This window comes from Mesitornis unicolor, unplaced genomic scaffold, assembly GCF_000695765.1.
Source record: "Mesitornis unicolor isolate BGI_N332 unplaced genomic scaffold, ASM69576v1 scaffold1683, whole genome shotgun sequence".
NCBI classification, from domain to species: domain Eukaryota; kingdom Metazoa; phylum Chordata; class Aves; order Mesitornithiformes; family Mesitornithidae; genus Mesitornis; species Mesitornis unicolor.
In genome coordinates this window covers 23,114-95,202 of record NW_010172348.1, presented here as the reverse complement: position 1 = coordinate 95,202, position 72,089 = coordinate 23,114, and the positions used below count along the sequence as shown (strand labels likewise).

Here is a 72,089-nt window from a genome sequence, read left to right as displayed (position 1 = left end):
CAATTTGTTTGTGTTGAGCCTGTACTTATACAGCATTGCTTGTATATTTCCATTTTAAATTTAGCTCAATTAGATAATCTGATAGTTTCTTTCCTTAATTATTTTTTACTCAACACATAAGATAAAACAATGACATGCAATATGTTATATAGCATTCTACCAGTTTATCAGTATCATTTTTTTGTACAAAATGTATGACTTTTTGATAGAGTAATTTCATCAGAATATGTTTGATTTTTCTTTAACAGTACACAAAGTAGAGGAACTAGAGCCATGTACTCTAACTTTTACTAACATCACTCATTTATTTGTGTATGATGTCTTCCCAATAAATCAAGCAGGAACTCATACAATTTTTTGTTGGTTGGAAGTTGTCAGTTGAGTTTTATTCTCATCTAGCTACTATCCTGTTGTGTAATTACATGGAATTTGTTTTGCTCTTTATGAATTTAACCATTTCCAAAGTTGATAAAATACCTTGACACCTCCCACCAGACCAGGTTGCTCAAAGCCCCATCCAACCTGGCCTTGAACAATACCAGGGAGGGGACATCCACAGCTTCTCTGGGCAACCTGTGCCAGTGTCTCACCATCTCCACAGTAACAAATTTCTTCCTAGTATCTAACCTAAATCTACCCTCTTCCAGTTTAAAGCCGTTACCCCTCATCCTATCACTACACTCCCTGATAAAGAGTCCCTCTCCATATTTCCTTTAGGCCCCCATTAAGTACTGGAAGGCTGTCTATGTTAATTTTAAACTAGTAGATTTTAAATTGCTTCTGTCTTCTTAAATGCTGCAGTATACAAAAGATGCTATCACAGACAAAGATGAGATAAAGAATTGCAAGGAGATACTACCACTTCTGGAGATATTATCAGTATTTGGCACATCATCTTCTGGAAGTACTACAGGATCAGAAAGTCCCAGTTCATCAAGTTACCAAAGTACGTACTTAGATCTAGGCAAATGTTCAAGCTCCTACACCGTCTGTTGAACTAAAGCACATATTCAACACTAAGCACATGTCTGAGTACTCTCCTATAGAGGGACAAAGCACTGAAGTTAATTTCTAGACCAAAATTCATATTAGAAAAGAAATGGCTCGTGGTTCTGAACATTTAACACTACTTTTCTGTTCCTTTATTTTTTGTATTACCTTAAAATACTGACTGATCATGCTGTGTCAGTATACCAGGCACCCATAAAGTTCTTTCTCATCTTTCTGACACAATTTGGCTGCTGCCTTCCAGCTGTTATCAAAAAGTTCCTTGTATTTACTCAACCTTCAAAGTACTGCCTGTGGACATATAACAGTCCTAGGCATTCCTTTTTGCTTATGTACACTGATTTCCTTGGAGGTTCCTCTTCTTTTTTGTCAGTTGCTAGCTCAAAAGAGGTTTCATATCATGTAGGTCAAAGTTTACTTAATAGAATTTTTGGCTCTCATTTAATCTACTGTACTAGATATGTGAATGTTTCTTTCCATGTGCCACAAGCAGATACAAAATCTAGTCACACTGTTCTGTAGTCTCCTGAAAGCAGGCCAGGGTGCAGAATTCCAATAGTTAAAACAGCTGGCTTCTGTACTAACAGCACTTCCCTTCAAATAATGCAAAGTCAGTGGAGTAATTCAGTGGGGCTTGTTTACGCTTGATTTCTTTGTCGCCCCTGCTTTCCCTTCTAAACATCTCACCGGTGCTGCCATTGGTTCTGCTCTACTGATTACTTCAATGTGAGAAGCACTGGTGTAGGTGAACTGTGGAAGTATCAATTGTCAAGGCCTCTAGGCATTCTCTGGAGAATTACAATCTACTGCTGTAGCATTAACATTTTAAATTACATGAGAAGTAGCCCAGGATAAACACAAAGCTAATTCACTCAGTTCAAGAAGGACAGGTAACTGCTTGAAAGAGTCCAGCACAGAGTCACAATGATGATTGAGGTAGTGGAGCATTTCCCTTATGAAGAGCAACCGAGGGAGCTGGGTCTCTTTAGCTTGGAGAAGAGGAGACTGAGGGGTGACCTCATTAATGTTTATACATTTGTAAAGAGCGAGTGTCAGGAGGAAGGAGCAAGGCTCTTCTCTCTGATGTCAAATGAGAGGACAAGAGGCAATGGGAGCAAGCTGGAGCATAGGAGGTTCAACCTGAACATAAGGAAAAGCTTTTTTACTGTAAGGGTGACAGCACTGGAACAGGCTGCCCAGAGAGGTTGTGGAGTCTCCTTCTCTGGAGACATTCAAAACCCGCCTGGACGCATTTCTGTGTGACCTAGTCTAGGTGATCCTGCTCTGGCAGGGGGGTTGGACTGGGTGATCTTTCGAGGTCCCTTCCAACTCCTAACATTCTGTGATTCTCTGATTACTGCTTAGAGGACTCTAGGAAGAACTGGGGTAACATGTCCTGGAGTTTTTACTTGACTTTTTGTATTTGCTGTAGTGTCTTTTTTAGCCCAGCAGTAGAACCTGTGCATGGCAATTAGACTGTAATTCTGAAAAACATAAATCTGAAAAACAGTGAACTTATTCGTAACCTACTATTAGAGTCAATCTTCAGCTATAACCATAGCTTTTAAGGTAAAGTGAAAAGCTATTGACCTATCAATGTGCTATAATTTTGTATTGAGAAACTCAAAATGTTTATATCAAAACATGAGAGTAAAATGATTTGTACAATTTTTAAGTGTTGATAGCAGTTTTGGAGTGCTTCTGTGAGGGATCCTCCAGAGAAGTGTGATAATAAACTCTTTTTTTTTCTCATTTACTACTATGTCCAGTTTTTTCTCATTTACTACTATACCATCATCTGGATGTATGAGTATCATCTACTATGAGGCACTGTGTTGATCAGACAGAATTTTTCTGTGGCATGAAAAACCGGGTTGAGAATCTGTGATGCTGTATTACAATGTGGTAACTCAACAAGCACAGCCTGTACGCTAGATCCAAACTGGGAGCTTGTGATTGCAGTATTTTTTAGTTGCATGTACTGCATGTCTTACGGTGGCAGAGAAAACTAGAGATGTTGAGTTTGAGATTCATCTTACTCACCTTTACTATCTGAAAATTAGGGATCTAATTTAAGATAGTCGAGTCAATAATGAGGTGTGTCTAGAGAGTGACTTATTCCTGTTCTGAGTGATTTGCTTGAAATGAAATAAATCCTTCTTGTCTGAAAGGGCCCGTGTTCTTTCATTGACTACAGATAAAGCTACTTGATCTAGTCTTTGAGTATATGCACTTCTTCTAGGTATCTGAACTCAAAGAAAATGAACTCCATTGAAAGTGATTTGTCCTAAATCACAAAATGTATGTCACTGGTAGAGTGACAAAGCCATTCTCTTTAATTTCTATTTTAAGAATTAAATATAATGACACATATTGTTCTAAAAAGCATACCAGCCAGTTTACTGTGTAATTACATATCTCCATACCTTTTTGACTATGTTCTGTATATCAGGCTAGTATTCTTGTCTATTTTTGAATTACAAATGCATGCATATGCAAAACAAGAGATCGTTGATATCACTTTTCGGCTCCTTGTGATCTTAGACAAATGGTTTAATGTTATATTGGTAATACTTCTTGAGGGTACTCTGGGATTTCTAATCTGTATTTGGAAAATTATGAGTCAATGTTCAATCAGTAGGAAATGCCTGTATTTTGACACTTCTATGAACCGTTAAAACAAACAAACAAACAAGCAAACAACAAATCTTTGAACTGTTGTAAATTCCCTTAACAGAAATACCTCAAGGTTTAAATGCTGCAAAGTTGGCAATCTGATTTTCATGTAAATAAATTGCATGTATTTTGAAGCTACAATATTTAATATTTAGCTTCCATTTTCCTTCAATGTTTTGTTAGTGCCAAAAAATAATTATGCTTAGACTGATTTTTGTTTGTATTCATCAAAATGAGCATATATTAGCATTTATAAATGTTCAATGAATGGATTCTCTAGCTCTGAAGACTAATTTAATATGCATGAGGACAGAGGATAAGCTTTATCAGCATGCACAAGTAAAATCTTTATGAAAGCATATGCATTTGTTAATATTGAGATATTGCACTAGAGCTACTTCTTTGTGGAATACTGGACTGCATTAATTACTGAGTAATGCAAGAAGATGTTTGCTCATTGCTCTGAAATTCTAGGCAAGTAAGACTGGGAAAACATAGGCACTCAGTACTGATCTATAAGAGAAACCTATCATGACTTCACAGAGTGTTTTGCTTGAATAATTAAGATTTATAAGATGCACCTTATAAAAAAAAATGAAAACTCTTTGATGTTTCAAATGGAGAGTAAAATAACTATGTCACTTCTTTAAAGTCAGTTATCTGACAAATGTAGATTTATTACAAAAGGTGACTTAATTTGTTTGTCTGTGTTTATTCCGTCTGCCACACAGCTGAAGAAGGTATTTTTTCCTCTAGAAACATGCTTTAAAAAGCACTTTTTACTTCATTGTGTATTTAATTGGAAAAAAAAACTTTTCCCCTAAACTTATTTCCAAAGTACAGTGCTTGTAACAATTTCCTCTCATATATAGCCACACTGTGCTCTGTCCTTTTTATGGAATGGCCACTTTGTAGGCCATTAAGTAAACCAAGCATGTGATAGAGTCATTATGCTTTACACAGTAGTTCCTAAGCCAGTTGCAACGTGTGAAGAGAAAGACCTATAGTTTTGTGAGTATTGCACTGGGATAAGAAATGGAAATTTCACAGTTTAGCATTCTTCTGAGGAAAGAAAATAGCAGAAAGAGTGGGAAACAATATAATGTATTATTTTACACCAATTCAGTGCTCTAGAGGGTGAAAACCTTGCCAACCTAGCACAATTTACAAGCCTACGTCAGATTCGAGGGCTGGAAAGTGCCACATGCTGCCAAAAATATATATGCTTTGGCTAGAGAAATGCTTTTCTGAAAAGAAATTTACTATTGCAGGAATAGCCAGGTTTATCAGGGTTTAGGACAAGATAATTAGAAACCAGTAGGTCTTTGTTACATTTGAATATTGTCCCCTACAGTGCATCCAGGAGAATAATGATAATACACTCATCCATAATAATTCTCTCCTCTTCTTGTATATGCTCTGACAGTAAATGATTACTGCTTACCCTTGTGTGTGGTGGAAGGATGATAAATCATGATAGGACCTTTCACACCTGTCCTATCCCGCAGCCAATGTAAAACGCCCTTTTATTTGAATTATCAAATGGATAATTATGCAAACCCCATAACTGGGTAAAATCCTAGAATCATTGAAGACGCTGGGAAATCTTTTAGTGCAGTCAGGATTTTGTTCTGATAAATCAGGTGCCAGAAGCTACTCATATATAACCTGTTCTTAGGTCTATTAAAATCAATGAAAAGACTTCCCTTTCCCTTACAGAATCACAGATTCCAAATGCTTTGGATTGGAAGGGACCTTTAGAGGTCATCTACTCCACCCCTCCTTGCAGTGAGCAGGGACATCCTCAATCAGATCAGGTTGCTCAAAGCCTCATCCAACCTGACCTTGAATGTTTCCAGGGATGGGGCCTCTACCAACTCTTTGGGCAACCTGTGCAAGTGTTTCACCACCCTCATTGTAAAAAATTTCTTCCTTATATCCAGTCTAAATCTATGCCCCCTTAGTTTAAAACCATTACTCTGTCACAATAGACCTCGCTAAAAAGATTGTCCCCCCCTTTAAGTACTGAAAAGACGCAATAAGGTCTCCCTGAAACAGTAGTCTTTGCATCAGGCTGATAATGAACAATCACTTGCTTCTTTTTTTTTTTCCCAACCTTACAGTTCAGTGAGTAAATATGATCTCAGTGTCATCTAGAGAGACTTGCAGGTAATGGGTGTGATGTGATTCCTCGAAGGAGGTTAATATAAAAGAATACTGATGTACAATGTGAAGCAGAATGCTACGTAGTTAATGCCACTGACCACATAACAAGCAGTACATTGCACTGTGTCATCAAGATTTTTGTCACTATAGATGCTCTTTTTCAGCTGTATTCTGAGAAATGCAAGCAAGCAAACAAATGACAAACATGGTACTCCTGTTCCTGCATTTTGGAATCATAACCTGGTTTGAGGCAGAAGGTGTGAATGGCTGTTGGATTAAGTAACTCCCGCCTAACTCCTTTCACACTACCCAGGAGTGCCTGAACCTATTGGCACATGTTACAATTTTTATTTCTATTTATATAGCAGTAACACTCAGAGGTGGGTAGGCAGTTGAGCACAGGCCACTATCATCTGACCTACTTAAAGAGGCAGACAATTTTCTTTTCCTTATTAGAAGAAAGTGTAACAATAGAAAACAGGAGGGAGAAAGGAGATAATAATAAAGGCCTGGCTGACTTCTCACTTACACTGTTTTTGTGTTTTCTTACTGCAGTTAGCTTCAGTGGATTTACTCAGATGTGCTCTAAGCTGCAGAGCTATAAGGTCTGTTTAGTAAGATCGGATATCATTGTCAAAAGCTTTGTCAGCAAGGAGCGTCCAACCTTGGTACTGTGGTGTACAAGATTCAGCTTTGTACCTGTGGACTATTGTCTGAATCTCATGTAGACTTTCAGTTATTGAACATTTCTATACAAGTCATAATGACATTAATTACTTCAAAAATTACTTTAAGCATGGTAAGATGACTTAATACTTTTGATAAAAGTCCAGCATGTAGTTTTGGCCAACATCTTACATGTGAATTATTTTCCAGCAAACTTATTTTTGTTTTTCTGATACTTTTGGAGTATTAGGATACTTTTACTTGTGAAGACTGACTTACAAGATTCCTGATTAGCAAGGATAAATTAACCACTACATTCAGAAAGGGCATTAAGACAGAAAGATTAAGAGACAGATTCTTTTTTTCTTCACTGATGTTAAACAGTACTTTATCCCAAATTAAGAGAGCTATTTGCAGAGAAAAATAGTCCTTAATTTGAGTAATATTTATGGAAATGACCTACCAATTGTTTGCACACGCCAAGGCTGTGACAGTGCCAGGAACTGACCTTACATCAATGTAAGTGTCAGGCCAATGCTTTAACCATGTACCTGTCTTCCTTTAACCTTAATTTTGAGTCAGTAGGGCATGTAAAAATCTAATCTTGAAATGAAACATTCCTTTCAGATCATGATACTCCTGTTAAACTTGTCTAATGAGATAAAAGAAAATGTGAAATTTTCCAGTGGATGAAGCACATATTCATTAGGGAGTGAGGATGAAGTCATTGGGATGAGAAAGGGACAGTGAGTTGTGTCCGGAAACAAAACCTAAACTAAACCTAGCTAAAATATACTGTTATGCTTGATTCACCTTTCACTCACAGTGGTTTTCTACCAGCTGTAGCTTCATTCTTTAGTGATTTAACACTGCAGTAGAAGCTTGCAGAATCAGTTCTAGTGACAGGAGCATAAAGAAAAAGTCACAGCTGAGTAATAAATTAAACTGCTCTTGTTCTCCTTGACCATCCAGCTCACCTTGTTATTACTGAAGGAGTGCAGAGGGATTATAAGGGAACACTGGTATACTGTAGGGAGAAGTGGGTTCTAGTATAACAGCTTGAATACCAAAACTACGGTTTCTGCAGGATTGTTGAAAACAGAAGTGCTCATAGGCAGTAAAGTTGGTTTATGAAGCAAATAGGAAGTAATCCTTCTTTTACAGGGCTGACAATACCCTCTCCAGTTGCAGTTTTTAAAAGGGAATGTGGTTTCTGAGTAGATTTTTCTTAAACTCTCACTTGCTAAGTTTCAATGGCCTTTTCAGAGAAGTTCAAAGGTTTTAAAAGTTTATTTCCATTTAAACTGAAGTTTTTCTAAGTAACCAGAATTATTCCTTTCTTTTACTATTTCCTTTCCAACTTGTTTAGACTTGATTAATGATTGAAACCTCCACATCAGTTAAAGATGTTTTTCCATGCCTTCTCTTATTTGGCAATCTTGCTGTCCTTTTGTTTTGCTAGGTTTTTCTGTGGGTCGTACAGGAATTTTATAAACTTTAAAAGGGCTGTGACAATGTTGACATTGATCTGGCTTTTAAACTCCACGTGCTCACTGACTTCTTTTGAGACACAACTTTTTGCATCCACAATCATATAAGTAAGGGAATCCAGCTTGGCAGAAAAGAAATAGGATTAATAAGTATGTTTACAATGGCGCAGGCCTTTTCATTTATCTTATTTGTGTAATAATGTGTAAGCTTAATGTTGACTCCGTAAATGCTAACTCTGTTGGATGCGTTTCAGTCTACTAAATAATTCTTCCTAACGCTGGGCCAGTGTTTTTGCATGTCATGACATCAGGCTGAGCTTATCCCTGCTCAGGAGCTATGATGGTAATTTAAAAAAAAAAGAAAAAAAAAATGTATTGTGGAAAAATGAAAAAAATAGTTGTCTTATGCATGCTTGGCCAGTGGAGGGCTTACACAGTATCAAAAAATGAGAAAGTAGAACCAAGTAATTCTTATGAAGTGCATTTCTAAAGAATCTCATTTATTCCTGTCTTAGTTATTAGAAATCACAGCCATTTTTATTTCTCAAGCCTTCACCACCTATCATTCAATTTTTATTTCTTTAAATGCTAATAAATCACAAAGCCTGGAGAACTTTGAAGAAAGCTTTTGATCATCTGAAAGCATAGATTCTGAGTTGTGTCTGAAGATATTTCTTGGACATAGGCCTTTTCAAATGTTTTTGTTGTGAGCCTTTAGATATTTAGTTCTGTAGTTACAAGTTACTTAGCTGAATTTGAAATTAATAATCCAGTATTCAAATATGACATTGAGTCAACTGTAAAATGGAAAAATATGTTCAGGCATGTTCTGTTGGAACCCAGAGTTTGACTTAATAAAATCATTAATATTTTCAAATAACTGTCCTTAATTAGTTAATTGTAGTTAATCCTAGAATTAAATCTGATATTGATATACATAAACCAGATCAAAAAGAATAGAAAACTATATTTCCACACAAAAAACCCCATACCAAAACACCACAATCTTCAAAATGTTTTCTTCTTTGCTGCTTCTATCTAATTTCATACAAATGATGGATTAGGCAGATGTCCAGGGGAGGTTAAATAATTTTAAAATATTGTATTGGGGTTTTTTTTACAACATATTCAAAGTAACTTTGTCATTAACCACTCAAATGGCATTTAAAAGTACAATAATTTATACAGTTTCCTCCAACCTTGTCTCCTAGAAGTGCTATTGCATAATGTGATACTGCTTGCAATGTCCTGCACTTTTAGTATTTATACACTTTGAGTGTGGATGTAGATGCCAGCAGTGCAATATTTCTTTCTTTTAGTCCTTCTGTACCAAAACTTTTAAGATTTCTTTCCAGTGAGGGTGATTTTTGAATAAAATATGACTATTGCTCTCACTGAACCTTTGGTCAAAATGTATACCAAATGAAATTTTTTTGTGGTATGGGAAAGTTGGATTAATTCTTTTCCCCTTGTTTTTCATTTTACGTTCCTTTGAACTTCTCTTTGCTAGCCAGAAAAGGAGGTGCCAAAATAACCCAAGGAGGCTGCGCAGCCTGTCCGGAAGTGAGCAGTTCAGTAAGTTTAGTGAGAGTGGCCATTCACGTAAGATTTCCAGAGTAAGGGCCTTAGCCAGTACAGCACTTCTATTTTGCAGAACTCATTTTCCCTGTTTCTGAAATTCAGAACAAGTTCACATCCAGGATAAAATCCTAAATGGAAGTAAAATGAAGTCACTTCTACAATTCTATTTGTCTAAAATGGGTTTGAGTTTTCTCTTCTTTGCTTCTAAATGACTGTCTAAACTGCATCTCTTGTGATTTTGCTTAATTGTTTGCAGTCTCTCCTCATCTGTCAGTTGTTATGTCTCTCACGCATTACTTCTTGCAGTCTTATAATATCACTTTGTAACTTTTCTAATGAATTTCCTAAACTCATTCCAGCATTCTAGGTATTCTTTGTTTATCCCTCTAGCAGTTAGACAGCAGGGCATTAAATAAGTTGTTATCAGTTTGAACTTCATAATGGTTTTGACTTTCCATCCAGCATCATAAAACCACTAAGCAATCAACTGTGATCACTCTAAAAATTAAAAACACAAAAATAAACTATTGCATATTGTTTTCTCTATACAACTTCAAAACGATATTGGTTTTAGACCAAATAAATTTTACATATATCTCATATCATTATCCTTGCTATTTTTTCATTGTCTTAGTGATACAAAGCATGAAAAATGCAGGAAATAGGTGCATATTATGGACCTGTGTGGGGCTGAATCTCTGTATTTCTCTCTTTACATGTCTGTCTCTACTTGCATGACTGTAATCTTTTGCTAGCAGCTACTATGCAGCATCTTCACAGAATACTACATGTACCATGGAGGCATATGTTGCCTCTCCAATGGCTTCTTGTGTCTTCAACTGTATATATAATGTGACTATCACATGAATTACATGCTTATATATAGTGATATATATATAGATTTTTTTTCTCTATCATACAAGATAGAGAGATGGAACTGTTGTAATGAAGCCATAACACTAGCAAATAGATCCAAACGCTGGATTTTCCTGAGTATTATTTATATCGTAGAGCAAGCTGGCTATTCTTCCAGAAGATCTGAGTGATCAGCATGTAATAGGTGAAATTTACACTAGTATACAAGGTTTACAGAAAGGCTTCCTGTCCTTTAAATGCTTTTTATCAATTGTTCTTAAGGTCAAGGTCTACTGAAAAATTTATACACAGTATTTATCTGACAGGGACTGCAGTTTATTTCTGCATCATTCTGAAGGTTTTGGATTCCTTTTTCAATTAAGACCAGTTTTATGGCTGGTCACACATTAGCTCTGAAATCACATTGCCTGTAACATCCCTTAAGACTAGCTGTAAGTATATATACCTCTTTTCCTTCAGTGCTGAGATCCAGAAGGTTTTATAGTTGTTGTATCTTCTGGCCGGTGTGTGTAGCTGGGACGCCTGGAGACTGACAGGAGCTTTGTAGTCATTGTTTTGCTGCATTATTTGTGTGCACAATATGGGCGGTAGGCTCGCTTTCTTTTTTACACTAGAGGGCTCCTTCCCCCTTGGTTAGGAGGGTGGCAGCACCTACAAGTCAGAGCAGTGGGAACACGTTGCTGCGTGAGGGTAGACCTGAGCTCTCGGACGTAACAGGCCCGATGTGTCTTGGCTTCACAGAAATCCCTTCAGCCTATCATGATAGTGTCACCTCATGAGAGGTATCAGAGGGGCCTGTGATAATTTTCCCTCCTTCTTACCAATAATGCAGGAAGAACAAAACCATGGTGGAACTCGTTCTGAACAAAGAGAAGTTAAAGCTCCCTGTTCAGTTTGTACATAGACATGAGGATGGTAGATGCCCTAAGTGAGACCACTGGCAATCAGGAAATTTTATCTTGAATGTTTCCTAAAACTATGGTTACTAGGTAAGATTTTTGGAGACTATTGAAAATCATATCAACTTGTATTTCTGTTGTTGGAGTGGCTGAGCTAATTTAACTTCCGTAGTGGGACCAGTATTTTGACAGGTTGAAGAAAATTCTTATGCTACCTCTGCATATTGCAGTAGTTTTTCCTGTCAGTATTTGGACCTTGCACTACAGTGGCTCAAATAACACACAGGAACTAGAAAGTGAGAAGAAAGCTTAACTGTCGGAGGAAGGCACCCCCATGTGATAAACTCCTCTTGACCTTTTATAAACCAGAATTTCAGATAGTTTTGACCGGTACAGTTCTGGAATTTGAAAAAAAAAATTAGTAGTGAAGATGTGCAAATCAGGGAGTAAAACACTTCTCAAATATTTGTCCTGTACTCTGTCCTTTGACCTAGTTTCTGCTTTATTAATAGTTTTCTTAATTGTCTACACAGAAATTTCATAGTATTAATCAGTCTAGTCTTTCTTAATTTCTAGTTTAAATGTTGTGGTAGAAAAACAGCAAATTTACAGACAAAATAGGTGTGTGCTGTAGTTTGCAGGTTCGTTAACATTTTACGTTTCTAAAATAACTGAACCATATTCAGTGCGACAGGTTATGTAGTAAACACCGTTGTCCGTTCAAGTAGCAATATCAGAAATTTTTCCCCAAACACTGAGTTATGTTGATATTTCAGAATATTGCTACTGATCCCACAGCTTAAGCACTTAAGCCCTACCCTGCTCTTTGTCAGCTTCATGCTTGGGAAATGTCACTGGAGTGACAGCTGGTGGAGTGGAGGCAAAGAGCAGAGAGGAAGCATTGAAAAATGATTGGAAAATGTTGCTGTATTGTAGGGAGAAAAGATACTAGAAATATAGAAAACAATATCTGGCTTTCAAAATCCACAACACTTGCCAGCCTATGTAAAAGACTGTTTGGTATTAGTGGTAATTAAACTTAGATCCATGAGGAGCAGCATATTTATCAGAACTCTTTGCTGTTCTTCAATAATGCAGCAACAAGGAAGATTATCTTTTTCCCTACTCCAGGATGACGTCATTGTACTGATAAGTAGGACTTAGGAAAGGTTTATGTTCTTAGCACTAGAATTAAAAAGTATAATACTCCTTTGAATATAGTAATTTCTAGCTCTACTAATTTTCAATGTTTATCTTGCAAGATCGTTAGGAAATTCAGAAATAATTTCTCTGGTTTGAGAGAAAAGGAGTGGGGTGATCTAAGGATAAATAAGTTCTGTGCTGTAGTGTTCCTCTATGACTATATCACATCTGGCAAGTGTCTATTGTACAAGGTCTTTCAAAGTGATATTGCTGTAAAATTGCTAAGAAATGCAGTCTTTAACAATTCAAACATATTGTTAACATTGTAGTGTTGAAGCTGGTAGTAATTACTGAGTACTGTTTGTTTCCTAATAGAACAGACGTTTTTAATTTATTATTTCACATTGTAAATTTTCACATTAGACACCATACTGGCTCAAGATAAAATATCAGTGATAGGACACTTGTTCTTTCTTTTTATTCAGAAGAAACCAGACATTATTGCACCATGTTCTGTATCTTGTTCAGATTCTTTTTGACTCATTTCCTTACAGAAATTGCTGAAACCTCTCCAGAGTTCTTCATGGACCATTCATTCATTATTGTCTCAGTGCTCTGGCACAGTTATATAAAATCATATTTAGTAGATGTAGAAGAAGAAAGATTAAGAGTTAGCTCTTCTGGATGGGCTATATGGCATCTGCTATAGCTCAAGCTGGAATCAGTGAGGGGCAGCCCAATCCCTAAAGATCAATTCATCCTGTCTTATTGCACAAAGTGCATAGAAGTGTTTGAAAATTAAATACTTCTGCAAAAGCAAACCAAATATGCTGTAACACTATAATCAACTGAGTAGCAGAACACAAAGTTTGGTAATAATACATGTACACTATGATTGTTTGGCACCATAATATTGCCATTGACACTAATGGTTGGAGCAGGTAACAACACGTAAACTTCAGATTGCCTGACACATTCTAATATTAATCTCTGCCTTAATGTTTTTGTAACTTAAACAAATGTTAGCTGCCTATGTTTCAGGTTTTGTGCATTATGCATCCTAGATAAGTTTCTGAGGTTTTTTGTTTTCTTCTTGTAAAGGAACAAGAGAGAGAAAGGTACAACTAAAACTATTGAGTAATTTCCAGCAAGATTAGAAGCCGCATGGTTTTATCCCTATTAAAATGTAATCCCCTCTTCTCTGAAGCGTATTGGTGTTTTATTAAATAACCTTTCAGCTTCCACAGCGTGAAGGTGGAATTCAGGGTGCAGGCAAAAAGGAAATTACTTTGGTTCAGATATGTGCACTTGTGTCCCACGTGTGGAAATTCACCTAAAATTAGCAATTTTCCAAGGTTCTGAGGTATTTGTCCCTAAAGGTAAGTATAGGTATTTATCAGTCCAGCGTAAGTATTTACCTATTGAGTTCTCTGAAGAATTGGCCTGCCACAAGTGTTTTTTATTTTTATACCTCCCTCATGATAATTTCAAAGAGTTGCCAGAGGGCAGGTTTCCTCCTGCTCTTTAGGATGGCTGCTATCACTTGTTACTCCTACCATAACTGAACCTGCTGGCTGATACTGACATTTTCCTATCTGAACACTACAGTGAGGTTTCTTTTAGAAACATTATTTTCTTGGATACTACTGAGATTGAAGTTAGGCAAGAAGTGGCTACTTTGTGGTTAGGTGAACTGGTGTGGGTATTTCTATAGAGATGTTTCACAGTCTGTGCTAGGACTGCAAGATTGACACTGATACAGCTATCTACTGACAAGGAACTCCTAGTACACGCTGCAGTCACTGCCCAACCCCAATCTGGTAAGAAAAATTGGACGCAGTTGCATGTGCTGTGCGTTTGTGAGAGAAGAACTGTCCTTGAAACCTGGTTCAAACATGATTCACCCTCAAAGGAATCAAAGTCCTAGTTCAGGTAAGTTAGCTGCCAAATACAGAACTTTATTAGCAACTTTTAAAGGCTCCTCTGTCTTAAATTATATTTTCTTTTGATTCCTCATTTTTACTTCTTTCCAGCTGAATTTTTTCTGCCTTGCTTGTAATATCTTTCTCTTACTTAATTCTCGCCTTTTATTTTCTTCTGCATGCAATTCTGATGTACAATGAGTTTTTTAAAACAAATATGCTACAGTGTTGACTCCTTTAAATTAATGATGGATATTTCAAAGCTCAGACTAAGGGATTTTCTTTCTATTGTTCCTGCCTTAAGAATACTGGAAACTTTTGAACAGAGTTTAAATTTGAAAAAGTCAAATTTTTCTCAACTGATTTTTCCCAAACCAAAATTACTTAGCAGTTCTGAAAAATAATACCTTCACAGTTCATTAACACAGTATTGACCCAGAACTGCCAGATATTCTACCTACAGGGAAGTCACTGATTTCAGGGAAGTTAACCTCATGGGAATATTGATAGAAACAGGGCTAGGAAAATAGCATGCAGGCAAGGGTGCTCTTCGCTGAGGTGACTCTTTTGATTTATTGCCTCATCTCTGTGTTAACATTGGCAGAACGTTGTGGAGGATGAAAAGAAATTGCTTACTAGGCTTTACTGCTTTATTGAGAGGATGCAAGGAAAGTGGTGTGAAAAGTGGAATGTGTGGGGAATTAGAGTGAGAGCACAGTATTTGTTGCTGGCAGATGTTTTCTAGGCTTCACCATTTTACTGGGGTGTTACAATTGAGTTGTTATGACACATTCAGGAAGAAAAACAGAAAACACAAGCTCAAGGCTTGGAGAAAATTAAATGATGATGACTCAGAACTTACACCCCAAAGTAAAATGAAGATTGAAAGACTGCACCAATTTGTTTAGGAGAGGAATCTGAAGCACACATGAAGAAATGAGCTTTCAATCTATGGAAGGTTTGCACTGATCTTCAGATGAAAAGGGTAATATTAGAAAGCTAGTGTCAAGGTGAAAGGCAAGGATGATTACAGATAAACTGTAAGCCGATCTTATGTTTTTGCTGCCATTCTCTTTTCAAAATATTCTTTCTGTTCAGTGCGTAGCCAGCCTCACATCTGCTTCTGCTGAAATCCAAGGAAAAGTGTTTCAGCGCCTTGAAGTGTTATTGTTTGACTCGTTTGGCCAGGATAATGAGTCTCAAGTAACCTATGAACTCTGTGCCATATACTTGCAGTAAGCAGAGGGCCTGCTGGGGTGATCCACTTAACTTGCCGTTAAGTTTTATGTAACTGTTACAGTATTGTTTAAAAATGGTTTGAGGGATTCTCTGCAGTAATATGGCATACATTAACTTCTAGCCTGAAAGTAGTAGCCAATTTTTATCCCTTATGTAAACAGATCTATTTTTATTGTATTTACTGAACTGTCTTCCTAAGTCTGAGAGACTATTACCTATAATTTATCATCCTTACTGCAATGTGGCATTTTGCTTAAAACTTTAACCCTTCCAGTGGTTGAGTTATATATGGATGAGCTTCTAAAAAGTAGTATTTGAATGGATCTGAATGGTTACTTGAATCAGGGGATTTCAAAAGCATTTAAAAGGTGAATAAACATCATTGCCTCATTTTCACACATGGTGAAAGTAACACAAACACAGATAAAATTCAAGGTTATATAAGCTAGTTAGTTCCAGAGCTAGAAATAGTTATAGCCCACACAGCTGCTTTATTACCTATCCATGACCTATCAACAGAAGCACTTGGTCTGTCCTCTGAAATATAAAAAGTGTGAGAGAAGTTACACCAATTAGTTGTAAGTCTTATTGTTCGGAAGTCTTATTTCTGCATTCATGGTTTGCACTGAAAGGGACTGTGTTAGCCATAAATGTGTACTGCTGGACTCACACATTTCAACATCTCACCATTTCTTTTTATGGGTGCAAAATGTATACATCAATTTTCTCCACATATGAGAAATTGTTTAGCAACAACAGAAAAAAATCCAGTTACTGTGGGTTTGATGCTGAAAGTAATCTGTGTCCAGAATTCTTGTGATATTTAAGTAGCAGTTGTAATTGCCAAGTGTTGGAAGAGCAGATAGTGGTCTTGTTATTTGTTAGCAGAGAAATTCAGGTCCTTTTATCTTTGCCAAAGAAGCTGTAATTTAGTCTGCCCCAGATGATGACGTTGTATGAGGCATAGCACTCTTGTGAAAGCACAGCTTCAAAACTCATTGAATAGTATGTAGCCTACGGGTATAGTAAGCCTTGATTTCACATTTTTATGTCATAAGGACAGAGTTAGTAGTCTCTTCAGTGGATTATCAAGAGTGCAATGGCTACATTACACCACTGCTGGTGACTGTGATCACAGAAAGGGACAATCAGTCCAACATAGTGCTGCTGGCTTACAGCTCCAATATACTCATATCCTAAAAGTACAGGTAAGAGATAACACCAGATACTCTCTACCACGTGTCACTTGAGGCAAAGAGTACATGTCATTCCCTTTACTAGTACCTGGCAGTTACTGCATGCTGTTTATCATCAGCCATTTGGCAACAAGGACTGTTCCTGGTCAGTGCTTTGCTGCTGCCCTGCACAGCAGCTGCTCTGGAATTTCTGCAGCTCGCAAGGATGAGGCAATTTCTGTTGCTCCAGTGAGAGCAGAAAGAAGCTAATGATTGTTTGGAAGGGTGCTTAGGTTTGAAGAAAAGGAGAGGAGGATTACATTCCCAGTTTCTATTACATGCTGTTCTCTATTGCTTATTGTCATCAATCCTAACCTATACTAAGTTAACTTGGACTGAGAGACCATTTACTCAGCAATTTAGGAGTATTATGCTTTCTATTGACTGCATACATTTAGGTGCATTGTGGCCCATTTGTAATGTATAAGCTCGAGTTTACTGTCCTCCTTTAAAATGATCAGGATTATTAGCTCTCTTACCAGACTATATCACTATGAGTTGTGCTGGTGATGAAACCTGTTCTTACTGTGTCTCTTGTCTGGATCCAAGGTTCCAGTGTTAACATTGGCTTAATAAGCTTTAAATTTTCCCCTTGTAAAAAAAAAATGAAGAGCTCATATTTCAAAATAAACCTCCTGAATTGCACTTTATTTAACATCTGACACAGCTGAGATTTTAAGGCGCTGAATGCACATATAAATGCATTTTAAAAAGTGACATTGCCATGGTTATGAGTTACACAACAACATGATGTCAGCCCTCTGATTGGTGTCATGGTATTTAGCAATGCCACTTGGACAGGAAAGTTCACACACAGAAGCTTGTCCAGCAGTTCTAAGAATTTTATATCTTTTGAAGTATTCAATGTATTTCTTTATGTGTTGAAGCACTGGCCTTCCAAACTCTTGTTTTTATTTTCCAGCAATCTCAGTGAACTTGGGGTCATTGGATTTCTTGTGTTCTCACTAGCTGCACTGAAAACAAGAAGCCATCAGCTGAATTACTGTAGTTTAACTGTGTCTAAAACAGCATTATGACTCTGCTTTCAACATGGCACGAGGATATGAAGCAAACCAAAGAGGTAGAGGTGATTCAAAGAAAAGGTGAATTTTCTGTACTGGCTCAAAATAAGGAACAATGGGGCTTTCAGATTTCAACTGCCTACTCCAACCACAAGTTTTCTATTATTATAGTTGTTTCAGCAAGAAAACAATCTACTGTTGATATAAGTTACGTCTTAGTTTTCCTAGACATCTCTCCATCTCCTGAGACTATGGGAAAACAGCAAAATGAAAGCTTTATCAAAACATTATCAATCTATACTGGCAATATGGCAATGATAGACTGTAAGTTCCTCTGTCTGAAAAAAGGAAAATTAAGGACAGGATGGACTCGACCAGCAAAGTCATGTTTATCTGCTTTGGATGTTCAGAACAGTTTTCCAAGTGTTGCATACAATACAGTGATGCAAAGTGGCGAAAACAGGAAAAAAAAACCCAAATTGACATCTAAAGTGGCTTTTTATTTAGTAGATTACTGTCTGCTGCCAACAAAGCTTGGTATGTGAAAAACATCATGTTTTTATAGTGACTGCTGAGAAATGTACTGGTCATCTCTGCTAACAGTCACATCATAAAATTACTTGAATGAATTCTTGTCCAGTTGGTAGATTCAATACACTACCTATGAATGGATAAACCTAATTTACATTGTCATTACTGAAGGCAGGAAATTACTTATTCCAGCTGAAGGTTTAGCATGCAACTCCAAGAGGTGTTTACACAACCACAGTGCTTCATGAACTTTTTGTTAACAGATACAGGGCTTTTCTGTACCACCTTTCATGATCTCCTTCATTAGCTGAAAAGGGAAATAAATGTTTTTATGTTCTTTCTTAATAATTTTAAATTTTCTCATCTAAACTCAGATCTATAGACCAAGAGATTTCAATGATTTGAAATTGTAAGTGATTCTGCACTGAATTATGCTTATCACCAGCAACTCAGCAACAAAAGCTACTCCTGGTCAGTGCTTTGCTGCTGCCCTCCACAGCAGCTGCTCTGGAATTTCTGCAGCTCGCAAGGATGAGGTAATTTCTGTTGCTCCAATGAAAGCAGAAAGAAGCTAATGATTGTTTGGAAAGATACTTAGATTTGAACAGAAAGAGCAGAAGATTACATTGCTTTTTTTCCCAGGTCTCTTAGCAAAAGTGCTTTGTTAGCTCAGGTATGATAGGGTATATGTTGAAGCTGCTTTTGAGCAAGTGACACACTTGCAGCTGCGTGATTTAATATCTACGTTTGCCTTTTATTTGCTTCAGTTTCCCTGTGTAAAGAGAAGCTGCTACTTCACTGTACCTCTAGGTTAAATTCACTGACATTTGTGTTCGATTTTGAACATACAAAGTACTAGTAGAAATGTTAAAGTTACCTTTCAAAAAAAATCCTTGCCATCTCCAGTTGGATATGCAATTACCAGGGTAAAAAAAACTTACAAATGCTCAGAAAAACAGATCATTTCCTGGGAAATTGTAGGTTATAATGTATTTGTCTGAGTGCTGTAATCAAATACTTCTATGATGAGCATTCTAGAGGACTTTATGAGGAAGATGTTAATTCTTACTGTCTGCAGCTTTTGGATCTTGGAAGTCAATAGGGCATGAGACCACCCATTACATAGTGAAGACAGAGTAAATATTTGAATTACTTCTTTCCCTTCTCCCAAGAAGCGTGCATCCTGCATAACTGCAGATAGAATTGTTTGTTAAAGCCTTTAGTCACTTAGTGATGGACTGTCTCATAATGTAAAACTCATTGGCCTGTGACTAGAATTAAGGTTAGTATTCCCTGGTTTTAAGGGATTCTTAAGAGCACAGCTGAAGTGGTTCTTTCATTAAGCTCTTCTGTTTGAGTTGCAGCACGTTTAAAAAATGTTTTTAATTCACACATTTCTGCTTTGCTTGTGGCTACACAAACTAATACTTTTAAGAAAAACCCTGCAGATTCTCTTACTTCTTATATTACAATATGTTAAGAATGATTGCAGTAAATTTAGGTGCTGTCAGATGTTGAAACGGAGACTAGGTCTAACTCACAAGTACCTGAAACTCCAGAATAAGATATCCTAAAGAAGTTTAAGATATTTTTACTTGTATTTTTCTGGTCAGAAGACAAAGTAAACAATAAAATTTGCATTGTCTCCAACTTCCTGAAATGATTATAATTTTTCTCATGTTCAATCTTTACCCCATACTGTTTGTCGTCCATGTTTAAACTTTGGCATCTTGCAAATGAGGTTAGTAGAAAGGTAGCATTTCTAGTACTTATTAACCACTGTCTGTTCCAGAGTGCCTCTTAGAATATTTATTCAAATTCAGCCTTCATTATTTTTAGCTCGCTTAGGAAATTATTAGCTTTCATCTGATGCCTCACATATTTATGCTAGAAATAAGATTTCATACTAAGCGTATTAGTATGTTTAACGTCAGAGAGGAAGCCAAGTCATTATGCCAATTCTTATTTTAAAGAGCTTTTAATAGTGATGGCTTTTTCACAAGTAGCCAATAAGGTCCATAAGCAAAATTTAGACAAGTAGCTAAGGACCCTGACTCATATTTCCAAAGAACTGAAAACACAGGCATACGTCTAGAAGGATTCTAAAAATCCCAAACTGCCTAGGACCACCTATCATTAATTTTAGTGGAAATTAGATACATGACTGCTTTTGAAAAGATCTCTTTAGTGCCCATCTGCCACAACAGTGCCTAAAAATAATTGAAAATCTGCCTCATATGCCTTTAGGATCCTCCAAGGTCTCACTGAGTTTTCATGAAACTCATATGAATTTTTGAAAATAGATTAACACCTTTAAAAGGTTAGTGTTCAGTCTTTTAGGTGTAGCTATCTACCTGCCACAAAATCAAGATCAATTTAGGCACTTCAGCAAACACTTATGTATGAAGAATTGATATTTTTAATAGTTTGTACCATGAATGGTAGATGAACTTTAAAACTACACTACAAACCTTTCAGTTTGGTTTCAATGAATGTTAAAAACGAGGAGTTTTTTGATGTGCATGTACCCTTTTCAAATCAGGCACAAGTAGTATCTATTGATTACTCAAAAGAGCTTCTATTTGCTGTATTTATAATACAGAAGGAAAAATATCAGAAGTTCAGCTGGTAGTTCTTAGGAAAAACAGATGACTAGTTAGAAACCAGTGGGAATCCAGTCAAAGGAAAATATTTGTGGTGCAATGATATTTATGGCCAAAAGACCTAGGAAAATCAATGATCAATGTTTTCTTTAGTGAGCATAGAGAATTCCTCAAATTAACTCATACTATCCTCAGTACACTAAGCCAAAGCCAATTGAAGTTAACAGATAACTTGAGTAAGTATCCATGGATTATGAAGTGAAGAAATTCCTGGACAGGGCCAGCCTGGATTATTAACAACACTCTTTTCCCCTTCTTTGGTATCATCTTTGCCCTCTTTATTGTACTATGTATCAGGTTTTCCTCGACAATGTCTCTCTTTTTCTATGCCATATGAAAGTACAGACATACACTTTTAAAAATATTATATCCTATAACAATCCAACAAGGGCACTCCCACCTGTTTCATAACTCAAAGATAATAATTTTGCATTCAAAGTCTGTGGCAGGTTGTTTGATTCTTGATGCAGGGTTCAAGCCTGATTTATTAAAAAATTTTGCTCTTTTTTTGCAGACCTGAACTTCATTTGTTTCTTATCAGAGTATAAATTTTTATTTGAAACAAGCAGCAGACAATCAGAATGTCACCATTTAGGATTCTGCTCATTTTATTAGTCTTCATCTTAGTGATAATAGGAAATATTTGTCTTTTAGTGCATCGACTCCTACTGCTTTCAAAAACTAAAATAAGATGATTACGTAAAAAATACTGTAGTAGTTGACTTAATGCCATTAGAACTGCAGTTGGAGAACTTCACTCCATTGTTTGCAAAAAGAAAGATAAGGGTCAAATTCTACAAAAACACCTTCCTATTATTTTTTTGAATGACCATATTATATTGCACTTCACTTTTTGAAATTATTGTATCTTGTATTAAATCTGTTCTCTCCAATTCCTGAAACAGTGGTGGAACTCTACAAGTGTATGAAAAGAATGTATCTATGTCATACAAGATCATCCTTCATGACTTTTAAATGCACAAGTCAATACATAACCTTGAAGTGAGAGAATATTGTGGAAACATTACAGGAGTGTAAAAAGTTGCATCACTATTTATGCATGGGTAAGTGCACCTTGTCTCACTATGCAGGAATAAAACATGAAAGGGTGTTACTTATTATGGTGTATAAAAGTATATTCTATCTATTATATCAAGAAAGAAAAGATAGATAGGCTTTTCCCTTCTACTTTTACTGTTTCAGAGTGGAGTGCTTTCTCCAAGAGGATTCACACTCAGTCAGACTAAGGTCTGGGAGTTCTTAAAGGCCAAAGGTGCAACTCTAATTTGCATTACCTGCATAAGGCACATTCGGGGTCTTGCTTAACCATATTCTACCATGGCAGCTAAAATAAGCTTGGATTTGCTTTGATCTGATATGTGGTGCATATGAGTGCATCCTTATCTCCACACTGAAGTTCACTGTGAGGTTTTAAGTAAATTCTTCCCACTCTCTTAATGCAGGGTCCTTACTCATTTGACCTAACTAATCTAAGGATACAATTGTCATAACTCCCTTATTTAATTTAGTGGAGATGGATAATATATCGTACAGGATATTCAGAACTTAATGAGAACTCCGAAAGTTTATTTCTCCTCTTACTGACTGTAAAATGAGCTTGTGTAGGCTCCTAACTCAGATACCTCATTTAAGTGCCCAAAAGTATATGGAATTGATCTAGACCGATGTCTCCTTGTGTATATTGCATCAAGCTCTGTTAATCTTTGTCATTCAGAAGGTTCAGTCTGCATATGGATAAATCAAAATGATGCTTTTCATATATTCTTTATCTAGAAAGAGCTGAATTTAAAAGTCCTTTGTCTGAAAAAGAGGTGAAAGGAACAATACTGTCAACATCATAAAATACAAATGAGAGATTTTCTAATACATCTATCCTCCTCTATATGAATCATGGAGGTATAATAACATCACCTATTCTTCCTACACCTCTATCCTCCCTTGAAAACCAGAAAAAAAATAAATCCAAAAACATCAGTAAGGAATACTTTGATAATACTGAATTACAAAATGTAAGCAGGACCATAATGCAAATTATTTCAGTAGTACCTCTGTTTTCATTCAATGCCCACTGATCTAGGGTAAAATGCCAGAAACTATTAGAAAAAAATACAAGCGTTCTAAAAGCAAATATATATGGTGTTTTTGCATTTAACCTTAGCTACATATTTGAGGAATAAACATGGCTTTTATTCAGGACATGTATTTGCCAATAATACATCTGATTAAACAAGGAAAATTAGACATACTGTCAGTAGCTTGCTCCCAAATTACACAAGAAGAAATTAGATACATTTTCAGTAGCTTGCTCTCAAATCTCTTCAGTCTATGAGTCACCAGATTCTTCCTGCCAAACTAAATATGTCTGTGAAAGGCTGGAAACTTTAATGGAAAGAAACATAAAACTTGAAATACGTAGGAAAAACTAAGTTTTTTCATGGAAGACCTGTTGACTAGTAATTCAGGAATTCAGGGGATGTAGAAACAAATTATTACATCTTACTTGTCTACGGAAGTTTCAAGGTATGAAATATATTTAATTTAAACCTGCTATGTTAACCTTAATTAGGTATCCTTACTAGCTTTAATGTAACCTAAAGTAATCAATGAAGACTTACAAAAAGAAGTTCCAAAAATTTCATTGTAATAGCAGACATTCTTATCCAGTTATTTTGATGGGGCTAAGTTAAAAGTGTAGTTAATTCAAGTCTGAAAAAAATCCCTCTGTTGTAAATTGGATTTATTATATATAGTACCACACAGCCATCAAAGATAATTAGGAATGTACTCATCTTTTCAGATCCACAACAATAATGACATCTTCTCTACCATTTTCCCCACAACACCTACACTTTTTCTACCTTTACACGACCATACTTTAAAAAATATTCTTTTAGTACAGGCTTGTGAAATACAGAGTTTGTGAGTGTAGTATAAGCTTTTATCTTTTGCCTTCATAGCATACGGCTGTTATTTAACATTCTTTTGAAGTCAAAAAGATTTTCAGCAGTATTTACTCTTCTTAGAAGTTGCTGTTTATAGGAGCTGAGGGTGTTACTTAGGTGCTTACTTGTTTGGAGATAGCAATAGTTAATAAGTATTGCTAGAATATTTGTTTTCAGAAAGAAAGCAGTTTTGTTCACTGAGCTGGATTGAGTCAGAATGGCCTGAGCCAACCCTTCTTTCTTCTGCTTACTCAGCCTTGTGTAATTTTCTGCCAAATACACAAAGACATAAACACTATAAACAAATAGTTCTGTATAAAAATATATATAATTTCAGGTTTGGGCCATAATTTCTTAATGGAAGTGCTTTAACAGGACACTCCCTATTTCTACACTTTCATGTTCACAAAAGGAAGTAGAGGGGTCTGCTGTCTGGAGACATTCTCTTACTCCAAAACAGTTGTATTACGTAGATGGGAAAACTGGGATCACAGCTGAATTTCAACAGTAAGATAGGAAATACATAAATATGCCATAGATCCAGTAAAAAAAAAAACAACAAACCAAACAATGAGGTTTTTTATAAAAGGGAAATAATTCAGTTTTCACTAGTAAAAGATTGAGGTAAGCAAACAGCTTCCACTATGTCTTGTAAGAACAAGAACATCAAAAACAGATTAAATTAGGGTGTGCATGGGATTCAAACAGAAAATACAGCAAATATCTCAGGCTTGTGTCTGATTTTGCAGGAATTTACGTTTACTGAGAAAGTCAAAGCAATTTTCTAAGGAATTCTGAAATGAATTAACGAGGAATTGGTACTGAAGAGGCAATCATAAATTTAACCTAAAAGTCACTCAGGTAAAATTGGCAAGATAAGCCCACCTGTATAATTTGTCTAATACTTAAAGGAGTCTGAAAAGTAGATAGTCTTTGACTTGACTTGCTTTCATACAGTAATAAAAGCAATTTCTCCTATTATGAATTTTATGTGTTAACCAGTGCCTAAGGTACAGCCTTTTGGTTTAAACAGGCATTTAGTATTTAAGTGGATTCAATTTTTTAAAATGTTATTTACAGTGACAATACAAAATTTTCTATAAGTTGGAGTGACACAGTGGTCAGTATATGGTATGGGCCTCCAAAGGCTATGGATGTGTTAACATTCCTGTTCTCAGAACCTTATTCACTGATGGAAACCATAAATATGCCTGTCATTACTTAACAATTAGCCTCAGTATTTGAGCTATATCTTGCATAGTGGTTTTGCATTAAATGCACCACAAAGAAAGTATGAATTAATGCCTTTTTCTTCTTTTTGACATGGAAGTTCCTATGGTTATTACCAAAGATAAATTTAGCATAAATTATTCAATAAGTATACATTTGTGGTATGACTTAACTGTTGGTTAGCCCTTTCATTTGTTGTTGTATTTTTGAATAATTAAGCTCGAATCATAGGGAAATATTGACATTTGGGTATGATTTCATAAACAAGTTCAGATCCATCTTTTTTAGCAACGCTTTGAAATGAAAATAGCTTTAAATCTCTATTTGATTTTCATGATGCGAGAGTTCTGAAACATGCATAAGAGCTAAAGTGCTGAATAAGCTCTAGAGAAATAGCTGTATGAACTTCCTTCTTTGAATGAGCACACTATATAGATTGTCCTAGATGCTCAAGTAGTTAATGCAAAAGGTTTTAATTAAGAGACTATTTGGTCCTGCTAAACTGAATAGTTTAGTCTGTGACTCTTGCTGCTGTTGATCAAATATTGCAAATGCATTATTAATACCAGAACAAATGAAGAGATCTGTAAGCAAAGGTTTTGGTCAGTTGCATACAACATATGCCAGAATTGAAGTCAGGAAAAGGTTTTTCTTGGTATTTAAAATTCAGTGGAAAAGTAAGAGGGGCAGCTATGCCAAGAATTAATGCTGATCTTGCCAAGTGCTTCTTTGAGTGACTTTATCCAGCATGAGACTAAACAATATATTAAATACACATATAGCAGTTAGGGAATCAAATGTCAAATAACAGCTTTCTGCTATTTGAGACCAAATTTGAAACTTGGACTAGTGCATAGCTACAGGCAAACATCATAAAAAGCATTAGCATCTCTAACATCTGACAACTAATAAGGACACATGTAAATTGAACTTCTGGAGAAACCGTATTTGGGTTTGGCACTTTTAGCAGAGATGTTGCTTGCTGAAATTTTGATCAATGGTTTGCTTCCAGTCACCTCATTAAAATTATCATTACTATTACAGTCCCTATTAATGAAAAGGTTGAAAAATTATGAAATCTTTGGCAACTTGAGAAGTAGCTGTAGAGGATACCTATTTGCAGAGTCTAAATTTAGTGTTTTAGAGGCTAAATCCTCCTAGACTCACTGTGTGATCCATGGAGAAAGCAAGCAGAATCTCTCCCTTTCTGTTATTAAAGATGTAACTTAAGAAGATTAACCTCACTAAACTAAGGTTAGTCTTTACGAACACTCCCTAGCCTTTCTTAATGAGGTAAGGACAAAATTATTTCAAAGACTGGCTTATTTTCAGAGAACCTCCTTAATGATTACTACCATGGGCAACAAAGCACACACTAGACATGTATCGGTCATTTGACTATACAGTGTTACCATTCCAGAAGCCATAGCTGTCTTTTTTCCAACAGCAGTATATCAATAATTATGCCTATAGTCTTGGTTCCCTGAGCACTGGCCCTGCAGATCTGGCTAAAGCTAGGTCTGTAAGAAGCTAGTGGGGATAAAGATTCATAGAATCACAGAAAGGTTTGGGCTGGAAGGGACATTAAACATAATCTAGATCCAATGGCTCTGTGATGGACAAGGACACCTCCCACCAGACCAGGTTGCTCAAAGCCCCATCCTGGCCTTGAACACTTCCAGGGAGGCGTCATCCACAACTTCCCTGGGCAAAACATTCCAGTGTCTCACTACTCTCAGAGTAAAGAATTTCTTCCTCATATCTAACCTAAATCTAGCCTCTTTCAGTTTAAAACCATTACCCCTTGTCCTATCACTACAGACCCCTTAAAAAGTCCTTCTCCAAGATTTCTTGTAGGCCCCCTTCAGGTACTGGAAAGCTGCTCTAAGGTCCCTCCAGAGTCTTCTCTTCTCCACGCTGAACAACGTCAACTCTTCAGAGTTGGAGGGGTGCTCCAGCTCTCTGATCATCTTCATGGCCCTTCTCTGGACTCACTCCAACTCATATCCTTCTTACGTTGTGGGTCCCAGAGCTGAAAGAAGTACTCCAGGAATACACTCAAATCTTCCATGGATACAGGATTTGGACATGAATGGGGCATGCAGCCAGACCAACAAACTTAAAAACACTCTCAGATCTTGCTCTGTGAACGTAGCCAAGATGACCAGCATTTTTTTGTAAAGCTTTGTAAGACTGTCACTGACACCACAGGCTGTGTGTGTCCACTGCAGCTTTTCAGCATGCCTCTCTTGCGCTTGTAATATTTTTCCATCAGGGACACAGAGAGGAGCTAATGACTCATAGCTCCTACAGGTATGGAGTACTTAAAGAACTGAGTGCCATGCCATCTCTTGTAATTAAGTTGATAGGTTTGACAGGCCTAGAGACTTTAATAACATCTTAAAAGCAGTCTTCCTGAAGTAAACAAGAAGCTGTTAACTAAAGAGAAATGGAAGAAGCAAAACATAATGGCCTGTTGCTGTGCCCCTTATCTTCTTCTTTGTAAGGCAGCAATTCCTCCATATATATCTTATTTCTACAAAGTAATGAGATCTGATAAGAGCTCTGATCACCCAAAATTATGTTCACTGTCTTATCCTGTTTTTCTGATGATTATTAAACAAATAGTCTTATGTTATGCACAGCTGAGGATATTCCCAAGGACAACACACAATTCTAATTATCTTAGTGGAAAAAAATGTAGTAAAAAAATCTGTAATGATTATCCATAAAGAAGTTGACACCAGCATTAGGCTGGATACCAGAAAAGCCTGTCTTTTATGTGATTTTCTCTTTTACATATGGAAGCATGTGCTAGATCATTCTCTGTTCTCTGAAGAATATCAGAGGAACTCCATTATGTCAGGTATCTAAATTCAGCTCCTATGCAAGTGATGCTTCAGAAGATTCACCATAAGGTCAAAGCAGTTTTTTTTTTAACAGTAAAAACGGTGTCTTTTCTAATTAATCAAATTTATTGCTATGGTTTCAAATAAGTATTGCCATCTAACTTGGGTTTTAGAAGTCAGAATAGTCGAGAGTGTCCAAGGAAGCAAGAAGGCATGATTGTCCATCAAATTCAACTTGTATGAAAAAAAAAAGTAATCTTTCTATTTTCAACTAATGAACAAAGTAAATTCCTGTGAGAAGACTAGACTATTTCAAGTAAAACATCCCCCTTCCTGGGCTCTCACTTCTGTAAGTTTCCTGTAAGTTGTCCTTTCAGTTTTTCTGACATTCTCTGCCCTCAGCATTGTTTTGTAACAACAGTGGCATGGTAGACCTTTCCAGGCATTAGAATTCAAATGAACATAGCAGCCACCTCACTTTGCTTCATAACTGTTGTATCCAAAGTTTTTGAGACTAGATAAACACTAATTGAGAAGATCTGTGTCTAAGTGTAGCCACTTTTGCAGCTGTGACCAGGCTTTTTGTTGGCTTCTCCTAACTTCAGCTAGCACACAGGAACTTGAGTTACAGAAGTTCTGCTAGAGAGGTGTTGCTAGATAAAAGGTGGCAACAAACAGCTCTTCACTGGTGAATCATGGGAGAGAAAAAGCTGTCCAAGAAGCAGCCAGTACTGGCTGAGGTTTCATGTGACTAAGAGAAAAAGCAAATGTTCTATTTTTGATTTGTGTAGTGTTGTCCCCTGAAAAAACCTCTATGAAATGCTCCTTGCCAGTCTACCTCATGAAGAAATGGAGTGGTAGAAACCACATTTGACTTCCTTTTGAAGTCAATACTTTTCTTTGTGTGTGATAAGGAGCTGAGGCATCTCTTAAGAAGCTGTAAAGAATTTTGTATTACAGCTAGGGAGTTGGGCAAAGTATATAAAGGAAATTTTTCTCTACCAGTCCTAGCCATAAACATAGCCTTGTGGCTGAGGTGTACAGAGTTTCAGCAGAAAGTAACTCAATTATTTCTATCTTCATTTCCACCCACAGCTCCCAAGGAATAATCAGAAGCTTTGACCTTGAATCTGAACCAGAAGTTCCATCTAAGCCAAAAGGTATTCTTTATATTTGGAGTCTCTAGTGAAATACAAAATGATGGAAGAAAAACCTTCCCTCACAGCTATTTCCTGTGCAAGTATAAGGCAAACATTACCATTGATTATATTTTATATGAAGAGTATGAGAATAGAAGGTTTAAAATGCAATTTAAATTTACATCCTCTTCACAATAAAAGAAAAAAGTTCACTGGATTTTTCTTTCTGCAAATGATGTGGCATTCTTAGAAAGTCCCAAGAAATGTAGCAACATTTTTAACTTCCAATATTATGCTGCATTATGTAGTACACTTGATATGAAGATATCAAGTTGTTTTACTAGTGTTACTGGGCTTACTTTTCTATAGTTCCATATTTTAGATTAAACACTGACAGATAAGAGGGAGAAGGCTAAAACAAATTAAATATCTGTCTCGTGAATCAGAAGTAGTCAGGTAGAGGACACACATTACTCAGCATCCAAGGGCCACGTATCAACTTCATAAAATTCCTGTTGGCTGTTGCAATTGCAGTCTGTTGATTACAACAATGCAAGACTTTCATAAAAGATGGTGGTCATTCATCAACAAAACTTTTCACAACCTTCCACACAAAAGAAGGCAGACTTTTATGGTGTCAATTGTTACATTATTTCAAGTGAAAACTCAGACTGTAAGAAAACAGTGAAGAAAATTAGAAAGTCTTTACTGACAGCAGATAAAACTCAAGATTGCAGGGGTAAAGTTCTTTAAAACTTTGGAAACCCATCTTGTTATTTTAAAGCAAGGATGATCTAGCTTAGGGAATGTAGGGATTTGAAACAGATTGTACAACCTTAGAATAACTGAGATTGAAAACAAAAAGAGTTATTGCTGATGATTAGCATTTCACATGTCCTCTTACCTTGAGTAACATGAAGAGAACACATAATAGTGAGTCTGATTGTTTGACAGCAACAGCCACTCCTGTGGTAAGCAAGTGTGACAATTCTCTGAACAAGCTGCAGACACTTTGCAGGGAGAGGAATGGCTGGGAAAATGCTCAAGATACATGCACAGTAAAAAAAAAAGCTATGCTATTCTAAGGAAGTGGTATACTGTCTCATTGTTCTCTGGTGAAGAAACAGGATGGGGAGAAGAAAGTCTTCCTTTACATTCCTTCCAGCCACAAAGAGAAGGGATTTGTAGGGCACCCAAATAGCTCTGTAAGTGTAACTCAGCTGCTGATAAATCTAAGAGATTTTGGTGTTCCCAATGAGCATATAGAGAGTCGGTAGAAAAATGTAATTTCCTTTATGAGAGATTCCAGTATTTTTAATATTGTGTTTAGCACCAAAATACCAAGGTAAACACCATCCTGGAATAGATGCTCATTGACAATAGCTAAAATGTTAAATACAGAAAAGGGTTCTTTAGTGAATTTATTTGCTTATATGAAACTAAAGCTCCCAGTTTCCAAGGTAGACTTTAATAAAAAGTGCAAAGATGATAGTGAAAATGTCTGCAACTTGTATGTTGAGGAAATCAGGATTTTCTGTAAATCACAGAATAGAATCTGGATTTCTGTAATTCTATTTTTATTGCAAGCAAGACGAAAAACATTGAAAGCAATAACTCCATGAATAGAAATTAATAGGAATGGAGTGAGTAAGATCAGAAAAACAGAAATGATGGCTTAGAAGGCAAGAATTATTAGGATAGAATGAAGATTATAAAAGTAAAGAAAGAGACGTCACAAAGAATATAAAAGTACATAGAAAAACACCCCTTCAGTTAATTTCTTGTCTTTATAGCCTAACCACCTCATATTTTCTTTTCTTGGTTAGATTCTTGTTTGAAAAGGTAACTGAGGCCTTAAGGAGCAGTAGCTTCAGACAAGAACATATTATTATTACTAAAAGTAAACACTAGCAGCAGAGGCTCTAAAAGCACAAATTCTTGCATGTTTTGAATAAATGTATTAATTAATGAATTCAGAATTAATATACTCCTAGATGAAAAATTCATTAACTTTATGTTATTTGAGTAGCAAATAGTTGAAAATTAGAAATAGATTTCTATTATTTACAAGTTGTATATTTCTTGGTCTCGACAGCACTTGTAAGAAGATACTGAGATAAAATAGTTACTTATCTAATGACTTCAGCTTTGCACAATCTAGAACACAGCAAAGGGAATATCTTGTGATACTCATTTCTAAAGTGTAGGTCTTGCTCCAAAAAGTTATTTGAGTACTAATACATCGACACTTAATTTTATCTTTTGTCTTTACTGGTGTTAATCTTACCATTGGTTATCTCACCATGCATGAGTTTTCCTTCACCTGTATTTTTACTGACAAAGCCTGTGGATAGCTGGATGTGGTAACTTTCTGCTTGATGCCCTTCAGCTTTTATTTTTTTCAAACCAGATGTTGAAGCTTAGTGTGTTTTTAATATGATACAATGTGTACTTGAACTCTTTACAAGTAGTCTGACATAACAGGTACATGCAGTTCTGCCTCATTAATATCTTGGGTCTATTATGTACTCTCATTCATTTAATTTCAGTGTCAGGTCAACAGAAAGCAGTAATATACAGGTGAAATAGCAGCAGCTGGAAAGTGATTTAAAACAATAACATGTTTGAAAAGGAAAATTTATCAGAAATTTGGAGATGCTGAACACAGGCACAGCTTTATCCTTTCCTGAGACTTCATGGGCACTGAAGATTTTGGCATCTCCAAGACAGAGGATACTAGTCATACTCAGCAGCCTGGTTTGATCATTTCTAAGCTTGCTTAGAGCAGTTGCAAAATCCAATGGATTATATGGAAAAGTTTAGCAGTTGAATGAAAGAAAGGGTTAACTTACTGAAGTAAAAGCCTCTGTCTCCACACACGAACTGAAGAGCATCAACCAGCTCAGCACCACAGAGTGTTTCTGGGCCAGCAGCAGCCGAACTGGTTAAGGTAAGCAAACACAGGCCAAGGTAGAAGAAATGAATGGAGGACACAGTGTGCATCTTCACCTGCCAAGGAAGCAAAAGCAGTGTCAAAATTTCCAATGAAAACTTTCCTAATGAAAATGACTCCTGCACCCTTGTGAGTTGAGAATGCATAAGTACTATAATTTGTTAGACAATAAATGCCGTATCAGGAAATGCCTCACCGTAATTTTGCAACTGTCTACATATTCCAGTCCTTGTATTTTGTAAACTGATTACTTCCTCATGTGAATATTTTTGGTTTACATTCACATGTAGTTAGAGAACCTTGTAGTAACTATGATTTATGGTTGCTCCTGCAAAAGGAGGATATGGAAGAGTGCAATAGACAGACAAAAGGAAGTCCAGAGTAATAAGAGTAAGAAAGACTAGACAGCCTTGAATTGTTTTGTCTGAAACCAGGCTAAGAGGAAATATGACAGTTGCCTGCCAATGTACTGTGGGAGATGGAGGTGGCATATGACAAAGAGCTATTTAAATTAAAGAGCAGCACTGGTACAAGTATAAGTGGCTGCAAACTGAATGGAAGGAAATTTGGCCCAGTAGGAAACGGGTTCATAATTAGTGCTTCATGGTTTTCCAGTGACCTTAAAATGGGAAATACCAGGACAAAACACAAGAAGTTTCAAGGCAGAGCTTGTGAAAATTACAGAAAAGTTGATGTAGGATCTTCCATAGTAGGGGACAACATTCAATGACTCTTACAGTCTTCTGTTACTAGCAAGTTAACATTTGGAAGCATTCAAGAAATTAAGAGGAGCAGTAGTCAGAATGTTAAGGATTTGTATTCTTACAAGGAGCTATACTTTCATTGACCTCCGTTATGTCCTCTTAGTCAGGTTTGACTATAAGGAATACACAGAGGTGGTAATACTTTTTTCATTTACGTTTGGTTACAGACTATCTTTTTCCTGGACTGATTGGATTTCCTGGATTGAAGAAAGGCCAATCCTCAGTGGGTGTAAATTTGTACCATTACATTTATCCACTTCCTTTTATATTAATTTATATCAACCAAAGATCTTAGCCAACATGTCAAGAATACAGCATTATTTTTTAAATAGTAGGAAAAGCTATTTATATTTAGTAGCAGGACAGTGAAGAATGTTCTTAATGCATATGCTGAACTCATTTACATCACTTGCCAAAAATGCTAGTTTCCAAAGGTGTAAATGTGCATTTAATTTCACTCTCTTTCAAGGTTAACATTAGTATTGCAGTCAGGTAAGAAGTTACAAATCTTTTTTGCACATGCAGTTAACCGTGGTTTAAAACTACTTTGTGTTAGTGGACTAGTGCGAAATAATTCAAGTAAAATGATTAATCTTCCCTAAAGTTTCTTTCAGGGTTTCAGGGACCATTTAATCTTACTTTCTCACTGGACTTTTGAAAAATCGATGGAATTGTCTATTGTCTGCTCATATGGGATCTGATCCAGTGGGGTATTGAGCCTTCTGTACTCAATAATCTTTAAGAATTCTTGTTTTCTTGGCAAGTGATCTTAGCACCTTGCTGGATGAGTTCCCTATTTCAACTTAATTCCAAGCTGAATAAGAGATGAATCTATAAATAAGTCAAAATTTATCCCCCTTTTTTTCCTGATATTTCCACTGTGAAAATAATGAACAAATCTAAATCCCATGATATATCATAAAAAGAAAGAATAATTATTTTCCCATTCACAAAGTCTTTAGCCAACTTTGTCATGCAAAAAACAACAAGCTTTAATGCATGGACATGACTTCAATGGCAGATGGAAGAAGATCAGGTTATAAATGAATGATAACAACATGAGGCATTATTTCCTGTAATTATTTCATATCTTAACAGCATAATTTTTTTTCTCTTGCCATATTTTTGATTTCCTAAGATAAATGTGATGCACCTGCAGTTTAAGATGGTTTCCAGTTCTGAGGAGGTAAAGCAGGAAGCTGTTCAGCACACCGCCTCAGAAGGCTGAAAGACATTACAAATACAAGAACATTATGTATTTAACAATTTGTTCTTGTATAACATTTGGGCCAGAAAAAAACATAAATCTTAGACATTTAACAATTTTGTATTTTTCAAGACTTTTCAGCTGGGTTGCATTTTCAGATAAATATCAGCACTGAACTACAACAAAACAGATTATCTACTGTTTTTCCTTTAGTGGGAGCCAAAAAGGCTGCACAGTACAAACCACAGAGAATTTCTAACTTTATCTCCAAATTTAAAAACATTCAAGAACTTTCAGACAAGTAAAAACTTTGGGGAAAGGAAAACAGACTCACATGTTTCCAGGGCTCAATCAATTATTTGTTAAATTAAGTGCTGTTTCATCAAAACTAATTCCAAAACAGAGTTTAGAACTTCAACGTTACTCCATTTTAATTAAAAGTAACAGTAGTTGATTCAATATGTTGATAAAATCAAAGTCCCGTTTATGTCTGAGGGGAATAGTCTTAGGAAAATACAAAGTTGTAATCCAATATTGCCTCAGGTTCTTTACAAACAGACAGGGTGCTTGCAGTGTCCCAAATTTGACTAGAAAGTTGAGAGTTTAAAAGAAAACGTATTAGCATGTGGGTGGGGTTTATTGAAGCATCTGATTACGTTTGGAAATTGAATACAGGTTCAGGATGAGCCTGGTTAAGCACTTCTTTTAGTTGCATAGAATGACTGACCATATTTTCACAGCTGGAATTTCCTCTTTTTTCAGTAAAATAACCAACTTTTGCTGCATTCCTCTTTTAATAGTCCAGAAGAGTGGCACCACAGAGGAATGTCATACATGAACACTCTACATTTCTTTTGCTTCTTAGTTCTTCTGTGTAAGTCCTCTTCATCTAACACACTGTCAGTTGCCACAAGTTGTGCATATGAATTCTTCACATGCTTGGTCATTTTAATAATATATATGAACATCTAAAATAATTATAAATATCTTGAAGGGGACAACATTTTTATGGATAGTATATGCTATAGTAAAAAACCCAAAAGTTATATTCAAAATTACATTTTGCTACACAGAGGTTGGACTTGATAACCAAGCCATACTAGAAGTATGTAGTTAGTATATAATAACAGTATTCACTAGTAATTATTATATAAATAAAGCATATATACTCTAGAATGGATCAAGGTTTAAATACTGTTAACTTTGATTAAAGCATCTGGGCTACCTCCTAAACTAAATCAATATGTTCCCTAGATTCCAGGGAAGCTTGGCAGGATACATCAGCTAAGGAACTGGCAGATTACTTCTATGTCTCTTAGTGCTTTGCTCAATACTTTAAAAAAATCATCTTCATCTTTCAATAATATTGGAAGGCATGCCCTTTTATACATTGAGAGAATGGTTTCATTCATTGCAATTACAGACCTGTTCTTTTGAATCACATTAAGGAATCAGATGTTTGCTTTAAGTGTAGTTTTTTTAAAAAAAACAGGCCCTAAACAATTAAAAGAGGATAAATCTGTCAACTGCATAAGTGTCCTTGCAAAATATTAAAGAAAAAAAGTTCTTGAAGGATATAAATTTGCTCATAATGGAAAGCTGAACTAGGGCCAATTGACAGAAACAGAGGTCAATGCACCTTCTGAAGCCAAATTTACTTAAAGACAGTTTATATTAATGTGTAGAAATTGCAGGGTCATAACATGAAGCTTCACATGCAAACTTTCCTGAAACAGCCCTCCCTACAAGGGAAAACTTGGAGATGAACATGTAGGGGAATTTCCATTTTCTTTATGTACAATTGCTTAAGCTATACAAATATGCAAGGTCAGCAAGAGTTGCAGCTGGTTTCTAATGTAGAAAACAAACTGAACTTTACATTTACTTTATATTTATGAAAGCAAAAATCAAGTAAATGCTACAGTGCTGCCAGAAAATTGCTGCAGTGACAACATGCCTTAAAAGTTTCCCTGTGAAAACACGAACATTTTATCTGTAATAGTGTATAATAAAACTGCAGAAACTTAACATGTGAATAATACCTTTTTGTGATAAATCCCTGCACCTGCAGAAAATAGCTAAAAGTTCATCTTTTCAGAAGCATTAATTAACAATACAGACAATGGTGTAATTGGACACTTTAATAATGACATAACTGAAATATTGTAAAGTTCTCTGAAGTGAAATTTAAGACATGTATCTGCAATAGTTTACCCTTACATTTATCTATGTAATTGCAACTATTACATACAGCCATTTTCCAGATCACATAAAATTGCATGTTCAGCAATTTATAAATAATTCTCAGTTCTAAAATACTATTATTGAAAAGTGCATAATAGTCTTCAAGCCAGAAACAGACAATACACAGTAAAATAAAACTAAAAAATGATTTGAAATAGTAATAAAGATTTACCTTCAAGAAATCACAAAAGCAGCACTTAACTAATTGTGTTGAAAGACTGTTGATTTTTTCCATTGCTTCTTAAAAGTGCAAAGTCTGGAAATGAATTTGTTAGCAGTAATGATGAGAAAAAAGAAATCCAGAGAGATGTGAGATGTTGAGAGCAATGTCACATTTCAATATTGAGGACTTTATTCCATTGCGCAGGCTCTATCTGCTCTGATTTTAGCAGTGACAGTGAGATTTAGCAAACAGAAGAGGGATTTAGAGAAAATCCTCACATTTATCTACATTACACAGACACTGTAGACAGGAAACAGCTGGGGGAGCATTTGCCTTCTCTCTCTCTCCCTCTTCTGGCAAAGTTACCGAGTAAGGACTTTTTTGGGCATGGTGACAAATAACATCATACCTTTGCATTTTAAAACTAGAGCACAGAAGCATATTTTTTTCCCTTTAAAAGAATGTGAGTTAGTGACTGAGGGGTTAGCAGACAAAAAAGCTTGTGCTGCCATGAAAAATAAGAAAATATATTCTGGTTAATTTTCAGATAGCTATGTGTGTATTAGTATTTGTTTGTGTGTGTGTCTGCATTTCAAATATATAAAAACTTATATACTTAAAGGTTTTGATTGTATATAGGCATACCTTTGTGTATATGCACACATTTTAGATATGCATACAGGCACAGGTATTTTATTTATATAGTATAGAAAGACAGGCAGTCGGTTATCTACTTTTTTCTTAACGGATCTTTACGTTATTAAACTTGGCACGCCTATCTGCTGAGCAACAATTAAAACCTCCAAATCTCTGTGCTATTAACCCTAAAGTAGCTGTTTGTAATTTGCTAAAAAGAACATAATTGTTGAGCACTACTTGTAAATAGAGTAAAATATCTTTGTGATCTTTTAGCCACCACACAGGATAAGTAATTTCATTTCCTAGAATTTACAGCACTATGAATATAGTAACACAAGTAGCCCAGTTTCAAGGACTTCCTTGACATTTATCCTAAATGTACTGCTGTAATTATAAGGTGGTTTTCCCCCTTTTTTGTAGTGATCTTCATAATTTCTCTTGATAACAATTTAAATGACACAGGGAAGGAGAGAATTTAACTTTGTTCATTCTGCAATACCTAACTTTTGCCTTTTTATTTTTCCTCAATTATGAGTATATTATAAATAACACCAGCTGGCCAGCAACATGCTCTCACGGGTTATGATGTCATTCAAATCCCTCAACTGTGTTAGTGGCTTGCAGTGTGCTCCAAGCCAGCTGTTTTTCTATTTATAATGTATGCTTGCATTTCAATACTTAGCTATTGAGAATAAAGTTTTGATGCTGTTTTATAGATACAATTTGTGCTTGTTACCCTTTGGTTTTGGAAGATGGCATTTAAAAGTAGAGGTTTAAACAAGACTGTAGCTCCAGAGACCAAATACCTGTCACAAACAGTGCATGATTTCCAGAAAAACGGTTTCAGAACATTGCATTTTGTCCCAGTCCGCTTCCACTCAAGTGAAGGTTGCATGCTGAGGTGCTAGCTGTACTTTATTATTGAAAATAACAATTGAGATAATGTTGGTTCAGGTACATTCTCAGTTTTCAGATCCACCTTGAACTATATGGTGTTTGCCAGGCAAAAAGGACACACTGAGTTATTTGTATCCTCTGTGAATGGCTAATACTCTGCTCTGTGCAGTTTTAAATGGTGTATGGTTAAGCTAAGCTGATTAATCTTTGGAAGGGATTTCTTCTAATGTAGCATAATGGCAGAATAATAGCAGGCTTTGAGCTAAGTTTGTTTACTTCAAGTAATACCAGTATTTCAAGTATTCTAATATACTACGTGCAATACAAATGTGTATTTTAATGTTCTGGTCTGGTTTATTCTTTCCTCTGCTTTTTGGAGGTCATTGAATAGTGGTACCGTTCTACACATAGCTTGTCATAGCCTGCTGCAACTCGTAGCACATGTATCACTTATTTCACCAGCCTAATAGAAGAATGTGAGGAGACAAATTATCAAAGCTCTGGTATTATTTACTTTTGACTTTTACAGTACTACAGATGGGTGCGCACACTTCTGTCTTTTTCTTCTTAAATAACAGAAGGAATCTACTCATTCATCACTTCCCCAGTGCCTGATATTCAAACCCTTGTTTTGCTTCTCACTGCTTGCTTTCTTCTAGGTTTCACCAGCCCCCTTTTGGTCATGTGAACAGCATGCAGTAGAAGATGCAACTTTTGTTTTTCAGGGTAGCCAGAGAACTGTGGTATGTCTCCACAACTGCAAATTCTGTTTCTTTCCATGGAGCCATTCTGAACTCCTATTCTCATTCCACCCAACCAGCCAAAGTTTCTGATGTGCTTCACTTCTTTCTTTTAGTTCTCGGTTTAAACTGGTATTGTGAAAAGGCAGTAAACCAGAATAGATTCAAGAGAAGTTTTCAGTAGCAGCTTTTAGATTATTGTTAGTGCAGTGCTTTTTCTCACTAACAAGTAATTCCATTTTTTTCTAGAATATTAAACATTCCTCAGGACACATTGATCTGGGGATCACTACTTTCCTAAAATATAGCTTCTATGCTGGTGATAATATTCTAGTCAGTATAGCAAACTAAGAGAGATTTGTTCACTTCTCCCTTGTTAAACATAATAGCTTTTACTTTATAAACCATTTAGAATAAAGTACTGTGATTACTACTTCATGATTGAGTGCTTATACAGTTAAACACACTCACTTGAATAAAATGCTCCTGTAAACTACAAAATGTTTGGTGGTCATCAAAACACTCAGGTCAGAAAAAAAATAATTTAATTGGAATGTGTAGAGCTATTCTACATTAAAAGGCAATAGCATATATATCTTTGGCTTCCTAAGTATAACCTACAATGATATGATAGCCATAAAGATGAATAAAATGTGTGAGATAGAAAATCAGATATTTAGGAATTTATATGTTCTGATCCTCACTTTTTGCACTTCAGCACTCCTATGATGTCATTAACATGCTCTTACTGCTGTAGAGCTTATGTGCCAGTTTTCCAGGGTGAGCTCCATTTTATAGAAGACAGCAAAACTACAAATAATCAATTATTCCTATTAATATATTATCCCTCTTTACATCCTTCCTTAAAAGATAGCAACATTGCCACAATACCTGAAAAAATCTAAACTATAGTAAGGCAACCAATATGCCATCTTCTTGCATTCTTCTATATTGGGTCATTGGTTATGTGTATGTAGTTATTTGTTATCTGGAATGGTTGTTTCTTTTCTTATACTGAGATTACAAGTTTCCTGGAACCATGATAGAAACCACTATAATAGATATCACCTGAGAGTAATAGGTATCACCTGAGAGGGTGATATGGCTGAGAGCATGGTGGAAGACAGGATGGAAGAAGATAATAAACACAGTAGCTGGTCAACAACTGTTCTTCATTATATGAAGATAACAGAGACAAGATTGTCTTTTATTAAGTTGTTTTAAGGACATTCATCTTGCACAGTGCATACATAGATGCAGAAAGATTCATGCAATGTGAGCAGATGACTGAGCTATATTGAATGCTCATAGGTAATGTGTCCCCTGTCCTCTCCACCTCCCCCCAAAAAGCAGAAGAGCCTCTTGAAGGATTGAGGTCTTATCAGTCTTCCCTTAGCTCACTGACTGGTTACTGAATTCAGTTCACTGGGCCAATGGGTACTGTAGTTTTTGTGTCCTTTCTTTTTTGAGGTCCCAATCATGTCTTAGATATTAATGGCAATAATTTGCCTAAATCTAGGCATCTACTGTCTTTTTTAGTGCTGTGGGATAGCCTTCATGTCTCCAGCTTTCACTACAGAGTGATACTTCTTTCCAATAAGTCTCTGTCCTATCTGTTGACCTCATATAGATTTCTTACATGCTTTAGGGTATCTCAAATGGCCTTCAGCACCTGCAGGTAACTGAACCCTACCATAAGGCCTTCTTTTGGCATGCTGAGCTGGGATTCTTATAAGTGCAGCCTTTGGCCTGAGTATTACCTTTGCCTTCTTCATAAATAGAGATACTCTGTCTTCTGTCATTTACTATTTTTGTGAACCATTTGTGAAGAGATTTTAAAGTGGAGAGGACAACAATTTTCATTGAATTTCAGCATGATCTGAGTATATATTTTCCTTATTCTCCTTTGCTTAGCCTCCAGCTTAAGCTCTTTTGGTTTGGAGCGGTCTCTTTTTATTTGCTTCATAAATCATCTTGCTTGCTTTTGGATGAGATATAAAGTTATTTACAATGTTACTATTCTTTCCTGGAACACACAAAATGATTGTTTAGCTCTTATAGTCTCTAGTGAATTATTTGTGAAATATTATGTGTTTACTATCGGAGAAGTTTGGCTTTCTTTTCTAGGAAAACTTTGGAGAAAAGAGTGGAGGGGTATTTTGTTAGTATGGAATATTGTGTTGAAGGTAGTGATAAGTCAAGTATATAGTGGAAAATTCATTTTATCAAGTTAAAGGTTAGGAAATCAAGAAAGAAATCATTTTACTAATTCATTTGAGCTAATGAACTGTTTAAAAAAAACCTCAAACACCTTTTCTCATTGTGGCCTAAGTAGCATCATCACTACATGAAAAGCAAGTAACAAATATGATGGAAAGGTTGAAGGCATGCAATTTAAGCTGTCATTACAGCTCATTGGCAATATTGAAGAGACACCAAGGAGAGAGCAGTGCCATGAAAAGCAGTTTCTCACTTGGGCAAAACAAGGAAAGTGCAAGTCTCATGATTAAATGAGCATCAAATAAATTGAAGCCTTTCATATTTGCTTATCAAGAAAAACATGAGTGTTTCAACATGAGAGCAGAATGGATTTGTGAGAGCCTGAGTCCAGAATTACTGCTTTTAGGCAGTAGTCGTAGATACAATCAGTGTTAATAACAGGTCAGAGTTAATCCATGGACTTGTAAGCTGAAACTACTGAACATATTTTGTGGAGTAAGAATAACGGCTTTTTCACAAGAAAGCAGGACTTCATTGCTTGCAACTAGGATACAGAGAAACTGTGTAGTTAGAGTGCCGTGATGAATAAAATTAAGTACTGTATAATTTTAATTTATGGTATAAGTTAAAGTAGCTACCATTTTGGATATCCTTGTATTAGTATGTTTTTCCCTAGGTTTTTAGAAACAATTACTGCTAAAAATAATACAAAGCCAAATATTAATGTTATTTTCCTATTCAAATGAAATATACATCAACAATTGGATATATTGTTTTCACAATTTAAATGTTTGTTTAATAAAAAAATATGATATGTTATGGAAATTATTTATTATTATTAAGTGGCATGAGATGCCATGTAGCTATGACTGGCAAAACAAAATTACAAAATATGAGAAGCAGTATTTAAAAAAAAAACAAACCAGAACAAAAAGCTCAAATAAAATGTTTCAACATTTTTGAAAGCATGTTTTACTACTTTTAATTCCTGTTCTGTGGGAAATTTTGAAATAGTTTGTTCTGATTCAGAATAATCAGAATACCAGAATTTTCCATTAAACTGGAAATTCCCAGTTTCAGCTGTCTGTAGTCTTGCTCTCCCTTTCTCAATGTTAAGCACTGAATAGATCCTCTTTGCTCCAAAAAGTTGCTTGCTTTCTTATTCCTAAAAGCAGTCAAAATTAGCACAGAAAGAAAATTGAGAAATATGCCTGCATAAGTTCTATGCTTGCATGCACAGAAAGAAGACAAACCAAGTGGGAATTGTGATAGGCTGGGGTTTACATATATGTGTATAAATTCCTGGTAGATGAAGGATGATTTCCATGAGTCACTTAGATGTCCATATCACAGGAAGAAACATGCATGGCCTTGAATACTCCTTTCATCTACTAAACTTTTACCTCCACTTTTAGATGAAATGTAGAAATGTATTCATTTTTTCCAGAGTCCTCTCAAGGGTTAATTTGTGATCATAGATTTTCATGGAATACAGTCTAGCAGATATACTTAATGGTATTTTGCAAGTTCAGTAAGTTAGACACATGAATGCTAATGCCTATAAGTGATTTTTTTTGTTTGCTGACTCAGAAAGAACTGTAAAAGTGAACAAACCGAATACTGTAAGTTTTATCACAAGCAGGTTGCATATTTCCATACAAAGCAAACAGTGTGAGAACATGGCAAAAATGCCTATTTATTTTCTCTTGGTCTGAAGAGTTTTTGCATGAGTTACAATAAGAAATACTTTCTGAAGTCTGTTCTTATAAACAAACACTATTTGGAGATGAAATAAGATGTACCGAAACAAAAAGAACATCTGCTTAGTCCATTTTAAATTTCTTTAATTTACAATTAATCTGGCTTTTACTGCATTGCTTGAGACTCTCTCTTCTGGGTTCTTTTCAGTCCCATGATTTACTACACAGAAGGGGCTTATCTTGTCAGATTTGTACAGTGTTTTGTGGACTGAAGCCAGGATGTTCTGCACCTTCAAATGCTAAGCCCCTTTATTGGCATTTTCATTTCTATTTTCTTCAAATAGAAGTTACAGATACATTTGCCATCTCTAGTTTGGCCTGTGAGTTACATTGATACTCTGGTTTATTTTGGTCAAAACATTAAAAGTTAATTTAAAAAACCCACAGACCCATAAACAACCTCACCTCATTATAATTTTTAGATTTTGGTCATTCATTAAGAAACTACTGAATAATTCATTTAACTACTGAACTACTAAAATGAACCTGAAGAATGACAAGGTTGACCCAAATAAAAGCTATTTTGTATTTGATTCATGAGTGCTTCTCTGTGATAAAGACTTAACCAGTGTCATTTAAAGCTCGGACCTCAACCTATACTATAGCCCTATGATACAGCAACCATCTCTTCAACTGTCATCTTAAATGGTGCTGTCTGATCAAATGACCAAATCAGATTTATTTTCCCTCTTTTCATCCTAAAATATGAAGTTTGATGGACTATAGCAAAATGAGGGTTTGCATTTACCAAAATAGGAGGAGCGAATCTATCGTAATTCATGCTTAATTCTGTGTTTCTGAACAATATCTGCTTAGTAAGCTTGAAGTATTTTTCACCCTTTATTTTCATTCACTCTGTCTCTGATAATGTTATTTTGTCATTGGATATGTTTTTAGGTTTTCTGAAAGGTGATGGCGGCTTGTGTCATTGAGATTGTTTTTGCAAATCTATGTTTTTGGATTTCAGGGCATTCTGTATGTGAATGCATTAAAACAAACAAACAAACATGCATCTTTGATCTCCAACAGATCTTAAGTATTGCGTTGAACTTGGCTCTTATTACCATTTTGACCTCTGAATTACTGTATTACCTTGAGCCACTTGAGCCATTCCTCCAATCGGTCCCATATGTTCCTGTGAAACAGGAATAATAGTTCTGAAACATTTTGTAAAGTACTTTGAGACTCATAGAAGGAAAGCAGAGCAAGCCACGTTATGTATTTTTTGGAAAACATCATTGTGGCCAAAAAACACCTCTGAATGTTTATAGGAAGTGACAAGTTACCGTGTTAGCCCTGTGTGTATTATGTCTCTGTCATCTTCTAAAAGTGTTAAGCATAGCTGGAAGAGTTCCCAACAGATGCTTCCTTTTACTTATTTTCTTATTTTTTCTTTTACACTCTTGTCAAAGACCTTCATTGCAAAACTGTTTCTGGAATGATTGTTCTTTATACAATACTAATATTGCAGTATGATAAAAGTTTATGCTTCATTACTCTGCTGTTTAAGAAAGCAATGCTGTTATTTGAACTAATGTTAAGTGAAGAGAAGTAAGGGTATCTGAAAACAGCGAAATATAACTGTGAAGGAAATTGCATCCCATGAAGTGGCAGATACCAACGGCTAGCTATGTATTACTTAGTTTGTATAGACAACAATTTAATAAACAATCCTTGGTCTAAGTATGTACACATGGCTGAGTTATAGAACAAGGTCCTGATTCTACAAGCAGACTCATTAGCATGAAACATTTTTATGGTCTCTGAACCTGCCTGTGGGTTGAGCCATGTCCCTGTGCAAAACAGAACCTCCAACTAACCCGCTAGCAAAGAGGTATTCGTCTGGGTTGCTTTTCAGCCATAACACACACCCACAGCGCTGACTTGGATTCTAATAGTTGGTTACCATTTAAGATTGGTAAGATCAATTTGAATGTTACTTACCAATTCCATAATAGTTAAAAGTCTTTTCCTTCAGTGTTATGTAGAATAGTAGATCATCTAAAAACAAAAGACAATAAAAAAATAATGGATATGAAGGATTTAATCACATGAAAAGCACACAAAGAAGTAAGAAAACATGCTTTATCTTTGTTGAAGAGGGGTGAGTTCTGTGAGAAGTATCATGAGTTAGAAGTTTAGATGAAGAGAAATAAAGAGTCTTGAGCTAAATTATTTCATCACTTAGAATTTTATCTTTTCTCACAAAAGATTAAGAGAAGGAGAACACATTTACTTCATATCCTGTGTTATCTATTTAAACAAGACTTTCCTGTTTCTGTGTCTACTTTTACAGCTATCACACTTTTAGTTTGCTAAATATTTATTTTTCTTGCATGATTTTTTTCAGATAGGGTATTTTTTAGATTAAATGTTATTCTTGCTTCTTCAGAAAAACCTTTTAAAAATCTCTCTTTTTATGGGGAACAGTATCATCATTACAGTAAAGATCTGAATATTGGTGCAGTTTTAAGATGCTTCCAAACATCATCAGTGTTTCAAAACACTCCTTTAAGATTTGAGAAGTGTAGCAGACTGTGTAGCAGATATTATCTGTGGAATAAAAATCTTTGGTTATTGTTTAATTTAAAAGTTTTCTCTTTCTTCATATTTTTTTATTTCCATTCTTTTGTCTTTTGACAGAAAAAAAAGCATACACACAAACATGGTGTACACCTCTACTTGGCAATGTTTGTGGTTTGGTTTTTTTTATACTTATCTGTCTTCTGGTGAATTATTCAGAGTTTTAGCAGATTTTTTGTAATATTTTTATAATCATTAATGCCATATTTACAGTTGCACCTGAGCTGTTTCATTAGCACCCACTGAATATTCTGTTTCTTCCCTGAATGAAGAAGAAATTCTTTGGGGGAAATGCTCTGTGGTCATGTAATTACAGGTTAATAAAAGGATGAACTCAAGGCTACATGAGTAGCCGCGTATCTAGCGTTTCCAAGACCACTTTTCAGTCTTGCAAAACATACATCTGAATAGCAAACATGTTATTTCTTGGGCTTTGAGCATAAGATTCACTCCTTTTGCTCTTGCTTTATGCCTCCTGCCATAAAGGTAGTATTTTCTTATCATTTAGTAAAATTATTATTGCTTCTGCATGGCTACACATGGCATGTAGTGCTCAAATATAGGAAAACCCACCTCTGTTGTTGTCTTCAGTGCCATGCTTAACAGTGACGATGTTTTTGGAGGCTGTGTATACATGTAATAGGGAGGGAAACCTAGGCACCACCTTTAATTGAAATTACAGCAAAGAATGGTGCGTGCTTATGTATTGACTCAAGGCTCAGGATGTGGACAGGATGTGCACCTCGACTGGGGAACTTAGAAGCACTTCTTAGTTTCGCTGTCAATATGTAGTCACAGGAACCTCACTCATTAAATAGTGCCTGCCTCTTATAATTTTAGTGTGGCTCAGTCTTCCTGAAAGCAACCATTACATGACCTTTATGTGAAAAGATCTGACATGATCCAGATGCAATGTGTACTAATTACTTACACTTGCTAGCTACTACTGTCTTTTCATGGCTGTGAGTTGAGAAGTCTAGAGCAATCTTCATTCCAAACACATGAAATCCTTTTCTAGCTCAGGAGGCATGGTATTCTCATGGCTTAGCTGGGAAGCTCTGTCAAGGTCTGTCTGCTGAAAGAAATGGCATGCACTGATGCCAAAAGAGAAGGTTTTGGCAGATGTTAATGATAGATCCTAGGTACCTGATTTTTACCCTTGCAATTACCGATGGTTATGTTTTCCTTTCCTTCCTGTCTTGTACTGATACACTAAGCTGTGCATAGTATAAAAAAAAGCTGTCATGTTTCATTGTATTTCTATACAGAGAGATGTTTTTTAACATTCTAATAGACACTTCAAGACACATACTGATTATGAATATTTATTAATTTATTTCAAAATTAATGAAGTCTGTATTTGATTTCGACCATGTGTGATTCTTTTTTAAAGGCAGTGTTTGAATAACAGGTGACATGGAACAGTCTGATAAAAAGAGAAAAGTTATGCTTTTGCCTCTTCCATCCAAACTGATCGGTGATTTACTTACTACCTACAGAACTGTAAACATGTTTACATTTATGCTAAAATACCACTGAGTGTAATATAGGTAGTGAAATCTATCCTCAAAATTACTGCTGGAACTGGTAAGTAATCCTAATACTAATGAAAATATTCACAGAATCACAGAATGGTAGGGGTTGGACAGGACCCCTGAAGATCATCCAGTCCAACTCCCCTGCTAAGGGAGGATCACCTCATTCTCAAAATCATGTTTTACAATACGGTATTTTAAATATGCATTATGTGAACACTTCTGGTTTGAGTTGATTCGTGTGTTATAAGAACCAGCTGAAGTTCATGATGTAACCATGTTAACACTTTTTAATAGCTTTTTGAGAACACAACACAATTGTGTTAATGATAATCAGTTAAAGACTCTATTTGTTCCAGATGTTACTTTTCTAGGCAAGAAAAAAGATTTAAAAAGAATTTCTTCTATGTTCCTGTTTAATATCAATTACTCAGAAAAGCCCTAATGTTAACCTAATCTTTTTCTTTAGATAACATACTAGCAAGCCATAGCTTGAATTGGATATGTGAGTACATTTGTGAAGGAAACAGTGATGCCTAGAAAAGTATTTTCTTTTTCTGGCATAGGCTTTAGTTCCCAGTGGCCTGAAGTCCCACACCACAAAATCACTATAATTGGCATGGCTGGCAACTTCTTCTCTCATTGTCAAACAGATCCTTTACAGTAAATTTGTAGGAACTCTGAAACTGAGCTAATACCAAAAGTATCAAAAGGAAAAAAGAAAGCAAACTTTTGATAAACTGTAAGATTAAGTGACCTGTATTTTAAAAAAAAAGCACATTTATTTATTAGTTGTTTATATTTCAAAGGTTCCTCCCAGAGAAACTTGACATTCAATGCCTCATCGGCAACATGGGTACATTTTACTAGACTTACGTTAGATAGACATGTCCAGGCTTGTTCATAATGTTAAATAAACATTGGTCTTAGGGGTTATAACTTCAGGAAAGAAAAGAATCAGTATTTTGGGAGGTAGTGAAACATTATGCATGTATCTCTACGTTGCAGTAGTAGCTGGAAAATATCTTCAGTCATTACAATAGGCTGTTGAGAGTGCCATAAGGACCTTTCTATGGGACATTTCCTCCCTGCATAAATTAGGAAAAGGTATTATGGCCCAGAAACTCTCCTGCACTAGGACAAACTGAAGAAAGGAAGGAAATTATTTTTGGGTCCTAAATTTCTACAATTATGTAGCTCCTTTACATTGCTCCAGAGGATCTCCCCAATAAGAATATCTCGGGCAGAGGACATGTAAAAGACTAAGTGAATATCCCATGATTTTCAGTGACATCATTCATGTTCACTGTATGTCCTTGGGACACAGTCTTTTGTAGCACCCCTTGTAAGGATGCTTGCCCTCTTCTTTGCTTTATACCAGAAACACTCTGTGACCCATCATGCTGCTTCTCATAAAGAAGCCTTCTCACTGTTCTCCTTTATCGTTGCCCTTGATTTTTCTGTGACTATATCTTCTGATTAGTCATGACTAACAAGGTGAGAGAGGAGTGTGGAAGGATGCAGGAGTCTCCAAGGAAGGAGGAGACTGTCTTGCCCAGAGGTAAAGCAACTTTCTTCTGTCTTCTGTGCGTATGGTCACTGTATACTGAGGACTGTGTCCCTTTGGATAGTGCTTGTTCTAGTCAAGTCCCAATTTCTCTTTGCTGCACCAAGAACGTAAGAGATCTAGCCAGCTGTCTCTTGGTCATTCTGGGCGTGCATTGTGAACATCCTTGGTACTATCAGACGATGAGACTACAGGGAATTTAGCTAGATGGAACAGCTGCCACATATTTGCTGAGTTTTCCTCTGGTACACTCAAAGCACAAAGGTATCGCCTACAAAGCAGGCAGGCTGGCAGTGTGGAGAGTGCTATAAGGATCATTCAGGAATATAGAGTTCTTCAGAATGCCTGCAGGGAGAGCATGGACTGTCACTGTTCATTCCAGAGCAGCAAAGACCTTGACCTTGGTAGATACTGCTCTTGCAAGGTAAGGGAAATATACCATCTGTGTCAACATATATTGGGCATTAGGTCAAAATAATAGTCTTTTTGTAAACAGCAAATCCAGTATTTTTGGTTAAGTGTCACTTCTGTTTTCCAATTTAAACAGATTTTTTTTAGCTTTACATGGAGAAGGAGTTCTAAAAAGTAGTGAAACCTGAAAGACAGTCCTTTTTTTTGTTATTGTTAAATAGTGAAATAGCTCCCCTCCCAAAAAAGGCATAAATATTTTTTGCCAGTGTAGTCAGAATCTACTTTAAAAAGCTACCAATATTAATCACAGTCAGATTAAGCACTGAGTTCTTACAGAAACACAGTGACTTGTTCATGCCCTTGATGGGCTGCATTATTTGGATGTTTTCATAGTGCTAATGAATTTTTGCAGTTTGATCAGGGAAAAACATAAAATTTAAATACCAGTCATGTAGTAAGAAGGTATTTTCAAAGTAGTTAAGATAAAATGCATCCCCTAACAGCAACATCTGTTTGTGGAAGAACAACAGGCAAAGAGTAAGTGCCACTAGCCTTCTCTGTCATACAGACTGTTGAATTCTCCACTGAGTACTCATTTACAAATTTAAAAATGTATATTATCACAGTTCCTGTATATGACTGCAAACAGGACATCCTGCCTTACAAAAAACAAAATCAAGAATCAAGAAGAACCCCTTCTCCATGTCTGTCAGTAATCCTTTGCGAAACCTGTACCTAGCAGTCCCTTTACTGCCCAGTGTTGAGGATATTCAGGATGCCCATGCACTCTTTTCTTGGGCATGTGGGTATAATCACTTGTCTGGACTCCCGGCTGCTGTATACATATAGGACTGCAGTAAACAGACAGGTGACCTTAGCTGGAATAGTACTGCTCTGCATTTAATCCTGTTAACAGTGGCCAGTTCAGTTTGCACTGATTATTTACTTTTGCTGAATGGTGATCCTGCCGACAAAGGCTGTGTTTGTGCCTCAGAGGTAAGGATAATGTGGCTATATCTGCATACTCACAACTGTAGACTTGGGTATACAAAGAAAGGCTGAGAGAGCTGAGTCTGTTTAGCCTGGAGAAGAGGAGACTGAGGGGGAAAATCTCATTAATGCCTATAAACATCTAAAGGGCAGCTGTCAAGAAGATGGAACCAGCCTCTTCTCTGTTGTGCCCAGCAACAGGACAAGGGGCAGTGGTCACAAACCAGTACACAGGAGGTTCAACCTCAACGTAAAGAAAAACTTTACTGTGAGGATGACAGAGCACTGGACCAGGCTGCCCAGAGAGGTTGTGGAGTCTCCTTCTCTGGACACATTCAAAACCCATCTGGACGTGTTTCTGTGTGATCTTTTCTAGGTGATCCTGCTCTGACAGGGAGATTGGGCTAGATGATCTTTTGAGGTCTCTTCCAACCCCTACCATTCTGTGATTCTGCCTCATTACGTCTCCTCTCCCTGGGAATGATGTAGCCCACTTCCTCTTGCTCATCCCTGAGGTCATGATCACAGCCTTCTTCCAGTTGTCTCCAAAGACAAAAAAAAATGCCTGCCTTATGAGTTTGGTCTGCTCAGCAGGACTTTTGAAGGGACATATCCTGTGTAGAGGTATGGCAGTTAAACAGTCTGATATGAGATCGGGGCAGGATGGGCTATGCTGTGTTAGTCATGACGTCTTGGAACACTGGAATGTGCTGACAGGAGTGCACGTCATTTAAGCTGTGTAAAGAATCCAGAGCATGCTGGAGGAGAGCTCTTTTAAGGTTTATTTCTTGACATTAAAACTGCAGTGATCTCAGTTTAACATAAAGGAGATTTGAAGTGCTAGACAATGTGGGCAGCTGGAGAATGTGTTCTTGAATGTGCTGCTGAAACTGTAACAAGACAAACTGTAACTGCAACACAGCAGTTGACTTGACTTGTTCTGGCCATAGCCTTGGCATGGCTGTTTTAACATGTGCCAAGCTGATTATAGTCTGCAGGAAACTATGTGCCAACTGAGAATTGCTGGAAGGCAGGCCAACATCAAAACAGTTAGAGGGTAAACTGCTTGTTGACTTTGTGAGTGACTTCTGGGAAGAGGGGCAGCCTCTGGCAGCCTCTGAAATTGCTGAGAATGAAAGGAAGTGTCCTCTCAGAAATGCGGCTTGAGGTGGTTATGAGAAAAAATAACCCTTGTGCTTCTTTGAGACAAGAGTTGTGGGAAAGATAGAGTGAGTTCATGGGCTTAGTGTGGGGGGGAGGGAATGGAGAAACTTATTGGTTTTGTTAGGAAATTGGTTAGTTTTTCCTTGCTCACTCCAGTTCAAACCAGAGGACTGGAGACCTATATGAGCCAATGAAGTGAGGATGGTTTGGAATACGTTGTCCTTATTGGCCACTAAAAACAAAAAAGGAATTTTTTTTCAGTCCACCCTTTAAAATAGGCACATATCATGCAGATACCCCTGGACTTTATTCTTTCTGCTGGTAAGATGTTGACCAGTACCCCTCAGTTGATTGTTGCAAGTCTTTTCAATAGGAACTGAAATTCACAAGGCATAGCTGAATTTCTTGGCTTTGGTCTGTGCTTAAAAGCATTACAGATGGAGCAGAAGTTGACAGGTAAACTTGTAGCACTTAAATCCAGGCACTTATTTACATGATAAAATGCATTTAGTTCATTAAATCAATCTCTCCCTGAGTACTTTTTCTTCTGCCCTCAATTCCCTGTATCACTATAACCAAAAGGAGTTGTAGTGTCTGCATGTTTTTAAAATAAACAGAAAAATCCTTGATGGTACTGGACTAGATGTTCCTGATAACATGTTGCCAACAGAAAAGTTCTCATCCTTGAAGAAAGTTTTTCAAGTGGTCATGACACTCTCGATCACGTAAGCCTCTCTTCAGAACAGACATTCGTTGCCCTCAAATGACTCTTCAGACTTGGCTCAGAAACAGGCTGACACAAAAGGGGCTAATTAACACACACATTTTCATGTGGAGGAATCTGGTTTCCAAACAGATTTTTACCAGCAATATAGCTGACGAGCTGAATCTGTTAGGGCTGTTTCTTCCGTCCAATTTGAATGAAAATGGAAACAAGGGATAGGAGAAAGAGACGTTTCATTCCAGTGATGATACAAACATGATGAATTCCTTTGAGCCCAACTTCTACCATGTTGTATTTCTTCCTAAATGGCGCGAGACACAAAATATCAGAGGAAACAATTTAAAATATAGATAAATGTTACATGTGCGATGTACACGTCCACAGGAAATGTGGGTATGTACATTTCTGGAGTACGTATGTATGTATTTATGGAGAAGAGGCAGAAAGGGGGTAGAAAGGTGGTCCTACATTATAGCACTGGCCAAGAACCATGAAGGCAACACTCCATTTTTCACTTCTGCTGTAGACTTCATATTCTGTAATTCTTTTAAAATTATTGCAGTAGTGTAGCCCTACTCTGCGCAAAGGTTTTAAGGCATGTGCAGCTGTCCAGACAACTGTGAAAGAACACTGAGAAAAAAACAATTAATTTGGTAGAACCTAGAAATCCATTACCATCCCCCTTACCCTTTCACACCCTCCCAGCTCCCGTTAGGAGAAGATATTCTTAATGTGCGGGGCCTCAAGTTCTTTCCTACTTAGTTTCATATGCTCCCTGTTCTACCTGGATCAATTCTGAACCAATTATTATTTTAATGTCATCATTATGGGAAATTAGATATGCCTCTCTCCCCACCATAGCAACAACTACCAAATGTTGATAGCTAATTGCTCCAGACTAATCCACTGCATGTACTCTTGTATCTGGCAGGGTATTGTAGTGGCTGCTAGCAAAGGGCTCTGAAGATAAGAACAGATTTTCACATGTTTTAGTACATCACAAGGAGTCCATTGTAACATTGTGCCCTTTGGATTAACATTAAAGAAATTATTTTTTGTCAGTTTATCAAAGGAAAATTAAAGTTCCTTAGACATCAGTTACATTGAATCTGAGCCTTTAATCATACTGACAAGAAAAGATAGAGAATTTGAGCTAAAGAATGTGTTCATAGCCTAATGTTGGTTGATTGGTATTTAACTGTGTAAGCTACAGATTTTTACAGGGAAGAGTTTTAGCTCACTAAATATACGTACTTCTGTATCATTTCAGTTTAAAATATTCTACCCCATCCATATGCATGTATAAATTTACCCCATACGGTAGACTGGATTTTATTCATTCCAAAGACTATTAGGTAAATTTCTAGAAATGGTTTATTTAGAAACCATTTTGGTTTGCATCCAGCAACACAAGGAACTCAAACAGAAGTTTAGGGAAAAAAACCCAACCTGATTCTCAGTGACACTACCTGGGCAGTCCTTATTCCACGTGAAGCCCTATTTGCAGTATTACCAAATATTAATGTACTGAAAACTATTATAAATGGGTACTGGACCAACTCCCAGAAAAACCTTTAGGAAATGCTTAATGAAAATATGTGAGACTAGAAGCTTCTCTTTAAGAAAGTAAGACAATGCTAAGTGAAAATCACATGCAAACAGAAGGTGATCTGACTATTAATATACAGTTATTTGGGATTATGGGCTTTTTTGCCTCTGACCAATAGAAAAATAAACAGACAAGTTAAAGCTCTAGAAAGAAAGCCTCTTGGACAAACAGCTGGGGGTAATTATAAGACAATGACCAAGCCATGAGCAATGTAGGTGTTACTTTCAGTTTGGAGCCAAAGGGAAAAGGAGGGAGTTAAAAATATGCTTTAGGGAAAAAGAGTAGGAATGAGCTGTAAATATAATAATATAAAAGGCCACCTTAATAAGAAGAAGCAAGAGTAAGTAGAGAGCATACAAGGAATAGAAAACACACACATTCAAAAGAAAAACACATTTTTAGAAGTAGAAAAGTGTAGAAATATCTTGAGCATCAGAAGTTGCCAAAAAAAACCCCAAAACACAATCAAAGCCCAAACAAAATACTTATCTAATTTTCTCTGCTACTTTTCCTGTGGTGTGCTTATAGCATCTTTTCTCTCTCTATATATATAATTTTCTGCTTTATCTTTCTATATATATTGTAGTGCAGCAAGTACTTTTTAGTTCTTCTGTGCTGTGTGCTCTTCTTCACTTTTATTAGTGTGTACTTCCATGGGTTGTCAGACTTCTTTAGCATAAATTCTTTTTTTCACTGCTGTCTATTTACTAACTGCAACTGTGTTGAACGTTTGGGATAGTGAGCTTCAGGTGGAAGGTGGCATACAAGAGATTTTTGTTGGAAAATCTTTGCTTCTAATTAAAAAATATTTTTTGCTATAAGGGTTGCTCAGTCATTGAATGTCATGGGTAACCACCTGAAAGGAGGTTGTAGTGAGGTGGGTGTTGATCTCTTCTTCCATATAACTAGTGACAGGACAAGAGGAAATGGCGTCAAGTTGCATCAGAGGACGGTTAAATTGGATATTAGGAAAAATTTATTTACTGAAAGTGTGGTCAAGCATTGAAACAGGCTGCCCAGGGAAGTGGTAGAGTCACCATCTCTGGAGGTGTTCAGAAAGCATGTGGATGTAGCACTTCAGGACATGGTTTAGTGGGCATGGTGGTGTTAGGTTGACAGTTGGACTTGATCTTAGAGGTCTCTTCCAACCTTAATGATTCTGTGATTCTACGATAACTTGTGCCAGCAATAGTATTCAGTTACTATTAAGACTGAAGCCCAAAGCCTAGTGTGAGACAGATTTGTGTGGTATCACCACTGAAGAAGTGATACTAGTTTTGTTAGACTTTGACTGAGTACTGCTGAATTTTAGTTGATTTTGAATTTACAGATTTTCTGACACATTCTCTACTGTCAAACTAGTTGATTGTGTTTTTCTTTTCCTTCATAAATTGATTGTGCAACACACTTTTAACCTTAGGAGCTACTGGTTAATATGCTGGAATTCTGATTTATGATTTCAGCAATACTAGAAGTCATCAGGTACAAAAGCTTTCAACAGTAGATCCTGAAGACCGTTGAAAGAGAATGTTGAGCCATGAGGAACAAAAAAGAAGAAAAAATAATGTGTAACTTTCACTTGTTGTGTTGGTATGGATAGAGCATGTATTCCTCTGTTTGGAAGGTGTCAAGTTGAGCATGCTATCTAATCACAGTCCTTTATAGTGGCTGAGGTCTAAACTTGACCCAAGTGGATGTTTAGCCAGATGTCATTTGTGATTGCAGGAATTTGAACTGACTTTCAGCTGAACCACAAACCTGGATGAATGAATGTTGTTCCAGATGCATTATCTCATAATCCTAAAGAAAATAAGATCTCAGATGAAAGGACTATAGATCTTTCCATTGTATGAGCTTTGAAAGCTAAGGCTAATCCTGAGATCATTGCAAAGGTTTAACCTACCACTGTGTGAAACTTTAGCCAAACAGAACTTAAGAGCTTTAATACTTTTAGAATCCCCTGAAATTAGTAAAGGAATATTCAAAATTAATTCAACTGGCTCAATGATCTTGAAACATATAACAATTGCTCACTTTAAAACTCTTTAATACATAATTATGTGTTTGTTAGCTTACATTGTGCTAGTAACATCTCAATCACATATAGAATATTCTTCATTGTGGGGAACTCTTTACACATAGTGTCATCCAGTAAGATCACAGAGATACTATAGTCAAATAATACCTCAGCATAAAGACATGTATTGCATATCTGGAGAAAAAAGAACTGAGAGAAAGAGAGTCAATGTTTTTAGGAACTGTATTTTATCTCCAAGCAATAAGTAGCCACTGTACTAAGATGAGCATATATATTACATGAGTATTGACACTCTCAATCTTACTCTTCTGTGCTACACAAGATAATCCAGGCTACAAGTTTAACTAGTTTAATTAACTTTTAGCTAATTAAAGATTTTGGGAGACACTTCCCTCCCCACAAAATATTCCAGAAGACACAAAATGTTCCAAAAGACACAAAAATAAGCATGGCTTTCAAACAGGATTGAAAACCCTGTATCTTTTGCACAGCTAAGGTCCAATATTGTTAGTGCTACTCTTATCACCCTTGATTTCAGGTCAGGGTATGGTGTGTTAAAGATCATGTGTTGTATGATGATTTGTCAAGTAACTTTATGTCTGAATCCTTATTGAGAGATTTCCTAAATATTCTAAAAAACCTTATGCCTGGCAGAACCTACAAAGAAAGCTGATTTATAGGCAGATACAATAATTAATAAAACTAGCCCCATGTTCTTAGTGGCGGGCACTTTATTGGTTTACTGGAATCACAGAATTTAATTAAGAAAAAGAATATATATCTACCTAAAAGACTATGACTATCTTTGTTGGTTTCCTTGGTGTCACCAGAGTGATAAATGGCTTTTGAACTCCAGCTGTGGAAGCAGCCAGAAAATGAACATATATAGAAGTAGGGGAAACAATGACATGGTATATATATGCAGGATCTGGAAGTCAGTTATGTTGAAGATATTAGGGTTAATACCTTAGAAAAATATTTGGTTCTGCTCACAGTACATATATCTTTTTGAGATGTCTATTAGCCTCATGATGAAGGATTATCAAGCCTCTTCTAGGTAACTAATTCATACAAGTTTGTGTCAAAAAATAATTACTTTCTTTTGATTTAGGAATTTGACACATTGCTATAGATAATTTAGACAGTATGTGAGAACTATCTTTTTGATGCTAAATGGCAATCTTCAATAATGGCCAGCATTGTCATAATGAGGATCACAGATCTGAGTAGTTACTCCCTCCCTCTTTCTGAGTGACAAGTGGAAGTCTGCTAGCATAATATTCAATTATTTTCTTTCCTTCTCAACATTTAACCTGCAGTAGCCAAGGTCAATGGCTTTATCTTTTGTTGACTATTTACATACCTAATCCTCTCCTACCATGAACACTTAAAAAAATGACACCTATTTAGTAAAGTTAACTTTCTCCTGCTTTTTTTTTTTTATTTACTTGAACTCGGGATATTCTCATCATCTTGGGAAGAATAGGAAGAATAAATAATTACTGGTTTTGCTGATAATGGGTACTGAAAGAATTACCTGAAGTAGATTTAAATTCTTTACCTGTGCAACATAAGTCAGAAAACACATCTGTCACATAAGTCAAGATTTGTTTTCCGTGTGTACATATCAATTCCCTATAGGAATGCTTTGATAGCATTTTCTAAATATGTTGCAACGCTACTGAGGAAATTATCATTTAAGAATGCTGAGGTAGCTGGCCAAGGCTTCTCTAAAAAATCTTTGGAAAGTCATGGTAGTTGGGCAAGATTTCGAAGGACTGGCAGACAGCAAACACTCCTGTTTTCAAGAAAGATAAAAAGAAAGAGGAGCTGATATTGTTTGTTTTGACTTTTGCAAGGCTTTCAACACTGTTTCTCATAAAATCTGCATACACAAACAGATGAAGTTTGGACAACCTAAACAGACGGTGAGGTGGAATGGAGACTGGCTTAACTGCTGAGATCAAAGAGTAGCAGCATGAAGTCCGGCTGGAGGGTAGTCACTATTTGTGTGCTCCAGGACTGGATACTAGAGATGATACTGTTACAACATCTTCACTTATGATCTGAATAAAAGGGAAGAGTGCACACACAGTGAGATTGTAGATGATGCAAAATAGAATGGTCGATATACTAAATGGTTGTGCTGCCTTGCAGAGGGACCTTGACAGGCTGGAGAAATGGGTCAACAGGAATCTCATGATTTCTAACAAAGGGAAATGTAAAGTCCTGCACCTGGGAAGAAATTACCTCATTCATCAGCACAAGCTGGAGACCAACCAGCTGGAAATCAGCTTTGCAAAAAAGACCTGGTGACCTGGGCATCCTGGTGGACACCTGGGCCATGAGCTAAGAATGTGCCCTTGTAGCAGAAGTGGCCTACTTTGTCCCAGGCTGTATTAGGCAAAGGTGGCCCTTTCCCTTCTTCCACTCCAGTCCTGGACTCCTTCATATTCAAAAAGGACACTGACATACTGAAATTTGTCCAGTGAAGAGCATGAAAGTGTTTAAGGGACTGGACCATCTGACTTGCTGATTAGAGACAGAAAGCCAGGATTGTTAAGCCTGGAGAAGACTTAGGGGGATCTTATCAAAGTGGTAAGGAAGAGAGAGAGTAAAGAAGGTGAAGCTAGATTCTTCTCAGTGATATCCTGTGAAAGGATGAGGCAATGGAAACAAACTGAAATGCAGTCTATTCAGATTAAACATAAGAAAATGGGTTTTTATAGTGAGAGTGTTCAAAGGCTGGAAGAGGTTGCCTGCAGAGATTGTGGAGTCTCCATCCTTGGAGATATCCAAAACCTGAATAGATATTTTATTGAGGCACTTGCTTTAGTTCACCTTGCTCAGACCAGAAGGGTGGTGGATGAGGAGAGAGCAGCTGATGTTGTTAGAGAATTGATAGACAATGTCCAGAGTTCCCTTCCAACCTGAACAATTCTGAGTCTGTGAAATGACTTTCAAGAGCTACACCTTCCACACACCATCCACACACTGCATAGACTACTATGTCTGCATAAAATGTCATTACTTACATGACTGAAACAATCAGAAAATGTGTCTGAGGAGGTAAAATATTGATTTGTGAACCACAGTGCATGAGAATTCAGCCTTCATGGTTTTTCCTAGGCTTCTGAGGAGTTGGGTGGGTATACAGGTAGCAGACAAGTATGGTTAGAGTAGTTGGTTGGAAGAAGCCTATTTTGTTTCCTTTTCTAGTCCATGAGAAGGTTTTAGCAGTTGTATTGACATTCAGTTATTTGTAGGAAACAATATACAGGGTCTGTAAAGCAAAAGTCTGAAACTCGAGCATTCTTCAGTTTTCATGAGCCCACAGACTTACAGGCAAAGTAGACCACATATATTGACTAATTAATAAATAACGTGTTTGATATTTGTCCATTCGTAGATACAGTTTCTGCTAAAATAACATCGCCCATTCTCTGTTACATAACTAACAAGGTATTTCAAAAATTGAGAAGAGCTGCAGTTCTAGTTCTCAGTACTGACTTGCTTGGGATAACATATTTATTTCTTGTATGGATACAAATAGCTGGGAAAAGCATACTGTTGTTACTAACTTGGCCCAAGTCACAGTTATGCTGTTCAAAACAAGACAGTGCTTCTACTAATATCTTGCTTTTTTCACTGTCTGAAGTTTTATATGTTTTATCTTTCAGCAGTAAATGTGTCACTCATCCAGAAGCTTCATCCAGAAGCCGTAGTTGGCATACACTCCATTATACCAAATAATACTAAATAATGAAGAAGAATGGAGACTGATTATTAATGCAAAATGACTTGAATAAGGGAATGAATAGAATGACAAAAATAGATTAAATAATTGTGGGTATCATAAAGGATGTTAAAATGTACGTCTTACATAAATCAAAAATGAAGTGTGTATGACACAGAATGAGTCATCTTCTGAATAAGGGGAAGATGAATTCAAATGTTATTTGCCAGTAGTAATAGCTGGTACCACTCTGGTTCTGTCAATCTGCTAAATAATAAAGATGGACCTAACACAGGAAGTCAGTAGGAGTTAGGCTTGGCTAAGGAATGTAGCATAGAGCACTAGGAAAGTAATGAATTTAAATAAAAAATATCTATTGTGTTGGTCTACATTCTAATCCTGCCTCTAGCGAATTAAATAGCAAAATGTTTATTAGCATCACTGGAAACAGGGAAGAACCCCTTCTCCTCTGATATAAATTAATTCCTTTGTTAGCAGCAAAGTAAAATGTGAGGTAACTTGCAAATAGCCTATAACATATTATTTTTGCTCAAACTAGTAAAAACTTTAAGAGACTATTTTTAGTAATGTTCACCAGTGAAGGACAAGGTAGGAATGTTGTTCATTTTAGAGGCAGAAGAAATTTGAATCTGTCACGTGCCACAGTACACAGGAAACCTACAGGACAAGAGGCTTGTAAGAATTAGCATAAAGATGATACCACATTATCAAATCTGAATCATATAAATAGATATTTTTACATTAATCATTGAATATTTCATTATTGCACTAGAAATTGTAAGTTTAAAATCAAATGGCATTTCTATATGAATTTCTGACTATGGACAAGACATCACAGAAGAGGCTTGAAAGTTTCTATTGTTTCTAGTAGTATCTAGATTGGGACAGTTTTTAAAAGCCTTCCTCTTTCCTGTATGTACTAGGGTGAAAAAAGACTACAATTACTGCTATTTCATTGTGCTTACAAATCTGAATTCTCAGATTTCAACTTGTCACTGCTAAAGGGGAAAAAAGAATTAGCGCCATGGTTTTAGTGCACTGAGAGTAGAAAAAGAGTAAAGAAGTAAAGAGACTAGAAAGACAGAGGGGTAATAAACTTGGCAAAAAAAAATCTTGAAGTGCAGGAAGGTTAGAACAGGAGAGAAGGCTTGGAGGAGATGGATGTGCTTGGGAACAAAAAGGGTAAATGCAGTTTCTGGAGTAAAGCAAAGCCTTGGACTCATTAAAGCAGAGCAAAACAATCAAGAAAGAGACTTTGGGGAGCAGAGAGAGCAATCACACCTTGGAAGGAAAAAGAGAAAGAAACTGGGAAGTGGGCCTGAAAGAGGAGAGCAGGGGAGAGTTGAGAAATGAGGTTTTGGGAGAAGAGATAGGGCTATGCTAGGATGGAGTTAAGCAAAAAATATTGCTAAAGGCTCCAGCTCTCTGAAATGTCAGCCAAGGTGGCTGTCTGTAAATCTCTGGGTTTATTTATTTGTCTTGCCACAATATATAAAGGAATTTATTTAGTTAGTGAAACACATTTTTATTGCATTCTGCAGAGCCTATTCTCTCTTCAGTGTACATGCTAATGGGAAACTGTTGAATAAATCGATGGGAGAACAGATGTCTCGGCGTAGATTCCCTTTGACAATTTTTTCTTGTTATTTATAATTTTTAAGAATATGCAAACTTTTGGAAAAGCACACATAGAAGGTGCCTAATTCATGTGGGCTAGAAATGCAGAAATTCATACTTAATTGTGAAATATAGAGGGCTGATAAATGGGTAGATGATATGACCATTTATACTCTGTATCACTTAATCACTAACATGGTCAGATTGCCAGTGATGTTACTCCAACAGAAAGTGCTCCCCTACGTGAAAAACAATTGTACACTGTATTCCCAAAGACTATCTTGGACAGTGAATTAAGCACTCTGAGTGATTAATGGATTAGGCGAGTACTGGAATAGATTAATCAGTCTTTGATTGTGGTGTGTTCAGAGGAGTGAAGAAGTTATGAAGAAGAAAAAAAAAAAAGAGAGTTCTGCTAACAGTATAGCTCTTCCATTGAAAGCTATGAAGTTTTGTAGAATTTGCCCGATGATACATATTTAGCCAGATATATCACATTAGGAAAAGAGTCTGCTTCCTTTGCTCATTACAGTTAGTATCTCATTCTTCAGGTAGGATGCCTGAAAGCAGCAGTAGGCCTTGAGAAGTAATGTACTGTTTTTCATGTAAAAACAAGGAGGAAATTATGTGTTAAAAAACTTATTTCATTATTTTCCTCTTTTTCACTGTGTATCAGCACAGTGCTTTGAAAAGTTTCTTCCCTTGTTTATCCTGATTGTTGGCTTACATCACCATGCTGCAGCCATCACTAAGCCAAAGCAACAAAGGCCCCAGTGTATCTGCAACGTCTCATCTACTAATACCCACTTTTTTTCACAGGTTTCACAACTAGCTAACTACATAAGAATGTTGTTTGTACCTGTTGCCGAATCTATAGCTCATATATTCTGAAGATAAAAATGAGGAAAGCAAAATTTTTCACAATTTTTCACACAATTTTTCTTGTCTCATTCTGTTCTGTTTAGTAATAATATACAGACATACGTACGTATAAAGTTCTTTCCCTCTTTGAGTGTTATACTGACACATACTGACACACATGCACATAAATTAGTATAAAAAGAAGGGGGGTGGATTACACAACTTTTAATTTGGTGTGATGTGTGGGTAGAAAGAACAAACCATACCCAAAAACTGGAAGAAGGATTCTCTGCCATGTCACTGAGTCAAGGAAAGGGCAGACTTAGGTGCACTAGATGGATGAATTTTCAGGTTAGAAGTGCTGAACCAGCTGCCATGAATAGAGTAATTTATGGCATCTTGTAATAAACTTGCTGGTAGCTGGTACATAGAGCCATAACCTTCATATAAAAAAGAGGGAGATTTTGTCTGATTGGAGTCCACTTAAATACAGACTATTGGAAAGGGTTTTTACCTTTAGCAGTGTTCGCAACCCAGAGTCCTGAGCTATTAATTTAAATCTTGGCTGCATGAAATACCTTTTTCATTATTTTGACTAGTCTCAGAAAAGGTGGATACAATTCTTGTTTTGAATTTCAGCACCTTGGGCTATCAATCTCAAAATCAGACCCAGCAACTTACTCATGGTGTGCATGAGAGTAAGTGATGCACAATAGAGGCACGTATCACAAGTCTTGCCTTTCAATTGACCTCTGTGTGACTTCAGCCACAGCCTCCTATAGGGATCTTGGTGAATACGAGACCCCCTACAGGTCAGAGAGTTCTGCCAACTTGCAACAAGTTTACATTAAAACAAGAAATGAAAAATAAATTCTCAAACTTTTCAAATGGAGAAACATTTTTTGAATTAAGATTTATTACTTGGTTTCATAATCTATTACTTGACAGCGGCTGGCTATACAAAGCGTGGTCTATTGGATTAGTTTATATAACAGATGGTTTTGTTTTCAAATTTACTCCAAATGATCAGATGCTTTAGCAAATTAGTATTTCCCATCTGATAATACCCCATGGGCTCAGCTTTAATCTTTGGTCTTTCAACAGGAAAAGAGTTAATAAAGACCACTGGGAATCATTGGCACTTGATTTTAAAGTGACAACCTGGGGAGATACAGGACTACGGTAAAATGCATAAGCAATGGCAATAAGAGGTTTAATCTAAAATCACAGTGTCTGCAGTGTTGCAATGCACTTCTCAAAATAATTTTGTGGGAAGATTTCAAAATCTGTTTCATGTGTTAGACAGGTGTTTATGCTTCTTGCACCATCCAAAAGTTCCACTTGTGTAAAAAACAGTCTTGAAAGTACACAAAGAGATCAAGACCAGGCCAATAAATTCATTAAGCTTCATTAAAGTTCTGTAAAATGGGTAAGATTATCAGTGTAGTATACCACCTTATCACAGTATATTAATTGTCATAAATGGGTCGTGTTCTGTGGTTCTGAATCATTGGAAGAAGGAAAAAGAATGAAATCCAAGACAGTTCCAAAAACTTGCAGACAGTACATTGTATTGTCTGTTTCTTACTCAGTAGACATATAGAGATGTTCTATATCTACACGCTAGTCTTATATCAACCTTCAACAGTTTCCTTTCTTTTTCTAACTTGATCTCTAACAAAAATGACCTTACTAAAGGATATTAATAAAATAGGAACTGCAAACAGTGAAGTTGCTGGTTCCACATAAATTTGCTCTCTTTACATACATGTGATATGATACCAGTTTCAATTACATAACACTTTTAATTAGACAGCCACATTCCACTTTTCCTATAGAACTCCAACCTCATTAATGCCTATGACAAATGGTGCTCATTGGAGATTGGTCTTTATTCAGTAGTTCTTCAGAGTCTCATTTTTCAATGTATGACCCTCTGCATTATTTATCATGTGCCATCCAAACTCTGTCCTGAATATAGAACTTTTACTGTGGACAGAAATATTTCTCCTGGGCTCTTGCAGTAATGCCAATGGAATAGTTCAAAAAGAATATGTGAGCTTAGAAGGGTTTCCAAAACCCAAGAGTTATGTGACCAGACTCTGTACATGATGTAAAGGAAGAGGAAAGATATTTCAGAGGGCTATGAGGATTCACGACCAAATTGAGCAGACTGCTGTCCAGGGACAACACATAGAGGATTATTGAAATCAAAAGTGCAGTTTAAGTATTTCCTCCAAGGAAACTTAAGATCTTACTTAATGGTACAGGAAGGCATATCCTTGCACTTTGGACAAAAGCTCTGCCACTGATCCTTGGTGAGACATCTAGCCTCTTACTTTCAGTAAAGAGCAGGGAACGTTGTTTCCAAATTTGACTAGAGGAAGTGGCTGAGGAAGTGACAGCAAAGGAGTTTATGATACTGTTGCTGTAATATTGGTGAAGAAATAGTTTACTAGTTAAGCATTCACTTGACATGTTAGAAATCCAGGTTTAGTTAATTTCCATCTCTCTCTGACATAAGAATGAAATGTGTATTCAACAGCCATTCCACTGTGCAAAAAACCATTCAAGTTTTACTTGATCAGGCAAGAAAGAGGAGAAGGTGAACCATAATTCCTTAATTTAATGGCTAGAACACACAGTTGAGAATGAGGGAAGAAATGAGTGAGCAGCTTCTGCCTAAGAGGGGGAATATCTATTTTGCTTTCTTCCTAATTAGAAGTCCTTTAAAAACCTACAGTAGAGTACAGGGCTTTCTAATTCAGCCTTGCTGTTGCCTGGAGCCTAACAACTTGTCCAGGAAGTTTATATGCATCATCCTTTCATGTTGTGGCACATTTTCAAAAGGAGCCAGTGCTTCTACCCTCCCCTCCTTGCATTCCCTAAAAGTCTATTGTGTGGAAGCTCTGACTCACCTCAGAAGAAAGGAAAAACTGAGTATGTACCTCCTACAACCAAGAGAAATATCATACTGACTAGACTATTACCTAATAGAAGGCACCAAATTTTTGGCCAGTTAGGTTTTAGCAGAAATCAGTGTGAGTAAACCTTTTAATAGACATATATCATAGAATGGTTTGGATTGGAATAAACCTCGGAGATCATCTGGTCCAACTCCCCTCCCATAGGCAGGGACACCTCCCACTAGATTCCCTCAAAATCCCATCCAGCCTGGCCTTGAACACTTCCAGGGAGGGGACATCCACAATTTCTCTGGGCAACCTGTGCCAGTGTCTTTACTCTCAGTAAAGAATTTCTTCCTAATATGAGTTTTTAGACTCAAATCAGGCTGAGAAAAGAATGTATGTTGAAATAAGCCCTGTTTACTATGGCATACCTCTCTGTGAATAAACAGAAGTGGAATTTTAGATACTTGTTACACTGTGAGGTTATCTCACATGTCCTGTCTTGAAGGTGAGGTGTTTCCAAGATAAGGCAGAAATGGAAATGGGTGTTAGAGGATCTCAGAATTAGAAGTATGCTCTGGCTTAAACTTACACAAAGGTGTACTGTAATTATTTTAGTCCTTTCAATCCGTGCATAGCACTTTAAAAATATTAATGATTTTATTTTAATGACAGTCTTGTCCAGTAGAGACTATCATCACATAACTATGACAAACTATAACTAAAACAGTGAAAGAGCATAAGGTGGCCAATCTGCATACAGGAGTTAACATTATAACAGTCTAAATGAAGAGTAAAGCTCATCTTGAGATCTCTTTGGCCTCACTGATGCCAATTACAGTAGTAAGAGCTCAGTACACCTGCTGTGTGATTTTATACTGTACAATGAGCAAAAAACAACCACCTTGTCCACTTCAAAAAATTTCAGATTATTTTACTTGCCCAGTGGCACCTAAGAGCTTCAGCAGTGGCTGAGACAGAATTGTTTTACCCAGAGAAGCTCTAACTTCTCTAACCCTGCTTCCTGCATGTTCCAGTCTCAATGTTACACTTTATGCAAGACTCTGGTAGCTCTCCTCATTCACCAGACAGCCTTGGGCACCATGCACTAAATAAGGCCTAGCTTCACTTGGAAGAACTGTGTCATCATGCACTTTGATTTTATCCATATACATACATACAAGAGAGGCACATCACAACTTCAGAAAGCAATTTGCATCGCAGCAACAACATGTGGGGGGGGGGAGGAATTAGAGTAAAAAAACCACTGTACTTTAAATCCTGCAAAATATTGGTGGATCTTCATGTGGGTCATCAGTGGGTCTAGGTTCTTGAAATGTATAATACAGCTCTGGAACACTTAAGCTAACAAAGGAATTTGTAGTAGCAGAAGGCTTTTGTCTTCCACTAGGGGGGAATGGATACACACACTTTGCTGGTGGGTTTAACAGCTCTTTGCTAGTTCATGAAGAAATTATTGGGGGTAGTAGGTTAATTGGTGACCTAAGGTAAAGACTAAGAAAGTCACAGTCTAAAGATAGAAACACACCCACCCCAAGAATGACACCTAGTTTGTTTTTATTTGTCTCTGGATTTCTGAGAGTTTTGGGATATGCTCAAGTCAACTTTTTTTCTGCAATTAAGAGCGGAAGAAGTTTGAAAAAGTAGGACTTTCAGAAAAACACTGAGTATTGCAAGATGCACAGTAAAAATATTAGGTGAAATTTAGTAAGATATGTGGTGACTGAAAGCAGGGTCAGCAGTTCAAAAGCGCTGAGCAGCCTCCACTGTAGACATCAGGCTCAAAGCCTCCTTACTCCATTGACTACAGTCAACAGCAGCTTACCTGACAAACTGCCCTAGTAGCTTCTACATTAAATTACTGTGAAGGAAAGGTGACAGGACCTGACATTTAGTAAAAACCTTTCCAAATTCACTAATGATGCATAGATCTTAGTTCTGGGATCTTTGATTGCCAAAGCTGGGAAGGCTTTTGAGTTTGGGTCTCAGCCAGGCCCCCCTCAGTTCTGCGATGTGCCCTCAGCTATCTAACAGCCTTGGCTATGGATGCTTCTCTGACTGTGTCACCTCAGGCCGCAATTACTGCTCTCAATTTTTATTTTCCCTACCCCAGCTCATTCTTCTATTAATGCCAGTTCTCCTCCCTTTCCTTCCCTTGTGACAATGAATTTTCATTCACTGTGGGCCTCTCCAGTTCCCACTGAAGTAAACGAGTACTTTGCCATTGACTTCCGTGGGAACAAGATCAGGCCTTCCCTATTCTTTTTCTCTCTTCACCCACCCACAGCTGTCATCTATCTATTCTTATGCTGCTTCTCTAGGTTTTTTTATTTCTCTGTCCAATATTATAAACTTCATATTTTTTTAATATTTCTTTGGCCTCTTTATGCACTGTAATCCGAACCTTTTGCTATTTAACCTCCCTAACGTTTCACACACCCATTCCCTTGTCCCTCTTTTGTTTTGTTTCTTTTCCAGCTTTTGGCTTTCCCATTTTAACCTCTCTGACTGAAATAGGAAACAGAAAAATAAACGAAAGTACTAAGAACTTCATACAGTAGCTGGATGAGGTGGTGGTTTGGATTCATCAAAGGGTATTAGTTTTTCAAATTTTACTAGCCTAGATAGGAATCTTGTTCATTATTCATCTATGTTAGAATTGTAATGAAATGCTGCAATGAGGAGAATTAAATTTCTAGACAGATGCTTCATAAATAAAGCAGCATTTCATAAATATCAAATTACGCCACTATCTTAGCATGTGCAGATTGTCTGTCATTACAGAAATGTGATAATTATCTCTGATTATTCATTACAATTTAACAATGGATGAGTAGAAAATGTATGCATGAAGGAGGGAAATACCTGTAGCACTGAGTTTTTACCTTTTCTCTTTTGTAAGTGAGTTTTAGGAAGGGATTGCAACACTCATTTCAGCAGAAAAAATAGTATGTGGTTAAGTAGAATCTCTGCTCATCAGTACATTTAACTGTGTGTTTCACTAACTGCTGAATAGTACTTTTTCCTTGTTACAGGCTCTTTCTCTTTGAACAGTACTTTGTTCCCACTGACACTTTCATAGATATGGTCAATACGAAAACTTACTTTATTGGTCTTTAAAATTTCTTTTATGAGTAGAATTAAATAATTATATTTCTCATTTTTCTTTTGTATTCCAGACATTCGCTGCCTAACTAGGTTCATGATAGGCAACAGCAATACAAAATTCTCACAATCTTTCATGCCATAGTACCTTCTTTCTACCTGAGGTGCCACTTAGAGGAATAAGAGCTAAGACAACTGGCCAAGCTACAGCCATTCTGTGAATTTTGAAAGGGTTCCAGTCCTGCTGGTGGTTGTTGACCTCTAGTACTTGTGACAAGTGTTCAACAGACATTCCCTAATTTATTTGCTAAAGAGGAGTGAACTGCTCATGGAATGCTATTTAGTGAATAATATATTTCTGTCATCACGTGCCTAATCTGGGTTAGAACTGTGGTCAGATTTAAGAGAGAAATGGGCAGGTAATAAGACTGTGAGTACTAATGAAAGTTCATTTCAACAAAGGAGGAAGTTTCCAGTGTGATGAATGTAATTTGTTAGTATTTTAGGAAGTATGATGCAAGGCCTAAAGAGAAAGTAAGGGAATAAGAGAGGAGCATGGTATAGGGAAAATGTATCTTTTCATACATGAAGATGTAACAGAATGTGCTAATATACCTGCAGTAGCTCAGCTGAGCTAGCACAAGTAGCACAGCTGACAAAGTAGAATGAGCAAGAAGAAAAAAAAGGAGGCACATGATTCCTGAACTTGGGTGTTTTAGAAATTCAAGTTGGAAGAGTCTTCAGGAAAGCATCTAGTCATACCCTTTGCAACCAGGAAGCATATGCCATCTTGGAGGTGCTCTGAATGGCAGGTGAAATATGAAGCCTCATGACATGAACTAAAGAGGGTTGAGAAAAACTGCATTTTAGTTCAGTATTCACTTCCTCAGTAGGTTTCACTATCTCCATATTATTCTTGATAGAATACTTCGTAGCATTTACGTCTTTTACACTGATTAAACTTTTTATTTCATAGCAAAAAATCTTATTCCTTGTCCATATCGTATCTAAAATGTTATGAGATCTTTCATAATTTAATTAGAATTTTCACAGAGTAACAGGCTACAAGTCTTACCATATCCTGTAAGATACCTTATAAAATCTGTAAGCATACAGTATTTCATTATTACATGATCAGGTAGGAAATCTAGTCTATTCATTATTAAACTACTTGGGAAGTAAACAGAGAGATCAAGAAATTCTTGTCTGCAAAGTGTCGTAACAGTTACCAAAGTGTTAGAGTAAGGTCTGTTTGGTGAACTGAACAGAGGTTTCAGTCATGTGTCACCTGCATGCAATATTCTTGTATCATATTTTCTTATAACTGTAGCAGTGGACTCATCCTTATATCTTATTAATGTTAATACTTTGTGTGTGTAGAGGTGTGCTTAGTTATTGTATAATTCTGAATCATGTGATAAAGTCCAGTCAACACTGGATTTAAATGCAAAACAAGTAGTTCTGGAATTTAATTTTTATTAATCACAAAGTACTCTAAACTTTCTCAGAGTCTGATCTTTTCATCCTAAGCTTATTTGATCTTCATCCAAGTAACAAGCATGATTCAGTATTCTCCCAGGATATAATATTATAATTTGCAAAGTGATTGTTAAATGCATTAATAATTTCAATGGGATCATTAATAACATCTCTTGTCAGTGACCTAGCTCAGATAATAACTTTCTCATGACTTGCATGAAGTAAATTTTTTCAAAGGAGGGGTCTGGGGGCTATCCTCTTCCAGAGGTTTCTAGATGTCTTTCAGTTGTTTTTCAGTGACTGAAATAGCTTTTAACTGTGGTATGTCTTGAGGTTTTTGCATTCATTTCTAAGAAAATGTGATAATTGGTTAACCAACCAACCATTCCTCTGTAGTTGGCTTGATTGCCCAATCTAACAACTCCACCAATATTTGTTGTAAAGAACAGTAATTATACGTATTTTTCATGATAATGTCATGTCGTTACAGCTTAATTTAAGGTAGCAAGTGTATATTGACACAAGTCATATAAATCTATTAAAATAGTATGGCAGAGAGATCTCTTCTGGACTGAAATTAATTTGGCAGAATTTCAGTTTGTATGAGCAGTGCATCATCATTGTAAGTATTTTCATGTCAGGATAGTCACATGATTGCAAAGGGTAATTCTCTGGCAGTTGGCATACCATTAAGAACCCCAAAACGTACTGTAACTTGGAGAGAGTAATTAATAATTTTGTTTCCTTATTTACCCTTATCAATTTGATGAAAAGCTGTCTTGAAGCATTCATCTCTCAGATCACCATATCCTCCTGCAACAATAGCAAGCTATGTCTATATCTCTCTGCATTCTCTATAATGGTCTCTTATTTTCCACGTGGACTACTTGTTGGCCCTGCAAAGAGTTTGCCACTGTTCAAGCAAGCATCACGCTTCATTCTACTTTTTCTACCTTGGTAGATGATGTGTAGCAATGAAGCAGTTATTGACATAACTGATTAGCAACCAGTTCCGTAAGTAGTTGCCTCTGTGCCTGGTGTAAGAAAGCCAGTTTTCACTCACAGTTGAACGATGAGAAAGTTCTTAGGTAGATCTGCTTGTAAGTGTCTTTCACTGAAACATATCCCACTTACTCTTTTCTGCTGTCTCATTCTGTGTGATACACCCAGTGTTGTGCAGCTGATAATCAAGATTCATTATATATTATCAGCAGCAGTCTCAAGTTTGACTCTTTTCAATGTACATTGAAAGGGTAGAACAGGGTCCATAGCAGTAGACTACAATGTTTACTATTTCTAGGGTTTTTCAGACAGTGAATAAAGCAGCTAAGCCAATGTGAAGTTTATTATATGTGCAGGACCACTTATTGTACCACATGTCTTCTCTCTTTCTAGACTTAGAAATGTTAATAACATTTTTCAGATGATATTGTTATTATTGATTATCCTAAACTTGGAGCTATTCTTCTTCAGTCTGTTCCCTAGGTCAAGTTAGAGTCACCCATAGGAATCTCCATCTTCAGTCAGCAACCAGTGAGTGCAGCTGAGCTGGCTGTAACAGCTGGGGAATGCAAGCATTCATACAATGACTGTGTCATTGTATGTATTGGCATAAGCATCACTCTAGGAACTTTGCCCTATTGTGCTTACCCTTCTTCCCTTACCTTTCCCAGAAAGAAAAAAAAAAGCAGCAAACCACCATTGGCTAGTTTGGTGGTTACTTTACTCTTCTGAAACATTCTAGTGAAGCAAAGCCTAAACACAATAGAAGGGCCTCCAAATTGCTACAGGCAAATTTTTCCTACGAACTCCAGCTAGGACAATGATGACAATGATTAGCAGAGAGGAAAAGGAGGCTATTCAATCTGGCCTTGTGTTACGCAGTCCCTATAGGTGGTATTGATTAACAAGATACTAAACAGGATACTAACTATGCATTGTAATTTCAGTCTTGTGAAATCCTGTGTCCTATAATTTTAATCCTTCTTCACTTGTAGGCAAACTGGGTAAGTACTCACCTCCTCTCTTCAGATGAGAGGCTGAAACTTAGGTTGATAGCATTACAGAATCATAGAAATTAAAGATGGAAAAATTTTATTAGATCATCTACAGTAGTTCATCATCTTGCCAATACAAGCATTTTACTATAGAACAATGACTCCTTGCCCAAAGCCACAGAGAGAATCAGTGTCAGAGCCAGGATTAAAACTCAAGGAGTTTCTGGCTCCCTATCCTCTACTCAGACGGCAACAGCATACTGCAGAAAAACTAGATTGTCCAAACATTAACAAAAAACAGCAGGGATGATTTGATTATTTCAGATTCTTTGCTAAAAGGCCTGTAGTGGTTTTGATTAGCCCTTAGGCCCCTCATCAGACTTAGAGGGGTGTGTGTGGTAAATTTCCTTTTACCAGTATATTACCTAGAAGATCTTGAAGTGATATGTGCTCTTGAGAAACATGCAATCAAAATGCTACTTCAAGCAAATCCCTATGAATATCTGGATCAGCATCTTTATGATAAATAGGTCAGATTTAATCCTGTAAGCTCTTGAAGGCAGGGGCTGTGTTTTTAATATGTCCATACATTAGACACTCTAAACAGTACTGTAATATAAATTATTAATAATTAATATCTACTTACTGGACATGAGAGCTAAAGTCAGAAGTTATTTCTGAGGTGTAGCTTCACTTGTTCATAAAGAGTTGCACTATGGTAGTTCTATATGCTTAGTCCACCGGTCTAGTTGTGAGTATCAGTTGTTCTGAATCCCATATATATTTGCAGGGATGAGTATTACATGGAATGTGTTCATTAATGCTGCTGCTGTTGTT

The 72,089-nt window shown here is 36.5% G+C and overlaps 1 protein-coding gene across 1 annotated transcript; it reads right to left on the bottom strand.

Annotated features, from left to right (window-relative positions):
- Window positions 1-32,150: 32,150 nt before the first annotated feature.
- Window positions 32,151-36,947, bottom strand: LOC104537436 (insulin-like growth factor I; the record flags this gene model as incomplete). The annotated part of the gene is made up of 2 exons (XM_010180330.1): window positions 36,639-36,947; window positions 32,151-32,307 (listed from the first exon to the last, which is right to left on the bottom strand). Coding segments are annotated over exons 1-2 (220 nt in total), but the record flags the coding sequence as incomplete, so codon positions are not given.
- Between the last annotated feature and the right edge of the window lie 35,142 nt (window positions 36,948-72,089).